Raw genomic sequence first — 72089 nt, forward strand, 5'->3', positions numbered from 1 at the left:
TTGTCTCTTTGCATCATTTGAGAACTAGGGCTACATGGTTAAGGCAGGAGTCAAATGAGTCTCCAAAGATGGAAAAGTCATCCATGGATACCTCAAGGAACTTCTCCATGATATCAGAGAAGATGGAGAGAATACATCTCTGAAAGGTGGCAGGTGCATTGCACAGGTCAAATGGCATCCGCCTATAAGCAAACACGTCATATGGACATGTGAATACTGTCTTTTCTTGATCTTATAGATCTACTGCAATTTGACTGTAATCGGAATAGCCATCCAGGAAATAATAAAAAGCGTGCCCTGCTAGTCTCTCTAGCATTTGATCTATGAAAGGCAAAAGAAAATGATCCTTTCTGGTGGAGTTATTAAGCCTTCTATAGTCAATGCACATACGCCATCCTGTAACTGTTCTTGTAGGAATCAGTTCATTCTTTTCATTATGAATCACTGTCATGCCTCCCTTCTTGGGAACAACTTGGACAGAGCTTACCCAGGGGCTGTCAGAGATGGGATAAATAATCCCAGCCTCCCATAATTTGGTGAATTCCTTCTGCACCACTTCCTTCATGGCTGGATTCAATCACCTTTGTGGTTGTACCGCTGGTTTGGCGTCATCCTCCAGCAGGATCTTGTGCATGCATCGGGTTGGGCTAATGCCCTTTAGGTCACATATTGTCTACCCAAGAGCTGTCTTGTGTGTCTTTAGCACTTGGATTAGTGCTTTTTCTTCCTGTGGTTCTAAGGTAGAGCTTATAATCACAGGACAAGTGTCCCAATCTCCTAGAAATACATATTTCAAAGAGGATGGTAATGGCCTAAGCTCGAGTTTAGGAGGTTTGTCCTCCTCCTTAGGAGTTTTCAGAAGTTCTTGTATTTCTTCTGCATCCTCTAATTCAAGCCGAGCATCATAAAACATGTCATTCAGCTCTTTTTCAAGCCCCTCAGCTATATTCACCTCTTCAACCAGGAAATCAATGATATCAATACTCATACACTCCTCTGGAGTGTCTGGATGCTGCATGGATTTGACTGCATTTAGTACGAATCCATCCTCATTGACTCTCAGGGTTACTTCCCCTTTCTGAATGTTAATAAGGGTCCGTCCTGTAGCTAGGAAGGGTCTCCCTAGGATGAGGGTTTCACTCTTGTGCTCATTTATTTCTAGAACCATAAAGTCTGTGGGGAAACAAAAGGTCCATCCCTAACAATCATGTCCTCAATCACTCCTGATGGAAGCTTCACAAAGCCATCAGCAAGTTGAAAACATATGCGGGTTGGTTTAACTTCATGAGTTAAACAAAGTTTCTTTATTTAGGATGTAGGTATTAGGTTAATAGTTGCTCCAAGATCATATAGGGCTGTCTTTGTGCAGGCATCCCCCATGGTGCAGGATATTATAAAGCTCCCAGAATTCCTGAGTTTCTCTGTTAAGCTCTTTTGAATTACTGCACTGTATTCTTTTGTGAGGAAGACTGTATCTTCCTCTCTCTAATCCTTCTTAGGACTTTAGATGTCTTTCATGAACTTAGCCTAAGAAGGTATCTGTTCAAGAGACTCTGCAAAAGGGATCTTGATCTCAAGTGTCTTGAGATAGTCCGCAAAGCGGGCAAATTATTTATCCTTTTTCGCTTGGCAGAGCTTCTGAGGATATGGCATCTTAGCTCTATACTCATCAACCTTGGCTGATGTAGGTTGGATGCCTACAAAATTGGGAGGGGGCTTAGTAGCTTGTTTAGGAAGGGCCTTATCAACACTTGCATGTGCCTGACCATTCCTAGTTGGGTGTTCAACACCCTTGCTGCCCTCTTCCTGGCGTTCAATGTCAGGAACACTGTTCTCTTGTGGGCGTTCAATGCCAAGGGTGGGTATCCCTTTTTGGCGTCAAATGCTAGGTGTATTGCCCCCCTTTGGGCATGCAACGCCAGGAGTGGGCACCCCTTCTTGGCGTTGAACGCTAATAACAGTCCCCTTTGGATGTGCAATATCCTCAAAGGTATTCTGGATAGTAGTCTGGTTGTCCTCTGTCAGCTTTTCTCCTTCTGGTTTTTTGTTGCTCTGAGATTGGGTGTTCAATATTTTTCCACTCCTCAGTTGGATAGCCTGGCATTCATCTTTTATCTGCTTAGATAATTGCTATCTTGTTTGACTCGATTGGGCTTCTACATTCCTGTTGGAAGCCTGTGTTTCTTACAAAGCCTCTTGCAAGTCCAGCAATTGCTGTGAGAGGGCATGTAGCTACTAAGTCAATGGGCCATCTTGTTTCGGAGGGTTAGATTCAGCAGATATTGCCTTAACCTCTCCTTTTATGGAAGTCTCATCACCCGAGTACAGATGCTTGTTCATAGCAACTGTCTCAATAAATTCATGAGCCTCTTCAATTGTCTTCCTCATATGTATAGAGCCACCAGCAGAGTGGTCTAAAGACATCCGGACCATGTCTGTAAGGCCATAATAGAAGATGTCTAATTGCACCTATTCTGAAAACATTTCAATGGGGCATTTTCAGAGCATTCTCCTATACCTCCCTGATAAGCGGATAATTTATACGCTTTTTGGCATTGTTTTTAGTATGTTTTTAGTAGGATCTAGTCACTTTTAGGGATGTTTTCATTAGTTTTTATGTTAAATTCACATTTCTGGACTTTACTATGAGTTTGTGTGTTTTTCTGTGATTTCAGGTATTTTCTGGTTGAAATTGAGGGACTTGAGCAGAAATCAGATTCAGAGGTTGAAAAAGGACTGCTGATGCTGTTGGATTCTGACCTCCCTGCACTCAAAGTGGATTTTCTGGAGCTACAGAACTCGAAATGGCGCGCTTCCAATGTAGATAGAGATACTTATGTAATTCATTGGTAGGAATTTCAGATAAGCGAATGTAGATGCTTTTCGTTCCTCTGAACCTCTGCTTTCCTGCTATCTTCATCCAATCAGTCTTACTCCTTTCCATGGCTGGCTTTATGTGATACATCACCACTGTCAATGGCTACTTTCGGTCATCTCTCGGGAAAATGATCCAATGCCCTGTCACGGCACGGCTAATCGTCTGGAGGCATCACCCTTGCCAATGGCTTCATCTTATCCTCTCAGTGAATAATATGCTCACGCACCCTGTCACGGCACGGCTATTCATCTGTCGGTTCTCGATCATGCCGGAATAGGATTTACTATCCTTTTGCGTCTGTCACTAACGCCCTGCAATCGCGAGTTAGGAGCTCGTCACAGTCATTCAATCATTGAATCCTACTCGGAATACCACAGACAAGGTTTAGACTTTCCGGATTCTCTTGAATGCTGCCATCATTCTAGCTTACGCCACGAAGATTCCTATTAAGAGATCTAAGAGATATTCATTCTAGCTTAATTCATGTAGAACAGAAGTGTTTGTCAGGCACGCGTTCAAAAGGGAGAAGGATGATGAGCGTCACACATAATCATCACCTTCATCACGTTCTTGGGTGCGAATGGATATCTTAGAAGCGAAATAAGAAGAATTGAATAGAAAACAGTAGTACTTTGCATTAATCTTTGAGGAACAGCAGAGCTCCACACCTTAATCTATGGAGTGTAGAAACTCTACCGTATGAAAATACATAAGTGAAGGTCCAGGCATGGCCGAGATGGCCAGCCCCCTAAAACGTGATCAATAGTCTCCTAAGATGAACAATGGAATAAAACTGAGACCAAAGATGGTCAAAAAGACTAGTAAAAGGTCCTATTTATAATAAACTAGTCACTAGGGTTTACATGAGTAAGTAATTGATGCATAAATCCACTTCCGGGGCCCACTTGGTGTGTGTTTGGGCTGAGCCTGAGTGTTCCACGTGCAGAGGCCATTTGTGGAGTTGAACACCAGTTTCTGTGCCAGTTTGGGCGTTCAACTCTGGTTTTGGATCCTTTTCTGGCGCTGGACGCCAGATTTGGGCAGAAGGCTGGCGTTGAACGCCAGTTTACGTCATCAATTCTTGGCCAAAGTATGGACTATTATATATTTCTGGAAAGCCCTGGATGTCTAATTTCCAACGCAATTGGAAACGCGCCATTTCGAGTTCTGTAGCTCCAGAAAATCCACTTTGAGTGCAGGGAGGTCAGAATCCAACAACATCAGCAGTCCTTTTTCAACCTCTGAATCTGATTTCTGCTCAAGTCCCTCAATTTCAACCAGAAAATACCTAAAATCACAGAAAAACACACAAACTCATAGTAAAGTCCAGAAATGTGAATTTAACATAAAAACTAATGAAAACATCCCTAAAAGTGACTAGATCCTACTAAAAACATACTAAAAACAATGCCAAAAAGCGTATAAATTATCCGCTCATCACAACACCAAACTTAAATTGTTGCTTGTCCCCAAGCAACTGAAAATCAAATAGGATAAAAAGAAGAGAATATACTATAAATTCCAAACTATCAATGAAACAGAGCTTCAATCATATGAGCGGGACTTATAGCTTTTTGCCTCTTGAATAGTTTTGGCATCTCACTTTATCCATTGAAGTTTAGAATGATTGGCATCTATAGGAACTTCAGATTTCGAATAGTGTTATTGACTCCCCTAGTTCAGTATGATGATTCTTGAACACAGCTTCTTTATGAGTCTTGGCCGTGGCCCTAAGCACTTTGTTTTCCAGTATTACCACCGGATACATAAATGCCACAAACACATAATTGGGTGAACCTTTTCAGATTGTGACTCAGCTTTGCTAAAGTCCCCAATTAGAGGTGTCCAGGGTTCTTAAGCACACTCTTTTTTTTTGCTTTGGACCTTGACTTTAACCGCTCAGTCTCAAGTTTTCACTTGACACCTACACGCCACAAGCACATGGTTAGGGACAGCTTGGTTTAGCCGCTTAGACCAGGATTTTATTCCTTTAGGCCCTCCTATCCACTGATGCTCAAAGCCTTGGGATCCTTTTTATTTGCCCTTGCCTTTTGGTTTTAAGGGTTATTGGCTTTTTCTGCTTGCTTTTTCTTTTTCTTTTTTTTTCTATATATTTTTTTTCGCCTACTTTTTTTTTTCTGCAAGCTTTGTTCTTTGCTGCTTTTTCTTGCTTCAAGAATCATTTTTATGATTTTTCAGATTATCAAATAACATGTCTCCTAGTCATCATTCTTTCAAGAGCCAACATATTTAACATTCTTAAACAACAACTTCAAAAGACATATGCACTGTTCAAGCATACATTCAGAAAACAAGAAGCATTGTCACCACATCAATATAATTAAACTAAGTTCAAGGATAAATTCGAAACTCATGTACTTCTTGTTCTTTTGAATTAAAACATTTTTCATTTAAGAGAGGTGATGGATTCATAGGACATTCATATCTTTAAGACAAAGTTACTAACTACTAATGATCATGTAATGAAGGCACAGACATAGATAAGCACATAACATAGAAAACGAAAAACAGAAGAAAGAAGAACAAGGAATGAATCCACCTTAGTGATGGTGGCGTTTCCTTCTTGAGGAACCAATGATGTCCTTGAGCTCTTCTATGTCTCTTCCTTGTCTTTGTTGCTCCTCCCTCATTGCTTTTTGATCTTCTCTTATTTCATGGAGCATGATGGAGTGCTCTTGATGTTCCACCCTTAGTTGTCCCATATTGGAACTCAATTCTCCTAGGGAGGTGTTGATTTGCTCCCAATAGTTATGTGGAGGAAAGTGCATTTGAGGCATCTCAGGGATCTCATGGAAATGAGCTTCTTGCACCTCTTGAGCTCCATGACTGGGCTCTCTTGCTTGCTCCATCTTTTTCTTAGTGATGGGCTTTTCCTCTTTAATGAGGATATCTCCCTCTATGTCAATCCCAGCTGAATTGCATAGGTGGCAAATGAGGTGAGGAAAGGCTAACCTTGCCATGGTGGAGGACTTGTCAGCCACCTTGTAGAGTTCTTGAGGTATAATCTCATGAACTTCCACCTCTTCTCCAATCATGATGCTGTGGATCATGATGGCTCGGTCTATAGTAACTTCAGACCGGTTGCTAGTGGGAATGATTGAGCATTGAATAAACTCCAACCATCCTCTAGCTATAGGCTTGAGGTCCAATCTTCTTAGTTGAACCGGCTTGCCTTTGGAGTTAATCTTCCATTGAGCTCCTTCTACACATATGTCCATAAGGACTTGGTCCAACCTTTGATCAAAGTTGATTCTCCTTGTGTAGGGGCGTGCGTTCTCTTCCATGTATGGCAAGTTGAACGCCAACCTCACATTTTCCGGACTAAAATCTAAGTATTTCCCCCGAACCATTGTAACATAGTTCTTTGGATCCGGGTTCTTACTTTGATCATGGTTCTTGGTGATCCATGCATTGGCATAGAACTCTTGAACCATTAGGATGCCGACTTGTTGGATGGGATTTGTTAGAACTTCCCAACCTCTTCTTTGAATTTCATGTCGGATCTCCGGATACTCATTTCTTTTGAGTTTAAAAGGGACCTCAGGGGTCACCTTCTTCTTGGCCACAACATCATAGAAGTGGTCTTGATGGGCTTTAGAGATGAATCTTTCCATCTCCCATGACTCGGATGTGGAAGCTTTTGTCTTCCCTTTCCCTCTTCTAGAGGATTCTCCGGTCTTAGGTGCCATCAATGGTAAAAAGCTTATGCTTTTACCACACCAAACTTAGAATATTGCTCGCCCTCGAGCAATAAACAAAAGAATAGAAGAAGAAGAAGAAGAAATATGGAGAGGGAGAGGGAGATGTGGTTTCGGCCAAGGAGAGTGTAGAGGGGTGTGTTGTGTGAATTTGATGAAGAATGGAGGTCTTTATATAGGGAAGGGAGGGGGGTTAAGGTTCGGCCATATGGGTGGGTTTGGGTGGGAAATTGGTTTTGAATTTTGAAGGTAGGTGGAGTTTATGAGGTAGGTTTATGGGGAAGAGGAGATGGATGTGAGTGGTGAAGGTTTAGTGGGAAAGAGAGATTGAGGTGATTGGTGAGGGGTTTTTGGGTAAGAGTGTTTATGGGGTTGTGTGAAAGAGAGTGGTGAGAAGAAGTGAGTGGAGGTAGGTGGGGATCCTGTGGGGTCCACAGATCCTGAGGTTTTCAAGGATTTACATCCCTGCACCCCTTAGGCATGTAAAAATGCCTTTGTACCCAACTCTGGGCGTTCAGCGCCAGGTTGGTGGCCATTTTGGGCGTTCAACGCCCATTTGTGTGCCATTTCTGGCGTTGAACGCCAGAACCATGCCTGTTCTGGCGTTCAGCGCCCAGAAGCTGCCCATTTTGGGCGTTCAGCACCAGAACCATGCTCTGTTTTGGCGCTGAACGCCAGACAGATGCTCCTCCAGGGTGTGATTTTTCTTCTGCTATTTTTGATTCCGTTTTCAATTTTTTTTATTTATTTTGTGACTCCACATGATCATGAACCTAAGAAAACATGAAAAACAATAAAAATAAGAATTAGATAAACATTGGGTTGCCTCCCAACAAGCGCTTCTTTAATGTCAATAGCTTGACAGTGGGTTCTCATGGAGCCTCACAGATGTGCAGAGCTTTGTTGAGACTCTCCAACACCAAACTTAGAGTTTGGATATGGGAGTTCAACACCAAACTTAGAGTTTGGTTGTGGCCTCCCAACACCAAACTTAGAGTTTGACTGTGGGGGCTCTGGTTGACTCTGCTTTGAGAGAAGCTTTTCAAGCTTCCTGTCCATGGTTGCAGAGGGAGATCCTTGAGTTTTGAATACAAAGGAGTTCTCATTCCATTGAAGGACTATTTCACCTCTGTCAACATCAATCACAGCTCTTGCTGTGGCCAGGAAAGGTCTTCCTAGGATGATGGATTCATCCTCTTCCTTTCCAGTATCTAGAACTATGAAATCAGCAGGGATGTAAAGGCCCTCAACCTTTACTAATACGTCCTCTACTTGTCCATAAGCCTGTTTTCTTGAACTGTCTGCCATCTCTAATGAGATTTTAGCAGCTTGCACCCCATAGATTCCCAGTTTCTCTATTACAGAGAGGGGCATGAGGTTTATTCCTGAACCAAGGTCACACAGAGCCTTAAAGATCATAGTGCCTATGGTACAGGGTATTATGAACTTTCCAGGATCCTGTCTCTTCTGAGGCAATGTCAGTTGATCCAGATCTCTTAGTTCATTGATGAACAAGGGAGGTTCAACTTCCCAAGTATCAATGCCAAATAATTTGGCATTCAGCTTCATGATTGCACCAAGAAACTTGGCAATTTGCTCTTTAGTAACATCCTCATTCTCTTCAGAAGAGGAATACTCATCAGAGCTCATGAAGGGCATAAGGAGGGTTAATGGAATCTCTATGGTCTCTAGATGAGTCTCAGATTCCTTTGGTTCCTCAGAGGGAATTTCCTTATTGATCACTGGACGTCCCAGGAGGTCTTCCTCTTTGGGATTCACGTCCTCTCCTCTCCTCACAGGTTCGGCCATGGCGCTTATGTCAATGGCCTTGCATTCTCCTTTTGGGTTCTCTTCTGTATTGCTTGGGAGAGTACTAGGAGGGATTTCAGTGATCCTTTTACTCAGCTGGCCCACTTGTGCTTCCAGATTTCTAATGGAAGACCTTGTTTCATTCATGAAACTTACAGTGGCCTTAGATAGATCAGAGACTAGATTTGCTAAATTAGAAGTATTTTGTTCAGAGTTCTCTGTCTGTTGCTGAGTTGATGATGGAAAAGGTTTGCTATTGCTAAACCTGTTTCTTCCACCATTATTAAAGCCTTGTTGGGGCTTTTGATCCTTCCATGAGAAATTTGGATGATTTCTCCATGTTGAGTTATAGGTGTTTCTATAAGGTTCACCTAAGTAGTTCACCTCTGCTATTGCAGGGTTCTCAGGATCATAGGCTTCTTCTTCAGAAGATGCCTCTTGAGTACTGTTGGATGCAGCTTGCATTCCATGCAGACTCTGAGAAATCATATTGACTTGCTAAGTCAATATTTTGTTCTGAGCCAATATGGCATTCAGAGTATCAACTTCAAGAACTCCCTTCTTCATAGGCGTCCCATTGCTTACAGGATTCCTTTCAGAAGTGTACATGAACTGGTTATTAGCAACCATGTCAATGAGTTCTTGAGCTTCTGCAGGCGTTTTCTTTAGGTGAATGGATCCACCTGCAGAGGTATCCAATGACATCTTAGATAACTCAGACAGACCATCATAGAATATATCCAGGATGGTCCATTCTGAGAGCATGTCAGAAGGACACTTTTTGGTCAACTGTTTGTATCTTTCCCAAGCTTCATAGAGGGATTCACCTTCTTTCTGTCTGAAGGTTTGAACATCAGCTCTAAGCTTGCTCAGCTTTTGAGGAGGAAAGTACTTGGCTAAGAAAGCCGTTACCAGCTTATCCCAAGAGTTCAGGCTGTCTTTAGGTTGAGAATCCAACCATAATCTAGCTCTGTCTCTTACAGCAAAAGGGAAAAGCATGAGCCTGTAGACTTCAGGATCTACTCCATTAGTCTTAACAGTATCACATATCTGCAAGAATTCAGTTAAGAACTGAAAAGGATCTTCAGATGGAAGTCCATGAAACTTGCAGTTCTGCTGCATCAGAGAAACTAATTGAGGTTTCAGCTCAAAGTTGTTTGCTCCAATGGCAGGAATGGAGATGCTTCTTCCATGTAAATTGGAATTAGGTGCAGTAAAGTCACCAAGCATTCTCCTTGCATTGTTGTTGGGTTCGGCTGCCATCTCCTTTACTTGTTCGAAATTTTCAATCAAGTTGTCTCTGGATTGTTGTAATTTAGCTTCTCTTAATTTTCTCTTCAGAGTCCTTTCAGGTTCTGGATCAGCTTCAACAAGAATGCCTTTTTCTCTGTCCCTGCTCGTAAGAAAGAGGAGAGAAAAAGAAAAGAAGAGGAATCCTCTATGTTACAGTAAAGAGGTTCCTTATTGTTAGTAGAAAAGGAGAAGAAGAAATTTGAACACAGATAGAGGAGGGGGTTCGAATTTGGTGATGATGTGAGGAAGAGATGTTAGTAGATGAATAAATAAATAAAATAAGATGAGAGAGAAGGAGGGAATTTTCGAAAATTAATTCTGAAAAGGAGTTAGTGATTTTTGAAAATAGTTTTTGAAAAATGTTAGTGATTTTCGAAAATTAAGATTTAAAAAAAAATAATTAATAAATTAAAAAGAAATTTTGAAAAAGGGGGAAGATATTTTCGAAAATGAGAGAGAGAGAGAGTTAGTTAGGTAGTTTTGAAAAAGTTAAGAAACAAACAAAAAGTTAGTTGGTTAGTTGAAACAAATTTTGAAAGGATAAGAAGTTAGGAAGTTAGAAAAGATATTTTGAAAAGATATTTTTGAAAAAGATAAGATAAGAAGATATTTTTGAAAAGATATGATTGAAATTAGTTTTGAAAAAGATTTGATTTTTAAAATCTCAATTAATGACTTGATTCATAAGAAATCACAAGATATGATTCTAGAACTTAAAGTTTGAATCTTTCTTAACAAGCAAGTAACAAACTTGAAATTTTGAATCAAAACATTAATTGTTTATGTTATTTTCGAAAATTTGATATAAAAATAAGAAAAAGATTTTTGAAAAATATTTTTGGAATTTTCGAAAATAATTAAGAATTTTGAAAAAGATTTGATTTTTGAAAAAGATTTTGAAAAAGATAAGATTTTCAAATTGAAAATTTGATTTGACTCATGAGAAACAATTTGATTTTTAAAATTTTTTGAAAAAGTCAACTCAATTTTCGAATTTGATGAGAGAAAAAGGGAAAGATATTTTTTTTGATTTTTTTGAATATTTATGAAAACGTGAAAATTATGCAATGCATGAAATTTTTAGATCAAAACAATGAATGCATGCAAGAATGCTATGAATGTCAAGATGAACACCAAGAACACTATGAAGATCATGATGAACATCAAGAACATATTTTTGAAAAATTTTTAATGCAAAGAAAACATGCAAGACACCAAACTTAGAATTCTTTAATGCTTACGCACTAAGAATTCAAGAATGCATATGAAAAACATGAAAAGACACAAAACAAAAAATCATCAAGATCAAACAAGAAGACTTACCAAGAACAACTTGAAGATCATGAAGAACACTATGAATGCATGATATTTTCGAAAAAATGCAAGATGCACATGCAATTGACACCAAACTTATGATATGACTCAAGACTCAAACAAGAAACAGAAAATATTTTTTGATTTTTATGATTTTCTAATTTTTTTGGATTTTTTCGAAAATTAATTGAAAAAGGAAAGAAAAAAGGATTCCAAAATTTTTAATATGAATTCCAGGAATCTTATGCTCTTTAGTTTGAAGCTTCAGTCCAGAAATTAGACATGGCTCACTAGCCAGCCAAGCTTTCGATGAAAGCTCCGGTCCAAAACACTAGACATGGCCAATGGCCAGCCAAGCTTCAGCAGGTGATCATGGATCAGCAGCAGGTGGATGAGCAACAACTAAGTTGCTCTTGATAACAAATTGCAAGCCTCAGTCCAAATGAATTTAGACATGGCTTTACAGCCAGCCAGGCTTCACATGCTTCATGAAACACTAGAATTCATTCTTAAAAATTTTGAATAAATTTTTGAAAACATTTTTATTTTTTTTGAAAACAGATGAGAAAATTTTAGAAATATTTTTGAAAAATTTTTGAAAATAAAATAAAAAGAAAATTACCTAATCTGAGCAACAAGATGAACCGTCAGTTGTCCAAACTCGAACAATCCCCGGCAACGGCGCCAAAAACTTGGTGCTGTTGCCGGATCAAAAGGGAATCTGGCACTGATGTTACCGGATCAAAAGCTTGCCGAAGACTCAAACAATCCCCGGCAACGGCGCCAAAAACTTGGTGGACGAAATTGTGAACCATTCTCTTTGTATTTGTGTGAAATTTAATAATTGGCTCTATTTGAATTCACAACTCCGTTCAACTAACCAGCAAGTGTACTGGGTCGTCCAAGTAATAAACCTTACGTGAGTAAGGGTCGAATCCACAGAGATTGTTGGTATGAAGCAAGCTATGGTCACCTTGTAAATCTCAGTCAGGCGGATTTAAACATGATACTTGATTAGATTAAAATAAACAATAAAAGGGATAGAGATACTTATGTAAATCATTGGTAACAATTTCAGATAAGCGAATGGAGATGCTTTTTGTTCCTCTGAACCTCTGCTTTCCTACTATCTTCATCCAATCAGTCTTACTCCTTTCCATGGCTGGCTTTATGTGATACATCACCACTGTCAATGGCTACTTTCGGTCATCTCTCGGGAAAATGATCCAATGCCCTGTCACGGCACGGCTAATCGTCTGGAGGCATCACCCTTGTCAATGGCTTCATCTTATCCTCTTAGTGAATAATATGCTCACGCACCCTGTCACGGCACGGCTATTCATCTGTCGGTTCTCGATCATGCTGGAATAGGATTTACTATCCTTTTGCGTCTGTCACTAACGCCCTGCAATCGCGAGTTAGGAGCTCGTCACAGTCATTCAATCATTGAATCCTACTCGGAATACCACAGACAAGGTTTAGACTTTCCGGATTCTCTTGAATGCCGCCATCATTCTAGCTTACGCCACGAAGATTCTGGTTAGGAGATCTAAGAGATACTCATTCTAGCTTAATTCATGTAGAACAGAAGTGTTTGTCAGGCACGCGTTCATAAGGGAGAAGGATGATGAGCGTCACACATAATCATCACCTTCATCACGTTCTTGGGTGCGAATGGATATCTTAGAAGCGAAATAAGAAGAATTGAATAGAAAACAATAGTACTTTGCATTAATCTTTGGTCTCAGTTTTAATCCATTGTTCATCTTAGGAGACTATTGATCACGTTTTAGGGGGCTGGCCATCTCGGCCATGCCTAGACCTTTCACTTATGTATTTTCAACGGTAGAGTTTCTACACTCCATAGATTAAGTTGTGGAGCTCTGTTGTTCCTCAAAGATTAATGCAAAGTACTACTGTTTTCTATTCAATTCTTCTTATTTCTCTTCTAAGATATCCATTCGCACCCAAGAACGTGATGAAGGTGATGATTATGTGTGATGCTCATCATCCTTCTCCCTTATGAACGCGTGCCTGACAAACACTTCTGTTCTACATGAATTAAGCTAGAATGAATATCTCTTAGATCTCTTAACCGGAATCTTCGTGGCGTAAGCTAGAATGATGGCAGCATTCAAGAGAATCCGGAAAGTCTAAACCTTGTCTGTGGTATTCCGAGTAGGATTCAATGATTGAATGACTGTGACGAGCTCCTAACTCGCGATTGCAAGGCGTTAGTGACAGACGCAAAAGGATAGTAAATCCTATTCCGGCATGATCGAGAACCGACAGATGAATAGCCGTGCCGTGACAGGGTGCATGAGCATATTATTCACTGAGAGGATAAGATGAAGCCATTGGCAAGGGTGATGCCTCCAGACGATTAGCCGTGCCGTGACAGGGCATTGGATCATTTTCCCGAGAGATGACCGAAAGTAGCCATTGACAGTGGTGATGTATCACATAAAGCCAGCCATGGAAAGGAGTAAGACTGATTGGATGAAGATAGCAGGAAAGCAGAGGTTCAGAGGAACGAAAAGCATCTACATTCGCTTATCTGAAATTCCTACCAATGAGTTACATAAGTATCTCTATCTCTACTTTTTATTAATTAATATTCGAAAACCACATAACTGTTTTATATCTGCCTGACTGAGATTTACAAGGTGACCATAGCTTGCTTCATACCAACAATCTCCGTGGGATTCGACCCTTACTCACGTAAGGTATTACTTGGACGACCCAGTGCACTTGCTGGTTAGTTGTATCGAAGTTGTGACAAATTATGAATATGTAATCACGATTACGCGTACCAAGTTGCTCACGTGCCAGGAATAGTTTGAGCCTGGACATCACAATTTCGTGCACCACTCCCCCAGGCATCATGAAGAGATTCACTGTCCTCTTGCTTGAAGCCTTGAATATCCAGTCTCAACTGGGTCAACTTCCTTAGGGGGGGAAGTATTGATTCAGAAACTTGTCTACTAGCTGCTTCTATGTTTTCAAGCTAGATTTGGGTTGGTTATCTAACCACCTCTTTGCTTGATCTCTTACAAAAAAGGGAAAAAGTAGCAGTCTGTAGACATCCTGATCTACTCCCTCAGTGTGTACTATGTCAGTAATTTGTAAAAAGTTTGGCAGAAACTCAGCAGGTTCTTCCTGTGGAAGTCCAGAGTACTGGCAGTTTTGCTGCACCAGAATAACGAGCTGAGGATTGAGCTCAAAGTTACTTGCTCCAATCAGAGGTATACTAATACTTCACCCATAGAAATTAGGACTGGGGGCCTTGTAGGACCCCAAAGTTCTTTTGAACAGTTCGTTCCCATTTGGGTTCATGGTGAAAGAAAGGTAGGAGAAAGAAGTAATGAGAAACTAGAATTAAATTATTTTTTATTTTATTTTTATTTATTAATTAAATTTGAAAATAAAAGCTTAATTAATTAAAAATATTTTGAAAATTGAATGATGAATTTTGAAAAAGAAGAGAGAGAAAGAAGTAAGAAATTTTCGAAAATAGAAGAGAGAGGAATTAGTTAAGAAGTTTTGAAAAAGAAGAAAGAGAAAACAAGTAACTAATTAAGAAATATTTGAAAATAAGATAAGATTTGAAAAATCTTTAAATTTGAAATTTGAATTTTGAATTTTAAATTTTGAATTTTAAAATTTGAATATTTGAAAATTGAAATTGAATTAAGATAAGATAAGATTTTTGAAAATTGAATTTTAAAATTTGAATTTAAAACAAGATAAGATAAAGATTTGAAAAAGATTTTATTTTTGAAAAGATTTGAAATTTAAAATTAAGATAAGATAAGATTTTGATTTTGAAATTAAAATTTGAAATTTTTGTTAGAGTTTTCGAAAATATTTTGAAACAAAGATAGAAAATATTTTTTTTATTTTTTGAATTAATCAAGAAAGAGAAAAACAACCAAAAGACACCAAACTTAAAATTTTTAGATCTAAGATACTAAATTTTTGAAAATTGAAAGGAAAAACACCAAAAGACACCAAACTTAAAACTTTTTAGATCCAAACAAGAAAAGAAACAGGAACAACTTGAATTCAAAGAAAGAACACAAAGAACAATTCGAAAATTTTGAAGAAACAAAGAACATACAAAGGACACCAAACATAAAGATTGACACAAGACTCAACAAAAGACACTATTTCTGAAAAATTTTTTTGAAAGAAAGTAATAAAATTCGAAACTTTTGTAAGAACAAGAATAAAAGACTCAAACAAAAAGATAAAGATAAAAAAGAAAAGCAAATATTTTTGAAAAATTTTTTATTTTTTCAAAAAAGAAAATAAAAGACTTAAACAAAATTAAAAAGTACCTAATCTAACCAACAAGATAATCCGTTAGTTTGTCAAATCTGAACAATCCCCGGCAACGGCACCAAAAACTTAGTGCACGGAAATTAACTCTGCACAACTGAACCAACAAGTGCACTGGGTCGTCCAAGTAATACCTGAGGTGAGTCAGGGTCGATCCCACGGAGATTGTTGTTTTGAATCAATCTATGGACACCTTGTAGATCTTAGTCAGGTGATTAGAAAAGATAGCTTGTTGAGATAAACGGATAAAACATGAATAGGGATGAAATTACTTAATTTGAGTGAAAACAGTGATAAGAGAACGGTTGAGGCTTCGAAGATGCTTCATTCTTCTGGATCAACCTTTCCTACTGTCTTTCTCCAACAGTGAGTAATTCCTTCCATGGCAGGCTGTAAGTGATCAATGTCGGTTTAATGGCCGCCAATCTTCTTCCCTCAGGCCGAACGCCATGTTTAGTGTGCCCCCAACTTGAATGAGGATGAAGCTCCTGCAGTTCATCCCCTTGATGATCTTACTCAAAATGCCACAGACAAGGTCGAATCTTCCGGATCAGAGAATGTTGCGCCTTTGGTTCTAGCCTCTACCATAAAGACCCTAATCTCCCCATACCTCGGCTAAACTGGTGTCTCAAGAAGTCCCCAACAAAGTCGTGGATTAGCCGTCTAAAAGATGTATAATTAAGCTGGTGGTTTAGTGATCTTCTGTTACAGACTAACACTGAACCCGTGTAGAATAAAGATGAGTATCACAGATCATCCCATTCATAAGGTTGAAGAACGAAGATACATCTTAGAATAGAGTCACACACAAATTGAATAGAATAGTAGTACTTTTATTAATCCATGGAAATCAGCAGAGCTCCTAACCTTAACCTAGGAGGTTTAGTGACTCATGCTGATAGAAAATTACAATGGTAAACATGAAAGTGGGCAAGAGTCCTTAACAAGGGTGAACTCTTGTCTATATATACTAATCTAATGACTAAGGATTACAGAAATAAGATAAACTAAGTTGACAGTGCAAAAATCTACTTCTAGGGTCCACTTGGTGAGTATTTGGGCTGAGGTTGAGAGTCTTCCACGTGCTAATATCCGTTAGGGGCATTGAACGCTGGCTAGGGACCCCCTTTTGGGCGTTGAACTCCAGTTGCTCCCTTGTGGGCGCTGGACACCAGGATTGGGGCTGGTGGCTGGCATTGAACACCAATTTTGGGCCTTTATTTCCGAAATAAAGTATAGACTATTATATATTTCTGGAAAACCCTAGATGTTAGCTTTTCATAACCTTTGAGAGAGCACCATTTGGACCTCTGTAGCTCCATAAAAGCTCCTTCGAGTGCACGAAGATCAGATCCTGACAGCATCTGTAGTCCTTTCTCTGCTTCTGAATCAGACTTCTGCTCAAGCTCCTCAATTTCAGCCAGAAAATACCTAAAATCACCATAAAACACACAAACTCAAAGTAAAATCCAAAAATATGAATTTTTCACTAAAACTTATGAAAATATAATAAAACTTAAATAAAACATAATAAAAACTATATGAAAACAATGCCAAAAAGCGTATAAAATATCCGCTCATCAAGCCTCCAAGTGGATTTTAGCACTTATTAGTTATCATATTTTATCTTTGTAATTTTTATATTTAAAAATAATATCTTTTAGGTTTAGAAATCTTCTTCCTTCTGCACTTTTCAGAACCCTGTTTTCTCTGTAAGTTATGAGCAACTAAATCTCTTGGTAAAGGTTAGGAGCTCTACTTATTTCTATGGATTAATATTATTACTTTTCTATTTTAACATATGTTTGATTCAATTCTACGGTGTGTTTTCATTCTTAATCTAATGAAATTGGGTGGACCGGAAGTATGATCTTTTTTCTACATGAGTTGTGGTGAGTCTCGGAAGGGATAGCTTGAACTATAGCTTGAGAACACACCTCCTAGATGGCTAATCCACAACCAGTTAGGGACATGGGAACATCTGTTCAGCTGGGATCTGGGGTGATTAGGACATTTGTGGTATAAACTAGTTTTCTGAACGTCACCCCTAATTCGAATTGAATGACTATAAAAGTGGCGTTTGATGAGGATCAGAGGAGATTAAATTGCTAAGGAATTAGGGTTTAATCACTTACAGTTTTCCATAGAATGAATCATTCATTATTAAAATAGTTAGTAAGAAGTTTTAATCCAAAAAGATAAACATCTCCAAGACCTTAAATGTTTTCTTATATTTATTTTATACCAACCTTTTTTTGCATTTCCTATTTACCTATCTTATGCATTTTCAACAACAACTCTCTTTACTGTTCACCTGACTAAGCCCAACAAGATAACTATTACTTGCTCAATCCAACAATACTTGTGGGATCGATCCTCACTCACCTGAGGTATTACTTGGATGACTCGGTGCACTTGGGGGTAAAGTTGTCCGAGTTCAAACTTCGCACACCACCAAGCCAGTAGCATAAATAAGAGGAAAGATATCTACAGACCGAGTGTTCGAGGTCAGAAAGTAAGTCAAGAGCCTACTTGAAGTGAGCTTCATCCGAGAACTCCCCGATACGACCTAGCTAGTCAACGTCGTTCTAGTAAAAAAAGCAAATGGCAAATTGCGAATGTGCGTCGATTACATGGACTTAAACAAAGCTTCTTCAAAAGACACCTTCCCTCTATGAAACATTGATGGACTAGTAGACGCTATCTCGGAACACCAGTGGATGTGTACTCTGGCTACAATCAGATACAAATAGAGCGAACAAACGAGGAGAAAACCGCATTCATAACCCCGGAAGGCACGTACTACTATACAGTCATGCCCTTCAGATTGAAAAACACTAGGGCCACCTACCAACAGCTCATCACAAAGATTTTTAAAGATCTCTCAGGGACCAAACTGGAGGTCTACATTAGACGACATATTAGCCAAAACTCAAACCAGAGAGGAACTCATTGATGACCTAGAGCTCATACTTGGTACATTAAGGAGGCACCAAATGCACCCAATCCAAAAAAGTGCGCCTTTGGGATTGAGGATGGGATGTTTTTGGGCTTCATGATTACACAACGAGAAGTAGAGGCAAACTCAGAAAAGTGTAAGGCTATCCTTGATATGAGCAGCCCCACAAATCTCAAGGACATCCAAAGACTAATAGAACGACTTGCAGAAAGTCATGTTTCCTTGGAGCCACTTTCTAAAAAGCCATCCCTTTCTTCAAACTCATGAAAAAAGTGATAAGCTTCAAATGCGAACCCAAATGCAAAGAGGCTTTCCATCACTTCAAAAGAATACTAGCAGAACCCCCCATACTCTCAAAACCAAGAACGGGGGAGACATTTTACCTCTTCCTATCCATAACAAAGGAAGCCCTAACAACAGCTCTCATCCGAGAAGAGAAACAAAGGACATAGAGCCCCGTGTACTTCATAAGTAAAGTCCTCAAAAATGCTGAGACATGATACTCCAGACTCGAGAAACTCATCTTTGCACTACTCATGGTGTCCCGACCCCTTTGGTAGTACTTCCGAGGCCACCCTATCACGGTCTGAACGGATCAGACGGTGAGGCAAGGGCTACAGAAACCGGACCTCGTAAGACAGATACTCGCATGATCAGTCGAGTTATCATAATACGAGATCAGGTTCGAGCCCTCCCAGGCTATGATGCAGATTTTACAACCACAAAATACCGGCAAGTGCACCGAGTCGTACCAAGGAATAAACTCACGGTGACTGAGTGTCGATCCCATGAGGATTAATGGATTAAGCAAGAAATAGTCAACTGATTATTCTAGAAAGCTGTAACATAAACAACAAAGTAAACAAAAGCAAACAGTGAGCATTAAAGGATAATATGATTAAAAGAGTTAAGGTTTTAGAGATGTTGAGACTTCCAGACCAATACTTTTCACCTTTCACCTTGATCGTGCAAAGATACATCCATGGCAAATCATTAGTAATTAAATCACAATCCCTTGTTAATTCAATTTCTCTTTAATCTAGTTAATCTCTAATTCCTTAGCCAATTACTTAAGAAAAGAGTTAAGCACGTTCACTGATTTATACGCCACACAATTCATAAGAATCTCCCATAGTTGATTCGATGTCACTTATCAAGTTTAGTTTTAAAACCTAAGAATTGCGAAAATAAGTTTTCAAGCTTAATTCAATTAATTAACTTTTCCAAGAAATTAAAAGAATTCAAGTCAGAGAAGAATTATTTCCCAACACATTCAAATTCTTTGGATGAAGAATGAAAACTTTTTCCTAAAAAGATATCAATGCATTCATCAAAAGTAGAAAAGCTAAAATATTAGTCCATAGGAATTAACAGAGCTCCTAATCTTAACCAAGGAGATTAGTTGCTCATGTCTTCAAAGAAAACCTAAAATTATGAAAAAAGTGACGAAGAGAAGAGGACGTGAGTGACTTCTCTCCTTAAATACTAATTGTAAACAAACTTCCTATTCAAACTAAAATAGAATCATAATTCAAATAAAATCAAATCTTCTTCATAACTATTTTCCTCTCAGCAAAGATCTCCATCTTTTCTTCTTGCAATCCTCAATTAATGCTTGTGATTAGTGGCCCTAAGTTGAGTCCTTAATCAACCACACAAGTGGGTACTTTGCGTATACATGTGGCAAAGAAACTGGAGGGTACCTAGAGTCTCATGTGGCACGTGGGTACTTTGCGTTGCACGTAGAGCTTGTTTTTAATCCAATTCACTCTGGCTGGCTCACGTTGCACGTAGAGTGTCTCACATGGTATGTGGTTTTGTTCTTCCTTCAATGTTGGCCTCTGTTTTCTCCATGGCATTGCACATAGAAAAACTCACGTCCCATACGAACCAGGTATTCTGCATATGCATGCCAGATGCGTATGCATGACACCTCAAAAACCTCTTGTTGTCTATACACATGCTACATCCGTACGTATGATGCTTCCTTTTTGCCCTGGTTATGCATGCACATGACAAGTCCACGTCCCACGTGAAGGCTTTCAGGTCCCACGTGAAGGCTTTCACGTCCCACGTTGCCTTTAGTATATCAATATTTTGCTCTCTGTTTGGTTCTGGCGTGCCATGGCTGTAATCCTACGTCCCACGGAAAGATGATATCATGCGTATACATGACAGATACGTATGCATGATAGGCAAATTATCCATGTTTTTGCGTATGCATGCTAGATGTGTACTCATGGATCTTTTTTTATCCCCCAACGTAGTACGCCTTGTCTTCTACGTTGCACGGTGATGAGTCCATATTTGATAATATATTTTGACTTAAATTGGATGGATTCTAGCACATAAACTCACACTTAAGCACCAAAATAGCATACTTTGGTGTTTGATTCCTAAATTGGACTTAAATGTGAAAACATGCATTTTTGTGCTTAAATCGAGTAATTTAATTCCACTTTTATACCATTCGATATGCCGTGATATGTTTTGTGAGTGATTTCAGGTCATTTTGGCAAGATTGGGTAACCAAAAGTGGAAGAAAGCATGTAGAAGGGAGAACACATGAAGAAAACAAGGAAAAGCACACACAGCAAGGTGTGCGTGCGCACAAGCCAGCGTGCGTACACACAAGTCCGCATCAGCCAAGCGTGCGTGCGCACAAGCCAACGTGCATACGCACAAGTGGAAATTTCTATGCGTGCATGCACACAAGTACCTGTGCGTATGCACAGGAGCCAAAATAGCCAAGTGTGCGGACGCACACACCTGTGCATCCGCACAGGTCCATACATGTGACTGCATTAATGAAACGCGTGCTGTGCATTTTCTGAGGGCTTTTGGCCCAAATTTTGAGTGCTATATAAGGGGGATTCAACACATATTAACACACAAACTTTCATTAGTACTTAGACACAATTTTCATAGTTTTAGGAGTAGGAGTAGGAGTAGAGTAGAAAATGCTCTCTTAGGATTTAATTTCCATTTCCATTGTAGCATTTTATATAAGTTTTGATCTTTGATTTTACTCATCTTTATTGTAAGTACTCTCAATTTGTTCTTTAATTATAGCACATTTACTTTCATTTGCCTTGGTTCAAGTTACTTGTATAATTGAAAATTTGAGTTTTTGAATTTTTGATTGATGAATTTAATATTTTATGCTTCCTTTATATTTGATTGCTCGTCTATATTTGGTTTTGTTGGTAGTTGGTTTTAGTTTGCTATTTTTCCTTGCAATTTTCCATGTTTTACTTTTATGCACACAAGGTGTTTGTGAAAATGCCAACTTTAAGTTTTGAGTAGATTTTCTCACCTTGGCTTGTGGTTTGAGTTCCTAGGATACTAGAGTCATAATGTCCGATATTTAGTGGTAATTCTTGGGTAGTTAGTTGACTATTGTTTCCATTGACGCTAGCTTTTTATCAACTAGTTTGGTAAGTTAGCTAGGACTTATGGATTAAGGTCAATTATGCTTGCTTGACTTACTCCTCAATGGTTGGGGTTGACTAGGCGAGATTGACTCAACATAATTACCATAGTCGTGGTTATGGTGATGATAGGATTCCTTGGATCCTCATTCCCAAGTCAAGGCTTTCATTGCATTTATAGCATTTTCACTAGTTTTGATCTTATTTTCACTTTGCTTGCATTAATTACAATTTTGAGCATCTCTTAGTTCTTTTATCGCTTAGTTCTTTTAATCTTTAGTTCTTTGGTTACAAACCCCTTTTGTCCCCCTAACAACCAAAAGAGTAACACTTCCAATTGCATCCTAGGAAGAATGACCCGAGGTTGAAAGACCCTCGGTTTAGATTAGAAATTGTAAACTTTGATCGAGCATTACTTGTTGGTTGAGAACTATACTTGCAACGAGGCTATTTCTCCTTTACCGAGAAGGAATTCTTAACCGACAAATTTGCTTGCATCAAGTTTTTGGCGCCGTTGCCAGGGATGCAAACGGTGTTATATCTTTTGGTTGTTGTAAATATGTTAATAATGTAAATAGCTCTTTTGGTTGTTTGGTTGCTTTTCCTAGTAGGATTTTGTTTATATTTTCTCTATGACTTTTTTCACACCATCACCACAATGCACCCCAATGGAACCCAAACACTTACCTTTATAATCACCAATCTTACACACCATCCCCTCACTACATACAAAACCAAAGCCCTTACCCTCATGAGTTTGATTGTCAACCTTCATCACCTCAATCTTCATCTTCATATATGGATCAAGCCACACAAAAAGTACTTTTCATGCTCATTCAAGAAAAATAAAAGTTCCGGAAGAAGCAAGAGCAAGTCATGTCTATCTTAGCAAAAGCTTTGGGTCATTTAGCTTCATTGCGTTCATGCCACAAGCAAGAAATTCTAGTGGATGAATGCGTGGGACCAAGTGAAAAGTGTGGAGTGAAAGAAGAAATGCAAAATCAAGGAGAAGACGTCAAGTCACAACATGAAGTGCAAAGGGAGATAAATGAAGAGTGGGTAGGAATTGATCAAGAGGATTCCATCATTCAAGATTTTTGTCCAACTTGGGTAATTTCTTCTATGACCTTCATGAACCTCCATTATTAGATTTGGAAGGAGATGTTGCTGTGGACTTCACACAATCTCCAATTGTTGACTTGAGTGAGGATGAAGAAGACTCAAAAGAGGTTGAGGGAGATTCTATTCGCCAAGAAGTGAAGATAGTTGTGCAAGAAAGAATTGAGCGGGTAAAGACTTCTCTAACAAGATTTCTAGGCCCATATCAATATGCCGTTTTGGAAACGGATGATCAATTCGAACCTTTCTTGGAGTAGTGGATGGTGAAGAGAAGAATGTTGATTGGCCAAGAAATGGAAAGTTCACCCAAGGAGTCAATCTAACAATTGGAGCTCAATTTTGGTGCAAGAGTCAAGATAGTGGATTTCGGAGAGTGCACAAGCATATTAATGGTGATAGAGGAACTCCAGAATGGGATCCAGGCATTAATTTCAAGAATCAATACTTAAGGATCCTAGTTGCTAGCTTGAAGTCTCTTAGGAGTTTGATGCAATTCATTTGGGACACTGGAGGTCGAATCAATATCAAACTTGGTTGGAGATTCAAGGAGGAGTGGAAGCATAAGCCACCCTAAGAAAGATCTCCTCACCAAGTCCAACTTAGGACTATAAACTAAAGTGCTAGGTGGGAGACACCCCACCATTGTAATATCCTTCTAACTTTCTCTCTTTTACCTGTTATTTCATGAATAAATTGGTTATTTTGCTTGGTTAGTTGGTTTTATTTTGATGTTTGTTAAGTAATTATAGTAGAATAATGTGTTTTTGGGAGTTTTTGTGCTGTTTTGGGACTTGAAAACCTGTTTTGGATGTCAAGATTGATGGCTTGGAGGCATAATTTTCATTACAGGAACAGAGACCTGTGCATCCGCACAGCCTTGTGCGTGCGCACAGCTCCCCTGTTTTCCTGTTCTTGTGTTTGCAGCATACGCACGGCTTGTGCGTGTGTACACCCCTCTTTTTTACCTTCTGTGCGACCGCACATCATGTGTGTGGCCGCACACACCAAAAAAGAAACCCGCTTGTGCGAGCGCATAGCTCTGTGCGCCCACACAGGCTGTGCATGTGAACCCAACCCCTTTCCTCCATCTGTGTGAACGCACACCTTCTTGTGCATCCTCACAGGCTGTGATTCACCTTCTGCTCGCAGCGTCCGCACGACCTTGTGCAAGCGCATACCCCTCTTCCTTCTCCTTGTGTGTGTCTGCACACGACCCTGTGCGTTCGTACAGGTCCCTTTTCGAACGTTAATTCGAAAAGGGGAGGGTCGCGTTTCACCTTCCAAACCTTTTCCTTCCCTGTTTTTCTTTTCTCTGAACCCCTCTCAACCTCCCAACCCCTCCTCTTCACACCATCACCTCCCTTCACCGCGACCAACCACCGCTGGCGGACCCCCGTGCCGCCGTGCCTCTCTCTCTCTTCCTTTTTCCTTCTCTCTCTTCCACATTCCCCCTTCTCTCTCTTCCCTGTCTCAGCCATCGCGCCCGCCAGAGCCCTAGGCCACGCCTCTCCAATCCAGTGACCAGCCATAAACGGCGGCGACCTTCTGTGCCGCTGCGACTGTGCCTCACCGCCCTCCACCCTCATTCCTCCCTTTCTCCCATTCCTCTCTTCTGCAATGAAGGTTCCACCTTCTTCTCTTTTATCTGCTCCTGTTCCATTTTTCTGTTGCTTTAATTCACTTGCTTCTCATTCTGTCTTTAATTTTGTTTTAGTCATTAGGTGGTTATAGGTTAGTTGATTTTTGTTTTAGTGGATTGAATGTAGATGTTGATACTGGCTAAGTATTTTGGGTTGTTTTCTGGACTAATTGATGCAATGTCTGAGCTATGAGTGCTGCTATATATGAACTGTGACTGCTATTCCACTGATGCACATGACCTGCTTGATAAGTTGCCTGAATAGGAATTTTTTATTCAACTTCTATGTCTGATCATCATAGCTTTTGATTTTCTTTCCATTCTGCATCGTCAGTTTCGAACTTGTTCCAATTTTCTGTTGAATGTGAATGCTGCCTGAGATGATTTGGTTAATGCACTCTGTGTTCATGCTGAAACATCAAACTGAACTTGACTTTACCTTTGTGATTATCTTGTTTGATGTCAATTTTTGCTGTGCATATCATCCTTCGATAATTAGCCAACTGTGCACTTCATTGCTGATTTTGTTCTTGAAACCAAATTGGATTGAAATTTATAACTTTCATCATTCTATTTGGTACTTTTAAGTGCATAGCATGCTGAATTACTGCATTATGTGCTGACTATCCATTGCTTTTTATGCCAACACTAAACTAAAATTAAACTTGAAATTTTGAAACCTGTTTGGTGACATTGGCAGCAGTACATATATTGCTCTCTATGTGAATTGATCAAATGCTTATTCATGTATCTTTAACCTTAATGACCATATACATAGCAACTTGTTTCCTTAATTTTTGAGCAATTCAATCTGTTTCTCAATCAGATATTGCTTTGGACAAGAAGCTATGTATATGTGATCATTTCTTATCTTCTAAATATGAATATGCGTATGCTTTCACTGTGACTCTGATTTTTGTCCTTTGTGACAATTTTTCCAAAATCTTTCAATCCTCAGGGCACAATTGCAATAATCAATTTCTTTCAATTCAATTCACTTACATAATGCACCTAAGACATATATACGCTTTCATTGTTTGTTCACCCATGCATATGAAACTTAGGTTGCTTGATTTTGGGGAAGCGCATTTTCTTTTGAGCATTCAACTGTTCTATACATGTTTTCCCCTGATTGAGTGTTTATTTATCTGACTAGCTCTTAATTGAATTGTTTAACTGTTTTCTTCTTCCTTCTGTGATTTTTCTCTGTTTTTTCTGAGTTGTTTTCTGTTTTTGTCTTTTTCAGAATGGCCCGCAAAGAAAAGGAGAAAGCCAATCCTTTGCCTCGTCCTCCTCCTGTGCCTCCAAGTAACCAACCAGACACATTCATAAATGCTGAAGCCCAAGAACAGTACAAGAAACTAGAAAAATGGGCCTTTCATTATGAGAAAAAGCTCAACCTGCCTGAGAAATATGCGGATCAGATCCTTAACAGACTAAATTTTTATCATTGGGAATTCGTAAAATTCGATCCGGTGGAGGTAAACGAACACCAGGTCAAGGAATTTTACACAAATTTCCTAAAGAGGAATGCCCAAACTATTTTTCTAAGAGGTGTCACCTTGGACACCTCTGATACTGCTTTAGAGGCCCTCTTGGATATTCCGCATATTCCTCCATCTCGAGACGCTTACACTGGAATAATGAAGGACGTGACAATAGGCAAGATTTCTTTGGATGTGGTCCTGGAAAAGATTGGCCAGCCTGAGGCTAGATGGGAATACAGCAAGGGAGAACAGGCAGTCCTGTTGAGTGTTACATGCACTGACCTCAATCCAGAGGCAAGGATCTGGCAGCAGATCATTGCCGACTACATTCTTCTGAGCACGCATGCCACGCATATCAGAATCCGTGTGGCAGTTTTGCTGTGGGCTATTCTGGAAGGGAAGAGGATCTCTGTTGTTCCCCTTATCAAAGAGTCGATGTGTAAGGTGAACCAACAGCAGAAATTCAACATTCCCTTTCCATCGTTGATCACCAGATTAGCAGCTCTATCTGGTGTAGAGAGACGCCCAACAGACCGAACGTTTGTCTACATGAGTAAGTAGCCATTTTTTGCCATACGGTGATTATGACGGGCCGCCTCAGAAGAAGAAGAAGACCACTAAGCCTCCATCAACAGCAGCAGAGCCTTCAGCACCTCCTACAGCACCCGCACCCACACCCCAACCCCAGACACCATATGAGCTGTGTCTGGAGATCCTTCAGGCCATCCACTGATCTGAACGCCGCAACACTCGCCGCTTCCAATGGATAGTGGCGAAGTTTGAGGGTAGAGACCCTGGGCCACCTCCTTCAAATACACCAGAGCTTGAGGCCGCAGAGCCTGCATCTGAGGAGCCAGCAGCTGAAGCTGGCCAGGCAGTCCAGACACCTGAGCAGAGACCGGCAGAGCCCAGAGCTAAGGAGCATAGAGCTGAAGAGCCTAGATTTGAGGAGCTGGCAATTGGAGCCGAGTTGACAGTTGAGATGGCAGTCGAGACAGCTGACCAGGCAGTTGAGCAGCCGGTAGCCGAGACCACCCCAGTGACATCCGGAGCCCTCATTGTTTATCAGCGTCATCATCACCCACCACCATCTGACAGTGGAGCTTCTCATGGTTGATTCTCCCCCAATTGATTATTTTGAGCACTGAAGACAGTGCATGATTTAAGTGTAGGGGAGGATCTACAATATTTTGGGTGTAAACATTCTCTCCTGAACACTCTTATTCAGTTATTTTCAGTTTTATTATGCTTTTACAGATATTGGCAGCACTTTACTTTTTGCTACTATTTAGTACTTTGATGTATATATATATTAGCTTGGCTTGCTTCTAGTTATTTTTGGTATTGCATTTTAATTATGAATATATATATATATATGTTTTGAGCTTGTTTGCTTGGTATATAGTACAGTTATAGATTGTGATTGGATGATGTGAATAGCTTATGCCTAGTTTATCTTGATCCTAATTGTTCATGTTACTTTTTGCTTGTTGAAAATTAAGGAAAAAACTAAGAAATTTTGAAAAATTTTGCATCTATCACATCATACATACATATAGGAAATAAATTTTGGTGAAAAACAACAAATTTCCCAAGAATTTTGTTTCAAGGGCATTCTATTGAATTGATTGAGAAAATTGTTTTCAAACTTGCTTGAATGATTTCTTTTTTAGAACATAGAAGAGTAAAGAAAAAATACCTTGTGAGTTGTTAAGCTTGAATGAGTGGTTACATCTTTTAACCACTAATTTTATTCATTATGTGATATATCTCTTCTATGATTGTAATCTTAGTTTTGCTTGATTCTTTATTTCCGATGTTTGATGTCTTGAATGCATTTAGCATGTTTGAGGCCATCTGTGCATAACTCACTCACCCATATAGACCTACCCATGCATTTACCTTTGTTAACCCCTTTGAGCCTTAATTGACCCCATTGTTCGTAATAGCACCACATTACAATCTTAAGCGAAAAACCATGAATTTACCTTGGATTGTATCCTTGATTAGCTTAGGTTGAGGTGTGTGTTTCATTCAAGTGTGGGAAAATCTTTGGAAGGAACTTTGGTAGAAAAGAAAAGAAAAAAAATAATATATTTTGGGTATGCATTGAAGGAAAAAAATTTTGAAAATGGGTGCACATTCATGTGTCAATTTACTTTAACCATATGTATTGGTCATAAGAAAAAAAAAGAAATAGAAAATAAAATAAAATGAAATGGAAAAAATAATAAGAGGGAACAAAGGTTGCTCCAAAAGAAAAGAAAAAAATGAATAAGGAATGCATATGTGTTTTGAATAGAAACTAAGGCATGAATGTGAGTGAAAAGAAGTAATGGGTGGTTAGAATGCATTTTTGTGATTTGGTTGACATAGGTTAAGTTGGATACTTAAACTAATCAAGGATTCAATCATTTTAGTCCACTTAACCATAACTATCCCACCTTTACCCTAACCCCATTACAACCATATGAAGTCCTCATGATAATTGCATTCATACATCACTTGTTGTTGATTGTTAGATGAAAAGCAATTCCTTGAAAGTATGATTAGAAGAGACTTGAGTGATTAAACCCCTAAACACTGAGTGACTAGAGTGTATACACACCTAGTGAGGGTTCAATTACTTAACTCTATGTTTCCATGCCTCATATCATGTATTCTTGCAAGTTGCTTCATTTTGATGTCTTGAATCAATTCTTTAGATTTTGGTTGTAATGCATTACCTCCTTACTTAGCCCTATTTGTCTACACTTGTTTGGGAATTCGATTATTTGTTTTCACCAATTTCATATAGATACTATAGATTGATACATAGATAGTATATACATACTTGCATGCATATAGATAGTTGCATTTAATAAGTTGAACCCCTCTTGATTGTTTTCCTTGTTGGTTTAGCATGAGGACATGCTTTTGTTTAAGTGTGGGAGAATTGATGAGTCCATATTTGATGATATATTTTGACTTAAATTGGATAGATTCTAGCACGTAAACTCACACCTAAGTACCAAAAGTGGACTTAAATGTGAAAACATGCATTTTTGTGCTTAAATCGAGTAATTTAATTCTACTTTTATGCCATTCGATATGCCGTGATATGTTTTGTGAGTGATTTCAGGTCATTTTAGTAAGATTGGGTAAGCAAAAGTGGAAGAAAGCATGTAGAAGGAAGAACACATGAAGAAAACAAGGAAAAGTGTAACAACCCTAGTTTTTGAAAATCAAATGATTAGTTATTTGTGATTTATTATATTTGTTGATAATTTTATTTTAAAAAAGTTATTTTACTAAAGGTAATTAAATGGAGTTTCATGATAATTGGAGTTTAAATTAATTAGAATTTTTATATAATCTTTATTAGATATTTGATATAATTGAAATTATAATTTTAGTAATTGAAAAATAAGAAATAATTGTATAATTTAATTTAAATAAATTCTATTTTGAATAAATTATGTTATTAATTTTAACTCTCAGAAATTATTTTATTAGAAATGATTAGATTGATATTTATAAATACTTTAAGTATAATTGAATTAATATTTATGTACAATTTCTATTATAATTAGTTATCTTATAAATTGAAATTAAAGTTTCGGAGATAGAAAAATAATGAAAAGTTATATCATTTAATTTGAATAATTAATATTGAGTTTAAATTATATTTTATAAAATGTGATTAATATGTTCATTTTATATTTTAAATTAGAAATAATTGATTGAAGTTAGCAATATGATGATAAATAATGTTCCTAAATATTTTTAATAGAGTATATTTGATTTTAAAATTACTCTATCCTTCAATTTTATCAAAATATCTATTCATACCTATCCTTATTCTTTTATAAAATCCTAATTTCTAACCCTAATTCCTAAAATTAACTCAGAACCCTAATTTTCCCAATTCCTAACCCTAACAGCCGCAGCCTCACCCTTCCTCAACGTAACAAACACACACACGCGCAGAGAGGAGATCGGAGGAAGAGATAGCGCCGGCGGAAGGGAAGAATAGCGTCGCTGGCCTGGTACTACCGGACTCGCCGCCCAGCCGCCGTCGCGTCGCTGCCTAACCACCATGGCGTTGCTACCCAGCTGCCGTCTAGCTTACTGCCTTGCTGCCATCGAAGCTCTGCCGCCACCGCTGCCGAGCCGCCATCGATAGAAGGAACCGCGCGCGAGAGAGGGAGGAGTCATCGAGGGAGAAGAGGTAGCGCAGAGGAGGGAAGTATTACTGCCTGCGCCGCCGCCTTGCCTCCATTGCCGCTGGAGCTTCATTGTCGCCGCCGTGGTTCTCGCGATGTGCAGGCTTTGTGAAGAGAGGGAGATGAATGCGAAAGACCAGGGTATGAACGAGGCCCTGTTCCGCACCGCCAAGCCTTCACGCCGTCAAACCACCCCCGCCACTGCTAGGTTTGACTCCGTCATTCCCTGTTGCCGCCGGAGTTAGCCGCTATTAGAGCTGTTGTTCTGCCATCGTCAAACTTGAAGGAGGATGTCATTGCTGTTGTTGCCGGTAGCATTATTACTGTTCTGGTTTTGGTCTATTCTTTTATTTAATTCTGTTCCATTTACACACTTCAATTTGTCACTGCCATGCTTGTGAACGATTTGATTTAGTATATTTCTTGTCCTAAATTTCCAGAGTTGTGTTTGCTCTTGATTTCTATTCAATTCGAATCTTTTGTCCTGGTGTAACCATCGTCACTGCCTTAGGAAATTGACACTGCTGCTGTTCTGGTTATGTTGGAATGCCACCGCTGCTACTGTGAAATTGGAGTACTGGGTGATGACAAGTCATCTTAGCCTAGTTTCACTAGCCTTTTTCTTTTGTTTTCAATTGATTTTATGCACTTTCTTAAGCCATAAGCAAGCCAATTGGGTAGATTTTCATGTTTCCTTTGATTCAATCAACCATGGATGAATTCATGCACTTTCATGAGATTTTATGCTATAATTGTCATATATTATGAAAGAAACACAATCTCATGATTTGGGGCATAGCTTTGATTGTTTTGATTGATTGATGATAGCTGAAAAGAGTTTTGAAGAAGGTTGAAGAAAGAAGGAATGGCTAGGAGTAAGAGAGAACAAAAAGCTTGAGCCAAAGTTTGCTTCAAACTTTAGCTCAAACTTTTGGAAGAATTGAAAATTCCCCAGAGGAAAAAAGTTTGAGCCAAAGTTTGCCTCAAACTTTAGCTCAAACTTTTGGGAAAAAAGCTTGAGCCAACGTTTGCCTCAAACTTTTTGGCAAACGTTGGCATCACAAAACCTACACCCTGGAGGAGAAAAGCTTGCGCCAACGTTTGCCTCAAACTTTTTGGCAAACGTTGGCGCCACACATATACACAACGGGACCAACGTTTGAGCAAAAGTTTGACCTCAAACTTTAGCCCAAACATTGGTAGCAGCAAGTGAAGCCATCTGGTATAAAAATTTTGAGTAAAAGTTTTCCTCAAACTTTCACTCAAACTTTTATGATTCTTGACCCGGTTCACAATGGGTTTCTCTCCAACTCCAAGAGCAATCAACAGAGACTCTTATCAACCCAATTCCATCAAGAGCAAAGGCCCAATTCAAGGCTTGAAGACCATTTGAAGAAAGTGTATAAATAGCTTAGGATTTAAGTTTTAAAGAGAGCTTTTCCGGAGAGAATTTTCAGAACACTTACAGTGGAGAGCACCTTGACATTTTTGGCATTGTTGTTTTTAGAATTCAAGAGAATTAGGGAGGAGAATTGATCTCTCTTCTTCCTTGTTCTTGTTTGAGCACTGTTTACTTTTCTTGTTTCGGATCTTGGGTGGAGAATTGAAGAACTTCTGTTTCAATCTCACCTTGAGATCTCGTTTAATTTTCTGCATAATTGAATTTCCATTTCTGTTAACTGCTTCGGCTTCTACTCTTCTGCAATTTACATTTCTTTATTTCCTTTGCAATTGTTCTTGCTGGATCTAGGAAGGCAGTGAGATCTAGACTTGGCTATCTAGTCTCTTGAGTCCTGAGATCTATAGCTTTCAATTTCAATTTCCTTGTTTCGTTGTCACACCAAGCTTATTCTCATTTTCATTTAAGATCCAGTTTAATTGAATCCATCTTTTACATTCTTGTTTGTTGAATTTTTCTTTTCCTTGTTTAATTTCTGCAAATCCAATTCCCAATTCCCTTTACAATTCAAGCCATTTACATTTCTTGCACTTTAAGATTCTGCAATTTACATTTCTTGCGTTCTAAGTTTCTGCCATTTAATTTCTTGTTCTTTAAGATTCAGCACTTTATTTTCTGTTCTCTTTAATTTCATGCAATTTACCCATTCCCTTTACTTTCCTTGCAATTTAAATTCTGTTAATCACAAATCACTCAACTAAATCTTGATTCGCTTGACTAAATCAACCACTAAACTAAAATTGCTCAATCCTTCAATCCCTGTGGGATCGACCTCACTCACGTGAGTTATTATTACTTGATACAACCTGGTGCACTTGCCGGTGAGTTTTGTGTGTTTGGAATTCGTTTTCCGAAAATACACATCAAGTTTTTGGCGCCGTTGCCAGGGATTAAAATAGATTGACAATGATTAAGTGAAGTGGAGATCTAGATCTAGCACTTTTTCTTTTCTGTTTCTCTAATTTTTTACTGACACACTAACTGTTTGAAATTTTGCTTAAACTAAACTTCATTCTAGCAATAGATTGAAGTGTTACTGGTGGTGTTTCTTTTGTTTTGTTTGTATGTCAGGTACAGGGAGATCCATTCCTGTTTTATCTGAAACTGACCAGAGAACTCTTAGAAGGTTAAGAAGAGCTGAAAGAGGGAAAAATATTGTTGGAGAGGAAGAATCTGAGGAAGAATATCACGAGATGGAAGGAGATCCATCTAATCCAGGAGGAGGGGTTAACACTAACCCACAACAGAGGAGAGTACTGGCCTCCTATACCTTTGCAAATGCTAGACATTGTGGAAGCAGCATTCTCACCCCTAATGTCCATGCAAATAACTTTGAACTGAAGCCACAACTCATCACATTGGTCCAAAACAACTGCTCGTTTGGGGGAGGACCATTGGAGGATCCAAATCAACATCTATCTACCTTCTTAAGGATTTGTGACACTATCAAATCCAATGACGTGAATCCTGAAACTTACAAGCTTCTGCTGTTCCCGTTCTCATTAAGGGACAAAGCCGCACAATGGCTTGAAACTTTTCTCCAAGGAAGTATCACTAGTTGGGATGACTTGGTGACTAAATTTCTAGCCAAATTCTATCCACCCCAAAGAGTCATCAGGCTGAAAACCGAGGTGCAGACATTCACACAATTAGATGCCGAATCCTTGTATGAAGCATGGGAGAGGTACAAAGCCTTAATCAGAAAGTGTCCTCCAGAGATGTTCAATGAATGGGACGTGCTGCAAAATTTCTATGAAGGCCTGACATTGAAATCTCAAGAGGCATTAGATCATTCTGCTGGAGGTTCACTACAACTGATGAAAACTGCTGAGGAAGCCCAGAATCTTGTGGACATGGTGGCCAACAATCAATATTTCTTTGCTCATCAAAGAAACCGCCAACCATCACAAAGGAGAGGAGTAATGGAGCTAGAAGGAGTAGATTCAATCTTAGCTCAAAACAAAATGATGCAGCAACAAATTCAACAACAGTTTGAACAAATGGCCAAAAGGATTGACAGCCTTCAAGTTGCAGCAGTTAACACAAGCCAACCATCATCCACATGGGTGCAGAATGAAGAAAGCCAAGAAGAGCAACAACAGGAACAAGTGCAGTACATGCATAACCAAAACTCTGGACAGAATGAAGTGTATGGTGACACATACAACCCATCTTGGAAGAACCACCCAAACCTCAGATGGGGAGACAATCACAACCAAAACCAACAACCATGGCAGAGGAACTCAAACCAAAACACTTCAAGGAACAACCAAAACCACAACCAGCAGCAAACCAATCAAAACCCTTACAAAAAACCTCAAAACAACTACCCCAACCCCAACCATTACCAATCCAATAACCAACCCACCAACCAAAATGCCCACCATCCACCATCCACATCTCACAACCCACCACAAACATCACCTGAATCTCAAAGACTCACTAACTTGGAAACTTTGATAGACAAAATGTGGAAACACCAGGAAATGACAACCAAAACCATGAAGCCTCCATGAAGAGCCTAGAGAGGCAGATTGGGCAAATCTCCAAGCAGATTTCTGTTGAGAGACCTTCAAGTTTGATGAGCGGATAATTTATATGCTTTTTGACATTGTTTTTAGTATGTTTTTAGTAGGATCTAGTTACTTTTAGGGATGTTTTCATTAGTTTTTATGTTAAATTCACATTTCTGGACTTTACTATGAGTTTGTGTGTTTTTCTGTGATTTCAGGTATTTTCTGGCTGAAATTGAGGGACTTGAGCAGAAATCAGATTCAGAGGTTGAAAAAAGGACTGCTGATGCTGTTGGATTCTGACCTCCCTGCACTCAAAGTGGATTTTCTGGAGCTACAGAATTCGAAATGGCGTATTTCCAATTGCGTTGGAAAGTGGACATCCAGGGCTTTCCAGCAATATATAATAGTCCATATTTTGGCCAAGAATAGACAATGTAAACTGGCGTTCAACGCTAGCTTTCTACCCAAATCTGGTGTCCAGCGCCAGAAAAGGAGCCAAAACCAGAGTTGATGAACGCCCAAACTGGCACAAAAGCTGGCGTTCAACTCCAAGAAGGACCTCTACACGTGCAACACTCAAGCTCAGCCCAAACACACACCAAGTGGGCCCAGGAAGTGGATTTATGCATCAATTACTTACTCATGTAAACCCTAGTAGCTAGTTTATTATAAATAGGACCCTTTACTATTGTATTAAACATCTGGGGATTACCTTATGATCCTTTGATCACGTTTTGGGGGCTGGCCATCTCGGCCATGCCTGGACCTTTCACTTATGTATTTTTAACGGTAGAGTTTCTACACTCCATAGATTAAGGTGTGGAGCTCTGCTGTTCCTCAAAGATTAATGCAAAGTACTACTGTTTTCTATTCATTTCATCTTATTTTGCTTCTAAGATATCCATTCGCACCCAAGAACGTGATGAAGGTGATGATTATGTGTGACGCTCATCACCATTCTCCCCTATGAACACGTGCCTGACAAACACCTCCGTTCTACATGAAATAAGCTAGAATGAATATCTCTTAGATCTCCTAACCGGAATCTTCGTGGCGTAAGCTAGAATGATGGCGGCATTCAAGAGAATCCGGAAGGTCTAAACCTTGTCTGTGGTATTCCGAGTAGGATTCAATGATTGAATGACTGTGACGAGCTCCTAACTCGCGATTGCAGGGCGTTAGTGACAGACGCAAAAGGATAGTAAATCCTATTCCAGCATGATCGAGAACCGACAGATGAATAGCCGTGCCGTGACAGGGTGCGTGAGCATATTATTCACTGAGAGGATAAGATGAAGCCATTGGCAAGGGTGATGCCTCCAGACGATTAGCCGTGCCGTGACAGGGCATTGGATCATTTTCCCGAGAGATGACCGAAAGTAGCCATTGACAGTGGTGATGTATCACATAAAGCCAGCCATGGAAAGGAGTAAGACTGATTGGATGAAGATAGCAGGAAAGCAGAGGTTCAGAGGAACGAAAAGCATCTCCATTCGCTTATCTAAAATTCCTACCAATGAATTACATAAGTACCTCTATCCCTATTCTATTATTTATTATTCGAAAACATCATTATCAATTTATATCTGCCTGACTGAGATTTGCAAGGTGACCATAGTTTGCTTCATACCAACAATCTCCGTGGGATTCGACCCTTACTCACGTAAGGTATTACTTGGACGACCCAGTGCACTTGCTGGTCAGTTGTATCGAAGTTGTGACAAATTATGAATGTGTAATCACGATTACGCGTACCAATTTGCTCACGTGCCAGGAATAGTTTGAGCCTGGACATCACAATTTCGTGCACCAAGTTTTTGGCGCTGTTGCCGGGGATTGTTCGAGTTTGGACAACTGACGGTTCATCCTGTTGCTCAGATTAGGTAATTTTCTTTTTGTTTTCTTTTCAAAAATTTTTCAAAAATCTTTCAAAAATTTTCTCCTGTGTTTTCAAAAAAAAAAATTTTAAAATAAAAATGTTTTCAAAAATTTTATTCAAAATTTTTAAGAATGAATTCTAGTGTTTCATGATGATTTGTTGAAGCCTGGCTGGCTGTAAGCCATGTCTAATTTTTGGACTGGGGTTTCAACTTACCATCATAAATGAAGAGATTCTCACACACTTAGTTGCTCTATACATGAAAAGTATCCATATCTGCTGAAGCTTGGCTGGCCATTGGCCATGTCTAGTGTTTTGGACTGAAGCTTTCATTAAAAGCTTGGCTGGCTAGTGAGCCATGTCTAATTCCTGGACTGAAGCTTTAGACTAACATGGCAAGATTCCTGGAATTCATGTTAAAAATTTTGGAATCCTTATTTTTTCTTTTTCAATTAATTTTCGAAAAAAAATACAAAAAAAAAATTTAGAAAATCATAAAAATCAAAAATATTTTTCTGTTTCTTGTTTGAGTCTTTAGTCATATCATAAGTTTGGTGTCAATTGCATATGCATCTTGCATTTTTCGAAAATATCATGCATTCATAGTGTTCTTCATGATCTTCAAGTTGTTCTTGGTAAGTCTTCTTGTTTGATCTTGATGTTTTCATGTTTTGTGTCTTTTCTTGTTTTACATGTGCATTTTTCGTTTCTTAGAGTCTAAACATGAAAGATTTCTAAGTTTGGTGTCTTACATGTTTTCTTTGCATCAGAAAATTTTTCAAAAATATGTTCTTGCATTCTTGCATTCTTGCATTCTTGCATAGCATTCTTGCATGCATTCATTGTTTTGATCTAAAAATTTCATGCATTGCATCTTTTTAGTATTTTTCTCTTGCATCATAAAAATTCAAAAATAAAAAAAATATCTTTCCCATTTTCTCTCATCAAATTCGAAAATTTGAATTGACTTTTTCAAAAATTTTTAAAATCAAATTGTTTCTCATGAGTCAAATCAAATTTTCAATTTGAAAATCTTATCTTTTTCAAAATCTTTTTCAAAAATCAAATCTTTTTCAAAATTCTTAGTTATTTTCGAAAATTCCAAAAATATTTTTAAAAAATATTTTTCTTATTTTTTATACCAAATTTTCGAAAATAACATAATCAATTAATGTTTTGATTCAAAAATTTGAAGTTTGTTACTTGCTTGTTAAGAAAGATTCAAACTTTAAATTCTAGAATCATATCTTGTGATTTCTTGTGAATCAAGTCATTAATTGAGATTTTAAAAATCAAATCTTTTTCAAAATTAGTTTCTAAAATATCTTCTTATCTTATCTTTTTCAAAAATATCTTTTCAAAATATCTTTTCTAACTTCCTAACTTCTTATCTTTTCAAAATTTGTTTCAACTAACTAACTAACTTTTTGTTTGTTTCTTATCTTTTTTAAAACCACCTAACTAACTCTCTCTCTAATTTTCGAAAATATCTTCCCCCCTTTTTTCAAAATTTCTTTTTAATTAATTAATTATTTTAATTTCTAATTTTAATTTTCGAAAACTACTAACCTTTTTCAAAAATTATTTTCAAAAATCACTAACCCTTTTTCAAAAATAATTTTTGAAAAATTCTCTCTCTCTCATCTTATTCTATTTATTTATTCATCTACTAACATCTCATCTCACATCTCTGCCATCCTCACAGTTGTGTTTCTTTCTTTACATCACACTCTTTCTCCCCCTCTTTTCTTCCACTCACAAAGGGATCCCTATACTGTGGTATAAAGGATTCATATTATTATTATTATTTTTTCTGTGCCCTCTTCTTTGTCATATGAGCAGGAGCAAGGATAAGAACATTCTTGTGGAAGCAGATCCAGAACCTGAAAGGACTCTAAAAAGGAAACTAAGAGAAGCTAAAATACAACAATCCAGAGATAACCTTTCAGAAATTTTCGAACAGGCAGAGGAGATGGCAGCCGAAAATAATAATAATGTAAGGAAGATGCTTGGTGACTTTACTGTACCTAATTCCAATTTACATGGAAGAAGCATCTCCATTCCTGCCATTGGAGTAAACAACTTTGAGCTGAAACCTCAATTAGTTTCTCTGATGCAGCAGAACTGCAAGTTTCATGGACTTCCATCTGAAGATCCTTTTCAGTTCTTAACTGAATTCTTGCAGATATGTGATACTGTTAAGACTAATGGAGTAGATCCTGAAGTCTACAGGCTCATGCTTTTCCCTTTTGCTGTAAGAGACAGAGCTAGATTGTGGTTGGATTCTCAACCCAAATACAGCCTGAACTCTTGGGATAAGCTGGTCACGGCTTTCTTAGCCAAGTACTTTCCTCCTCAAAAGCTGAGCAAGCTTAGAGCTGATGTTCAAACCTTCAGACAGAAAGAAGGTGAATCCTTCTATGAAGCTTGGGAAAGATACAAGCAGTTGACCAAAAAGTGTCCTTCTGACATGCTTTCAGAATGGACCATCCTGGATATATTCTATGATGGTTTATCTGAGCTATCAAAGATGTCACTGGACACTTCTGCAGGTGGATCCATTCACCTAAAGAAAATGCCTGCAGAAGCTCAAGAACTCATTTACATGGTTGCTAATAACCAGTTCATGTACACTTCTGAAAGGAATCCTGTGAGTAATGGGACGCCTATGAAGAAGGGAGTTCTTGAAGTTGATACTCTGAATGCCATATTGGCTCAGAATAAAATATTGACTCAGCAAGTCAATATGATCTCTCAGAGTCTGCATGGAATGCAAGCTGCATCCAACAGTACTCAAGAGGCTTCTTATGAAGAAGAAGCTTATGATCCTGAGAACCCTGCAATAGCAGAGGTGAATTACTTAGGTGAACCTTATGGAAACACCTATAACTCATCATGGAGAAATCATCCAAATTTCTCATGGAAGGATCAAAAGCCTCAACAAGGCTTTAATAATGGTGGAAGAAACAGGTTTAGCAATAGCAAGCCTTTTCCATCATCCACTCAGCAACAGACAGAGAACTCTGAACAAAATGCTTCTAATTTAGCAAATCTAGTCTCTGATCTATCTAAGGCCACTGTGAGTTTCATGAATGAAACCAGGTCTTCCATTAGAAATTTGGAAGCACAAGTGGGCCAGCTGAGTAAAAGGATCACTGAAATCCCTCCAAGTACTCTCCCAAGCAATACAGAAGAGAATCCAAAAGGAGAGTGCAAGGCCATTGACATAAGCACCATGGCCGAACCTGTGAGGAGAGGAGAGAACGTGAATCCCAAGGAGGAAGACCTCCTGGGACGTCCAGTGGTCAACAAGGAGCTTCCCTCTGAGGAACTAAAGGATTCTGAGGGTCATCTAGAGACCATAGAGATTCCATTGAACCTCCTTATACCCTTCATGAGCTCTGATGAGTATTCCTCTTCTGAAGAGAATGAGGATGTTACTGAAGAGCAAACTGCCAAGTTTCTTGGTGCAATCATGAAGCTGAATGCCAAATTATTTGGCATTGATACTTGGGAAGTTGAACCTCCCTTGTTTATCAATGAACTAAGTGATCTGGATCAACTGACATTGCCTCAGAAGAGACATGATCCTGGAAAGTTCATAATACCCTGTACCATAGGCACCATGATCTTTAAGGCTCTGTGTGACCTTGGTTCAGGAATAAACCTCATGCCCCTCTCTGTAATAGAGAAATTGGGAATCTATGGGGTGCAAGCTGCTAGAATCTCATTAGAGATGGTAGACAACTCAAGAAAACAGGCTTATGGACAAGTAGAGGATGTGCTAGTAAAGGTTGAGGGCCTTTACATCCCTACTGATTTCATAGTCCTGGATACTGGAAAGGAAGAGGATGAATCCATCATCCTAGGAAGACCTTTCCTGGCCACAGCAAGAGCTGTGATTGATGTTGACAGAGGTGAAATAGTCCTTCAATGGAATGAGGACTCCCTTGTGTTTAAAACTCAAGGATCTCCCTCTGAAACCATAGAGAGGAAGCAGAAAAAGCTTCTCTTAAAGCAGAGTCAACCAGAGCCCCCACAGTCAAACTCTAAGTTTGGTGTTGGGAGGCCACAACCAAACTTTAAGTTTGATGTCGGGAGGCCACAACCAAACTTTAAGTTTGGTGTTGAACTCCCATATCCAAACTCTAAGTTTGGTGTTGGAGAGTCTCAACAAAGCTCTGCACATCTGTGAGGCTCCATGAGAGCCCACTGTCAAGCTATTAACATTAAAGAAGCGCTTGTTGGGAGGCAACCCAATTTCTATTTATCTAACTATATTTTTCTTAATTATATGTCTTTATAGGTTCATGATCATGTGGAGTCACAAAATAAATAAAAAAATTAAAAACGGAATCAAAAACAGCAGAAGAAAAATCACACCCTGGAGGAGCATCTGCCTGGCGTTCAAACGCCAGAACCGAGCATGGTTCTGGCGCTGAACGCCCAGAATGGGCAGCATCCTGGCGCTGAACGCCCAGAACAAGCATGGTTCTGGCGTTCAACGCCAGAAATGGCAGCAAATGGGCGTTGAACGCCCAAAATGGGCACTAACCTGGCGCTGAACGCCCAAAGTTGTGTGCAAAGGCATTTTACATGCCTAATTTGGTGCAGAGATGTAAATGCCTTGACACCTTAGGATCTGTGGACCCCACAGGATCCCCACCTACCTCATCATCTCTCTTTCCATTCATGATCATCCCTTCTGTTTTCCATTTACCACTCACATCCATACACCCACTACCTTCAAAATACAACATCTCTCTCCCACCCAATCCCACCCATATGGCCGAATACACACATCCATCCATCTCCTCCATATCTTCTTCTTCTTCTTCTATTCTTTCTTCTTTTGCTCGAGGGTGAGCAACATTCTAAGTTTGGTGTGGTAAAAAGCATAGCTTTTTTGTTTTTTTTCCATAACCATTGATGGCACCTAAGGCCAGAGAAACCTCTAGAAAGAGGAAAGGGAAGACAAAAGCTTCCATCAAGGGTCTATAGCTCAGTGGTAGAACATTTGACTGCAAATCAAGAGATCCCTGAGATACCTCAGGGGAGACATTTTCTTCCACACAATTATTGGAAGCAACTAAGGGTGGAACATCAAGAGCACTCTGTCATCCTTCATGAAATTAAAGAAGATCAAAAAGCAATGAGGGAGGAGCAACAAAGACAAGGAAGAGACATAGAAGAGCTCAAGGACATCATTGGTTCCTCTAGAAGGAAACGCCACCATCACTAAGGTGGATTCATTCCTTGTTCTTATTTCTTCTATTTTTCGTTTTCTATGTTATGTGCTTATCTGTGTTTGTGTCTTCATTACATGATCATTAGTAGTTAGTAACTATGTCTTAAAGTTATGAATGTCCTATGAATCCATCACCTCTCTTAAATGAAAAATGTTTTAATTCAAAAGAACAAGAAGTACATGAGTTTCGAATTTATCCTTGAACTTAGCTTAATTATATTGATGTGGTGACAATGCTTCTTGTTTTCTGAATGAATGCTTGAACAGTGCATATGTCTTTTGAAGTTGTTGTTTAAGAATGTTAAATATGTTGGCTCTTGAAAGAATGATGACTAGGAGACATGTTATTTGATAATCTGAAAAATCATAAAAATAATTCTTGAAGCAAGAAAAAGCAGCAAAGAACAAAGCTTGCAGAAAAAAAAATGAAGAAAAAAATAGGCGAAAAAAAATAGAAAGAAAAAGAAAAAGCAAGTAGAAAAAGCCAATAACCCTTAAAACCAAAAGGCAAGGGTGAATAAAAAGGATCCCAAGGCTTTGAGCATCAGTGGATAGGAGGGCCTAAAGGAATAAAATCCTGGTCTAAGCGGCTAAACCAAGCTGTCCCTAACCATGTGCTTGTGGCGTGTAGGTGTCAAGTGAAAACTTGAGACTGAGCGGTTAAAGTCAAGGTCCAAAGCAAAAAAAGAGTGTGCTTAAGAACCCTGGACACCTCTAATTAGGGACTTTAGCAAAGCTGAGTCACAATCTGAAAAGGTTCACCCAATTATGTGTCTGTGGCATTTATGTATCCGGTGGTAATACTAGAAAACAAAGTGCTTAGGGCCACGGCCAAGACTCATAAAGAAGATGTGTTCAAGAATCATCATACTGAACTAGGAGAATCAATAACACTATCTGAACTCTGAGTTCCTATAGATGCCAATCATTCTGAACCTCAATGGATAGAGTGAGATGCCAAAACTATTCAAGAGGCAAAAAAAGCTATAAGTCCCGCTCATTTGATTGAAGCTATGTTTCATTGATAGTTTGGAATTTATAGTATATTCTCTTCTTTTTATCCTATTTGATTTTCAGTTGCTTGGGGACAAGCAACAATTTAAGTTTGCTGTTGTGATGAGCGGATAATTTATACGCTTTTTGACATTGTTTTTAGTATGTTTTTAGTAGGATCTAGTTACTTTTAGGGATGTTTTCATTAGTTTTTATGTTAAATTCACATTTCTGGACTTTACTATGAGTTTGTGTGTTTTTCTGTGATTTCAGGTATTTTCTGGCTGAAATTGAGGAACTTGAGCAGAAATCAGATTCAGAGGTTGAAAAAAGGACTGCTGATGCTGTTGGATTCTGACCTCCCTGCACTCAAAGTGGATTTTCTGGAGCTACAGAATTCTAAATGGCGCGCTTCCAATTGCGTTGGAAAGTAGACATCCAGGGCTTTCCAGCAATATATAATAGTCCATATTTTGGCCAAGAATAGACAACGTACACTGGCGTTCAACGCCAGCTTTCTACCTAAATCTGGCGTCCAGCGCCAGAAAAGGAGCCAAAACCCGAGTTGAACGCCCAAACTGGCACAAAAGCTAGCGTTCAACTCCAAGAAGGACCTCTACACGTGCAACACTCAAGCTCAGCCCAAACACACACCAAGTGGGCCCAGGAAGTGGATTTATGCATCAATTACTTACTCATGTAAACCCTAGTAGCTAGTTTATTATAAATAGGACCCTTTACTATTGTATTAGACATCTGGGGATTACCTTATGATCATTTGATCACGTTTTGGGGGCTGGCCATCTCGGCCATGCCTGGACCTTTCACTTATGTATTTTTAACGGTAGAGTTTCTACACTCCATAGATTAAGGTGTGGAGCTCTGCTGTTCCTCAAAGATTAATGCAAAGTACTACTGTTTTCTATTCAATTCATCTTATTTTGCTTCTAAGATATCCATTCGCACCCAAGAACGTGATGAAGGTGATGATTATGTGTGACGCTCATCACCATTCTCCCCTATGAACACGTGCCTGACAAACACCTCCGTTCTACATGAAATAAGCTAGAATGAATATCTCTTAGATCTCCTAACCAGAATCTTCGTGGCGTAAGCTAGAATGATGGCGGCATTCAAGAGAATCCGGAAGGTCTAAACCTTGTCTGTGGTATTCCGAGTAGGATTCAATGATTGAATGACTGTGACGAGCTCCTAACTCGCGATTGCAGGGCGTTAGTGACAGACGCAAAAGGATAGTAAATCCTATTCCAGCATGATCGAGAACCGACAGATGAATAGCCGTGCCGTGACAGGGTGCGTGAGCATATTATTCACTGAGAGGATAAGATGAAGCCATTGGCAAGGGTGATGCCTCCAGACGATTAGCCGTGCCGTGACAGGGCATTGGATCATTTTCCCGAGAGATGACCGAAAGTAGCCATTGACAGTGGTGATGTCTCACATAAAGCCAGCCATGGAAAGGAGTAAGACTGATTGGATAAAGATAGCAGGAAAGCAGAGGTTCAGAGGAACGAAAAGCATCTCCATTCGCTTATCTGAAATTCCTACCAATGAATTACATAAGTACCTCTATCCCTATTCTATTATTTATTATTAGAAAACATCATTATCAATTTATATCTGCCTGACTGAGATTTGCAAGGTGACCATAGTTTGCTTCATACCAACAATCTCCGTGGGATTCGACCCTTACTCACGTAAGGTATTACTTGGACGACCCAGTGCACTTGCTGGTCAGTTGTATCGAAGTTGTGACAAATTATGAATGTGTAATCACGATTACGCGTACCAAGTTGCTCACGTGCCAGGAATAGTTTGAGCCTGGACATCACAATTTCGTGCACCAAAGTTCACTGCCGAGTGACACAATCCCAAATCCTAAGGAAGAATGCAAGGTGATACAATTAAGGAGTGGGAGAACATTGATGAGCAACAATGACACTACAAAGAAGCAAGCAGAGAGCAGCAAAAGACCAATAGAAGATGAAGAACAAACAAAGGCAGATGAAGCCAAGGATCAAGTTGTGATGCCAAACAAGAGCACTGAGAAACTCAAAGAGAAGAACAACCAACCACACAGTTCAAAAGAAGTGATTCAGGGACAGCAGCAAGTAGGAAAGAGCATCACACCTCCACTGCCATATCCCCAGAGATTCAGCAAAGAGACTAAGGACCAACATTTTCATAAGTTCCTTGAGACTTTCAAAAAGCTGGAGATCAATATTCCCTTGGCTGAAGCACTTGAGCAAATGCTTCTGTATGCCATGTTTTTGAAGGAGCTTATTAACAAGAAAAGAAGTTGGGATGAGAAAGAGACCATACTGCTTACTGAGGAATGCAGGGCTTTGATTCAAAAAGGGCTTCCTCCTAAGCTTGAAGACCCTGGGAGCTTTTTGCTGCCTTGCACCGTTGAGGAATTAACCATCACTAAGGCAATGTGCGATCTAGGAGCAAGTATTAACTTAATTCCCTCCTCTTTGGTGAAAAAGCTGCGTATAGAGGAAGTTAAACCGGTACAGATGTCTCTAGAGCTGGTAGATAAGTCAATGGTATACCCAAGGGGTGTGATTGAAAACCTTCTAGTCAAGGTGGACAAATTCATATACCCTGCAGATTTTGTAGTTCTAGATTCAGATGAGGATGAAAGTGACTCCATCATACTTGGGAGACCGTTCTTGGCCACTGCTAGGGCTATCATAGACGTAGAGCAAGGAGAATTAACTCTCAGAATGCATGATAAGAGTGTCACTCTGAAAGCATTGCCAGAAGCGCAGTTCAGTGATGAGAAGAAAGACTATATGCAACTCGACAAGGAAGAATCACAGTTAAAGGAAGAAAGCAACAAGGCGATTCACAGCAACATCCCAAGGCAAAAGATTGTGCAGAAGGATGAAGAAGTTCAAGAGGATATTGGAATATTAGCCACTAAGAAGAGAGATCTCCAAAGCAAGCCTACGGCCAGAGAAGAAAGATCAACAAAAGAAAGGAAGAAACACAGAAACAAAACAAAAAGAGGTTGGAAGAACAGAAAGATTCCAACAGAAGGGCTTTCCAAGGGTGATAAAGTGCAATTGATCTATCAACAACTGGGAGCAAGCCAACAGATGGATGACTATTACACTGTCAGCAATATACTCTCATTAGAGCATGCTGAAATTGAACACCAAGGAACAAAGAGGAGGATCACAGTCAGGGGAGACAAGTTGAGGAACTACAATCATCAACCACCATAAAAGAAAGCCCCAGTGTCAAGCTAGTGACAATAAAAGAGCGCTCCATGGGAGGCAACCCATGATTTAAGATTTATGTCATTTTAAATTCAATAAGCTATGATCACCTGAGCATGATTTTTTTTATCTTCATGAACGTACTTAATGAATGCATGCACTGTTTTGAAACATATGCTAAGACTTCTAAAGTTTGGTGTACCTTCAAGCACAAAAAACCAGTGTTACAAACATTTTCATACTATATGCTTAGTTATCCTGATGAAGCATATGACCAAACACTAAGTTTGGTGTTTTTCTTTTCATGAAAATTAAAAATTATGCACCAATGATCATATGTTGTCACTTTCTGAGACTTTACAATTGAAAAGAAATCATATTCTGTGATGAAGGCATCAATTGTGATTAAATGCTGGCATCTCACATTTACCCCTTAACAAGAGACAAGTTTGGTGTTCATCAAACCTTGATGCACTGATTAAGGGACACAATTGATCCTTCATGAAAAAAAAAAAAAGAGAAAGAGCATGCATCTTATCTATTTAAAATAGTCTTTGCATTATGTTTGTTTCCCTTAAAATAAGTAAGCTAGTCTAAGTGTGTGCTTGTGTGTTTACTTTCACTTAACAAAAAGCATGCTTTGTCCCCTGCATCTTTAATTCAATAAAAGAAATGTTTGAATGTGAAGTGAGATAGTTCTCTGTTAGATAGAAGTACAATAAAAGTAAGTGGTGGTATGTATGTGTGATTGTATGATAGCTCACTTTTAGTGAATAAGAGAACTAGGTTGTCTCCTTCTAAGTAGAAAGTGGCCTACTGTCTATGAATCTCAATCAAATAAAAGTCCTTGGTTAAAAAGAAAAATAAACAGAGAAAAGAAAAGGCCAAAAATTGGCAATAGAATAAAAGAAAAAAAGAAGTAAAGCTAGACACCAATAGCTTGAACCTTAGAATATATGCCTGTGGTGTCTTTGTACTAGGATCTGCTTGGATTATTAAGTTCTTTGGAGTGCATCAACACTCGGTGACTTGGGTTAACTAACCCGGGATCATCAGCTGAAAGTCCACTATCAAGAGCAACCTAACTACAAGGCATTTAGTAACCCAAAGAGGTGCTGGGCATCAATGTTTTAAGAAGGAACGTGAGCCAAGTGTCTATAGTGAATAATGTGCCAATTATAAAGAAAGAAAAGAACTTGTTACACATGACACTGAACTAAAGCTTATAGAGAAAAACAATAGTCAAGGACAAAGGAATAATGAGAGGTCATAGCAGTGTGTTGCTTGATGCTTGAAGGAGACTTTCTAGGCCTAAAAGTCAATAAGAAGTGAGTGTTTACTTATCCACATAAAACCCCATAAACTACCAATAATACTCTGCTAGCATGAACATCCTCTTCCATTTCATTCTTTCTTCTCAATAATTCTTTTCTTGCTTGGGGACAAGCAAGCTTTAAATTTGGTGTTGTGATGACAAGTCATCTTAGCCTAGTTTCACTAGCCTTTTTCTTTTGTTTTCAATTGATTTTATGCACTTTCTTAAGCCATAAGCAAGCCAATTGGGTAGATTTCCATGTTTTCTTTGATTCAATCAACCATGGATGAATTCATGCACTTTCATGAGATTTTATGCTATAATTGTCATATATTATGAAAGAAACACAATCTCATGATTTGGGGCATAGCTTTAATTGTTTTGATTGATTGATGATAGGTGAAAAGAGTTTTGAAGAAGGTTGAAGAAAGAAGGAATGGCTAGGAGCAAGAGAGAACAAAAAGCTTGAGCCAAAGTTTGCCTCAAACTTTAGCTCAAACTTTTGGGAAAAAAGCTTGAGCCAACGTTTGCCTCAAACTTTTTGGCAAACGTTGGCATCACAAAACCTACACCCTGGAGGAGAAAAGCTTGCGCCAACGTTTGCCTCAAACTTTTTGGCAAACGTTGGCGCCACACATATACACAACGGGACCAACGTTTGAGCAAAAGTTTGACCTCAAACTTTAGCCCAAACATTGTTAGCAGCAAGTGAAGCCATCTGGTATAAAAATTTTGAGTAAAAGTTTTCCTCAAACTTTCACTCAAACTTTTATGATTCTTGACCCGGTTCACAATGGGTTTCTCTCCAACTCCAAGAGCAATCAACAGAGACTCTTATCAACCCAATTCCATCAAGAGCAAAGGCCCAATTCAAGGCTTGAAGACCATTTGAAGAAAGTGTATAAATAGCTTAGGATTTAAGTTTTAAAGAGAGCTTTTCCGGAGAGAATTTTCAGAACACTTACAGTGGAGAGCACCTTGACATTTTTGGCATTGTTGTTTTTAGAATTCAAGAGAATTAGGGAGGAGAATTGATCTCTCTTCTTCCTTGTTCTTGTTTGAGCACTGTTTACTTTTCTTGTTTCGGATCTTGGGTGGAGAATTGAAGAACTTCTGTTTCAATCTCACCTTGAGATCTCGTTTAATTTTCTGCATAATTGAATTTCCATTTCTGTTAACTGCTTCGGCTTCTACTCTTCTGCAATTTACATTTCTTTATTTCCTTTGCAATTGTTCTTGCTAGATCTAGGAAGGCAGTGAGATCTAGACTTGGCTATCTAGTCTCTTGAGTCCTGAGATCTATAGCTTTCAATTTCAATTTCCTTGTTTCGTTGTCACACCAAGCTTATTCTCATTTTCATTTAAGATCCGGTTTAATTGAATCCATCTTTTACATTCTTGTTTGTTGAATTTTTCTTTTCCTTCTTTAATTTCTGCAAATCCAATTCCCAATTCCCTTTACAATTCAAGCCATTTACATTTCTTGCACTTTAAGATTCTGCAATTTACATTTCTTGCGTTCTAAGTTTCTGCCATTTAATTTCTTGTTCTTTAAGATTCAGCACTTTATTTTCTGTTCTCTTTAATTTCATGCAATTTACCCATTCCCTTTACTTTCCATGCAATTTAAATTCTGTTAATCACAAATCACTCAACTAAATCTTGATTCGCTTGACTAAATCAACCACTAAACTGAAATTGCTCAATCCTTCAATCCCTGTGAGATCGACCTCACTCACGTGAGTTATTATTACTTGATACGACCCGGTGCACTTGCCGGTGAGTTTTGTGTGTTTGGAATTCGTTTTCCGAAAATACACATCACTGGGTGTGTCGCGTTTAAATTCTGCAAATTTCGACACTCTGAGGTAGGGGATTTATTTTTAAAATCAAACATTTTTAATTTAGAATGCCTACAAGGTTAATTGGATAATTGCAAATAGTTAACAGTGGTTAAGAATTGATTAATTGATATGAATTGCTTGACATGTGTTTGAGAATAGTTAGCTATTGTGATTATTGTGAATTATGAATTAGAATTGGATGCGATTGTGATGACTCTAAATTATAAGTGAAATTAGATGCGGTTGTGAATTGTATTTTGAATTACTGATTTTTGTGATAAGTTGGCTGAGATTCTGATCTTGAATGAATTATTTTGAATAGTTTGATATTGAATTGGAATTTTAATATATTGGAATGGCTGTGAAATGGACTTGTGACGGGTTGGAATTAGTTGAATTGGGGCTGTGAATGATGATCTATTTAAGGTTACTTATTAAACTAAAAAGTGTTAAGCTAATTATTGAAAATTTGACGTTTTTATAATTAATGAATGTAGTTTAGATGATGGCTGTGATTTTGACTGGTTTTGTTGCTGTGAGTGATTGATTAATTGATAAGATTAATTCTGGTTGAGTTGTGGCTGTATTCTAATTATTGAGAATAAATGCTTGTTGTTGTTTTTAGTTATCTGATGTAACGGAATGGCTATGATATTGAATACGACTGATTGTAATTGGCTTTGATGGTTGTTAAAGTGGATTCATAATTAAGTTTGAGAACTGTTAAAAGATTGAAGTTTGATTACCAAATCATTCTCTTTAAATCTGACTTTTAAAACAAAATAGTAAGTTTGCTACAGAGTAAATAACATTAAAATAATTAGAATTATGAAAGGCTGATTTTTGGGATTACTAGTTGATGGAGTTTAATTTTGAAAGGATCCTATGATATGTGAAAAGTAAATATGAATCGATGAGATTGGAGTTGGATTGATGGATTAGTGGGGATTGTGGAGTATGATTGATTTGTTAATTATTATGAATTGTGAATGTCTGATTGATTGAGAATTGTCTGTTTGACAATTGTTGAGAAAAGGATTGATGAATTATTGAGAAAGAGGGAACCCGTAAGGGTGGCTAAATCCGAGTTTTAGAGGAGATGCTGTCGAAATTTTATAAAATCTGAGGTTTTGTCTGAGATGTTATTTTAAAAGAGTTGGATTTGGAAAATTATATTATTTGGTTTTGATTTACTAAGAAAAGAAATGAATTATGTTTTTTTTAGTTTTATTCATTAAGAAAAAAATATTATGTTTAAGCTGGGTTTATTATGAAAAGGATTTCGTTTTGAGTTGATTTATTAAGAATAGAAAGAAATATTTTTTGAGTTTGATTTGATATGAAAAGAGTTATGTTTTAGGTTTAAAATCAAGGATTATCCTTTTAGAAGTTTGGTGAAATAATAATATTTGAATTTGAATAGTAAGAGAGATGATTTTTGAATCTTTGTGAAGTTAGTAAACTTGAGAAAGAGTTTTATTTGATTATTTCTAAAGAGAGATTATGTTTTGAAAAGTGTTTAATGAATTTAAAATAAATGATTTTTCTTGAGTCTTTCGATAGAGAACTAAACTGAAAAATAGTTTTAAAATTGGTTTGACTCAAGATTGCCAAAGTAGAGATTATGAACTGAAATGAGGATTAAGACTTTCATGAACAAATGCTTGAGAAAGTTAAAAACGGTTTAAGAAGATGTGTTAAGGATTCAAAGGGAAAGAGAGAATGAAGATTGATTTGTTGATTGTTGAGATGGAGAAAGGATAATGAAAAATGATAAAAGGCGGGAATACCCCACGAACTGTTAGTTGTTTAACTATGGGGGAAACCCACGAATTGATAATTGGTCAAATTCGGGAAGTACCCACGAACTGAATGATCATTGATCTCGGGGAAACCTATAAATTGTTATTTGTTTTATATGCGGGAAAAACCCACGAACTGATAATCATTTATTACGGGAATAACCCATGAATCGTTGTATGTTGATCTCGGGTATAACCCACGAACTGAAGATCGTTGTTTGCTGTGTATTGATCTCAGGTATAACCCACGAACTGAGGATCACTATGTTATTGTGTATTGATCTCGGGGAAACCCACGAACTGAAGATCGTGTTTGTTGTTGTATGTTGATCTCGGGGAAACCCACGAACTAAGGATCATTGTTTTGTTTGTGTGTTGATCTCGGGGACGCCCACGAACTGAGGATCACTGTTTTCCCTTGTGCGTATATTATGGGGTCGAGCTTTGCGCCGACTGCCGGTAGTCACGAAGGAGTGGTATTCTTACCACCGACACATATGCACTAAGGACACAAGGGAAGCCATATTTGGGACTCGTTCCTAGGTAATGTCAGGCTACAGGGTATAAACCGACACGTGAGCTCATGGCCTGCTTAGGACAGACATGCATCATATTGCTTGTGCATTTGCATTTGGTTGTGTTTGCTTGTATTGCTTCTCTGTGGTTGTGTTGTTTGTCTTGTTGTGACTTGCTGGTATGTTAAACTGAATCTCTTGTTTGTACTATTAGTTTGTGAATGTATTAAATTGATTAAGAATTGACGTTTTGATTGAGAATTAATTATGTGGCTGAGAGATGGTTAATGTGACCAGTTTTATATTTAGAATTTGTTTTGAGTTTAGAGATTTTGAAAGAGGTAATTAATTAGCTAAAGTAAAACCAAGAGTATTTTCAAAAAGGTTTGATAAAAATATGGTTTCCTTGAGTAAGTTAATTATTTGCATGTTAATCATTACTTTTACGACATTCCCATTCCCTACTGAGAACGTGTAGTTTGTTCTCACCCCAAAATCTTCCATCCTTTTAGTGACATAGGTTCGAAAACACAGTTTGAAGCTGTGGGCGATTATAGAATTTATTTACGAGTTAAGTGTATGAGTTAATTTGCTTTCATAGAGTTCTCTCGCCCTTATTGCTTAAGGTTTTTATTTTATACAGAGGGATAGGATTTGTATCTGAGTTTTATTTGAAATCTTTTGTATGACAGATATTATTATTAATGATTATGTGATTATTATTACTTTGAAATGTTTGATATATGATTTTGATAATCAAAAACAAAATTTTTCTAGAATTTTCCATAAGATAGAAGCACGATATCGAACTAAAGGCTCAATAGTAAATAGTTGATAAAAGAAATAGGTTAGTAACACCTTACTTTTGGTACGATCATGACGTATTGAATGTTGGGTCGTTACAAAATGGTATCAGAGTAGTTCGTTCCTGTTAGAGCCTTGGGAATGGACTGACTATGCTTCATTGCACACTTTGAGTGTCTGTCATGCTTAGTGACTTATTCTGATAACAAGAGTTTGTGTTTTATTTGCATGACTGTCTGATGATTAACGCTGTTAGTTTACCATTGCATTCCTCATGGTATTAGGTCTGGCCAACTTAATACTAATGATTTATGTACATGGCAACACTAACAGGTTATCATAGACGAAATAGAAGTAATAGGTAATGCGATTCACGGGGTTTAGGAGCATTAGAGTTTATAAAGTTAGCTTCGATTCGACGTATAATCTTTATTCGTGCTACGCAAACTCGTGCTATCACTATCTTCATTATTTTCGTTCGAATTCTCTGGTTTGAATTTCTTCCTTAGAATGTGATTTGATTGTTTCCCAACCATACTTTGTCATTCTTGTATACCTTTGCTTGCCTATGAATCTGATTTCTTATGTAACTCTTTGAATTTTCATCCTTGGCAATGCCTATGTTTCTGTCCATATATTCTGCTTTCTTTGATTTCAGTTTGAACTTATTTTATTCTAGCAATTTTTGAGGGGGAAAATTTTTCTAAGGTGGGTAGAATGTAACAACCCTAGTTTTTGAAAATCAAATGATTAGTTATTTGTGATTTATTATATTTGTTGATAATTTTATTTTAAGAAAATTATTTTACTAAAGGTAATTAAATGGAGTTTCATGATAATTGGAGTTTAAATTAATTAGAATTTTTATATAATCTTTATTAGATATTTGATATAATTGAAATTATAATTTTAGTAATTGAAAAATAAGAAAGAATTGTATAATTTAATTTAAATAAATTCTATTTTGAATGAATTATGTTATTAATTTGAATTATCAGAAATTATTTTGTTAGAAATGATTAGATTGATATTTATAAATACTTTAAGTATAAGTCAATTAATATTTATGTACAATTTCTATTATAATTAGTTATCTTATAAATTGAAATTAAAGTTTCGGAGATAGAAAAATAATGAAAAGTTATATCATTCAATTTGAATAATTAATATTGAGTTTAAATTATATTTTATAAAATGTGATTAATATGTTCATTTTATATTTTAAATTAGAAATAATTGATTGAACTTAGCAATATGATGATAAATAATGTTCCTAAATATTTTTAATAGAGTATATTTGATTTTAAAATTACTCTACCCTTCAATTTTATCAAAATATCTATTCATACCTATCCTGCATGTGACTGCATTAATGAAACACATGCTGTGCGTTTTCTGAGGGCTTTTAGCCCAAATTTTGGAGGCTTGAGGCTGAATTTGGAGTGCTATATAAGGGGGATTCAACACATATTAACACACAAGCTTTCATTAGGACTTAGACACAATTTTCATAATTTTAGGAGTAGGAGTAGGAGTAGAATAGAAAATTTTCTCTTAGGGTTTAATTTCCATTTCCATTGTAGCATTTTATAGAAGCTTTGATCTTTGATTTTGCTCATCTTTATTGTAAGTACTCTCAATTTCCTCTTTAATTATAGCACATTTACTTTCATTTGCCTTGGTTCAAGTTACTTGTTTATAATTGCAATTTTGAGTTCTTGAAGTTTTGATTGATGAATTTAATGTTCATGCTTCCTGTATATTTGATTGCTCGTCTATATTTGGTTTTGTTGATAGTTGGTTTTAGTTTGCTATTTTTCCTTGCAATTTTCCATGTTTTACTTTTATGCATACAAGGTGTTTGTGAAAATGCCAACTTTAAGTTTTGAGTAGATTTTCTCACCTTGGCTTGTGGTTTGAGTTCCTAGGATACTAGAGTCATAATGTCCGACATTTAGTGGTAATTCTTGGGTAGTTAGTTGACTCTTGTTTCCATTTACGCTAGCTTTTTATCAACTAGTTTGGTAAGTTAGCTAGGACTTATGGATTAAGGTCAATTATGCTTACTTGACTTACTCCTCGATGGTTGGGGTTGACTAGGCGAGATTGACTCATCATAATTACCATAGTCGTGGTTATGGCAATGATAGGATTCCTTGGATCCTCATTTCCAAGTTAAGGCTTTCATTGCATTTGTAGCATTTTCACTAGTTTTGATATTGTTTTCCCTTTGCTTGCATTAATTACAATTTTGAGCATCTCTTAGTTCTTTTATCGCTTAGTTCTTTTAATCTTTAGTTCTTTGATTACAAACCCCTTTTGTCCCCCTAAAAACCGAAAGAGCAACACTTCCAATTGCATCCTAGGGAGAACGTCCCGAGGTTGAAAGACTCTCGGTTTAGATTAGAAATTGTAAACTTTGATCGAGCATTACTTGTTGGTTGAGAACTATACTTGCAACGAGGCTATTTCTCCTTTACCGAGAAGGAATTCTTAACCGACGAATTTGCTCGCATCACACGGCTCTGTGGGTTATTTCAGTGAGATTTTTGCTTAGTCCAGAGAGCTTACTGCCTAGTCTAGAGAACTTCCTGCTTGATGATTCCTATCCTCTTTTCTTCTCTATTTTTTGCTATTTTCCTTACATATTTTTTTGTAATCAATGAATTCATCTAACTCAAAGTAATGTTCATTTTAACCATGAAATGATTACCTATTCAACAAGAACTCTAAGTTAATCAAATAAAATCATGAAGAAAAAATACTAAAGATACGGATGCATCAGTCTATGATAAACTTCATAGCCAAAATGACCCCAAAGAGCGAATCCACATAAGTATGGAAGCTCCACGTCGACGGGACGTCAAACACCAACTCGGGGGGAGCAGGATTAATACTGGAAAACGAGAACGGGATCACTATCGAACAATCCATTCAATATGAGTTCCCGCTCCATCAACCAGGATGAATACGAAGCCTTCATAGCCAAACTGGCGCTGGCCAAGAAAGTCGGCGCAAAAACACTAGAAGTCTGCAGCGACTCCTAGGTGGTCTGTAACACCCTACAACACAAAGATTTATGCTTAAGTCATAAATCAGAGGTGGTGAGGTATTACGACCTCTAAAAATAAAATATGTACTTAGGTATATAAGAAAAGAAGTTTTAACTAGGAGTCTTAAAGAAAAGGTTAAACAAGAAACCAAATAACAGAAAATTGCATCACACTCCTTTGATAAACGTAGAAGGATAAATTAGATCAAACGGAAAGCCGATATATATAAAAAAATAGAGTTCCAAAGATACAAATATCAAGCTCCAGATTCAACCTGTGAAGCAAAGGCCGCCCAGAATATATATATACATATATACAACCTAACAGAGTATCCTAAAAATACAAAATATAACACCTGTTTCTCTAAGTCATCCTCTAGAAGGGACATAACACAATATATATAGGGCAGAGAATACATATACATAAACAGAATACAAAACATCGAGTCCCAAAATAGTTCTTCACTTCCAAAGAGTCTCTAGAATGCTCAATGAGGTGCCTCTCGTCCTGCATATAAAAAACAACAGAATTTTGTATGGAATGAGAACTGGAGGTTCTCAGCATGGTAAAGGTGCCCACATAGATAATATATAAGGCCCCAGAAAAGCCAAAGACATTCCTAGAACTCTGACCACTCAAATAAAAAACTTAAGGTTGACACTAAACTAGAAATTTCGGTAATCTATCTAAGGGATTATAATTCTAATCTAGCTATTCACTTTCCATCTCCTTTAAACCTCCTAACTACCATATATAGAACAATCCTCATCACACATCTACCACATGAGGGGTCTCTCAGATACAACATATAAAAATCATGCAAGAAAAATAGAGATATTAAATACAGGTACATCAAGTAAAATAAGTAGCAGATAAGCATGATTAAGCATTTAGGCAAACCAAAACAAGTGCACACTCAAGCAAAACATACAATATGATACATGCCTGTCCTATGGATGGTGAGTCTCATCTGTCGGTTATATAGCCAAACCTGACATGTCCGGTAGCGAACACTGGACAGGAACACCACAACATGGAGCAAGTGGGACCAAACCGCAATCCTTGCATCTTACCCACATCACTCGGAGCAAGGGGGACAACCTCAACCTTCGCCTACCCAGGCAGTGTTAAAATTCTTAACCCGGAGCAAGTGTGACTAAAATCAACCCTTGCCTCTTACCCAGAGTCTCAAACCTTTACCCGGAGCAAGAGGACAACGCCACTGTATCTTACACGGTGTCTCAAACCTTTATACAGAGCAAATGGACAATACTACTGTATCTTATCCGGTGGTGTATCTCAATTAGATTTATTTTCATTTTCAAATCCATTCTCAATATTATTCTAATTCATTCACAAATCACAATTAAAATCAATCCTCATCATCACCATCAATCATATCTCCTTCTGCATTTTCAACACTTGATTAATTAAACTTTTCTCTTCACAAACCTCCTTAAATATCAAACTAACTTCCTCACTAGGTTCACTCTCTTTTCAAATTCTAAAAACTAGTTATCGAACCTTAAACAGGACTTACAAGGGTTTGAAAAGCTAGAGGAATGCTTAAAAACTCAAAAATATAACTTTGGCAAAATAGGGGATTCTCTTGTACACATATATGTGCCCGCGTACGCGTGATGTTAAATTTGACAATCCCGCATGCGCATGACCATGTCCGTGTACGCAAGATGTTTGGGTAGAGCCCAATGCCCGTGATGCATGGAATGTTTCACGTAGGCATGCCTTAGAATTTTTTCAGAAAAGTTGTTAAGTTGCAGAAATTAGTTTTTTACATCAAACTTCCAACGCACATAACTTTTTCATTAAAAATCATTTTTATCCCCTTTTTTGAACTTTATAAACTTCACGGACGCAATTTTAATTCAAAATAAGCTTCACAAGATTTGGGGGGCCAGAAGTCAAGTTATGGCCCACCAAATTCGGTCAAAAATCTGTTTTTACCAAAAGTTACAAATCTTCTAGTTTTCCAATATTCTCAATTTAAAACCAATCAAACCATACCCCGTCAATACCAAAAATATTTCTCTACATTATTAAGCACTCCTCAATCACTTTCCAATCATCCAACACCTAAAGCATTCAATTTATTCAACACTTTCCACTCCAAAATCTACAATTCAAAATCAAACAACACCTCTTATCAATCATCACTAAAGATCAACAATTACCATCATTCTATAACTTAATATCAAAGCTCCATCATACCAACTCATTTCACACTCAATCAATATACAATTTTAATTTACAACAATAATCCACAATGATGAGTGGAATTTTTGTCGGTATAGAGTTTCTCAATGAATTCTCGTTACAAGTATAGTTCTAAACCAACAAATAATCCTCTCATGCAAAAATTTGTTTGTCATAAGTATAAACCCCAATAAAAATATAAACTGAAGTATTTAAACCTTAGGTCGTCTCTCAAAGGAATTGCAGGGAAGTGTTCTTGTTATTGGTTATAGGTTGTATATCTTTGGGGATTTTGGATAAGAGACTAATAAACCCCATTTTTAGGGTTTATCATGCATAGAATCTAAGGGTTTTATCAATGATCTTCCACACTTATTCATATAAAACTGCATGATTTTGTGTCACTTTCCCATTTTACCTCATAGATGAAAATATGCTTCTTTTGCATCAAAAATTGATATATTGTAACCCTCCTCTATTACCATTAGATGCCTTGATCCATTTGTTAAGTGATTTCAGAAGTTACAGGGAAAAAATGGCCAAGAGGAATGGAGGAAGCATGCATGAATGGAAGGAGCGTGAAACAAATCAAAGAATTGAAGTTTGGCCATGCGCGCGTACGCGCACCGTGCACGTACGCGTGGATGCGTTCATCCAGAGCCAGCGTAGTGGAGCCGAGAGAGGAGCCGGCGCGCTTATATGGCTGAGCCATATCCCTTATGACGCTCGCGCGCAACATACGCCTGCGCGCAGATCGTAAAAGAGCCCAAGGGCGCGTACACATGCAGTGCGCGTACACGCCAATATGCGCACATGATTTTTTTTAATGGAACACGTGCCCAGCGATTTCAGGAGGTTCCCAAGCCCTGTTTTAGAGCAGAATTTGGAGGGAAAAACTTAAGAAGACCAAGGATTAGGAGTACTAGGACAATTAGTCATAATTCTAGATATTTTTAGAAAGTTAGTTACATTTTGTTTTTAGAGAGAGAAACTCCAACTTCTCTCTAGGTTTTCATCCTCCATTGCAAGTTTCCTTTGAATTCTTGGTGAGATCTATTGCTAATTGACTTTTTGTTTTGCTACAAGTGTAGATCTACTCTTCTTATACTCTTAATTGATGTTCTTTTGATTCAATTTCTTAGATCTAGATTTGGTTCATTTTGTTACTTTGAATTTGGATTAATGAATTGAAGTTTCATTCAATTGTTTGATTGTTGATGATTGTTTGGATTAGATAGCTTTAATTCAATTCTCTTCTCTCAATTGCATCATGTTTACTATAATTGCCTACCAATTGTTTGTGATAATGACAACCTTAGCTATGGAGTAGATTTCTTTCACTTGGCTTAGGGGTTGAGTTATTGAAGACACTTGAATAGTGGATATTAATTGTAGATTATGAATTGAGAATTGCTAATTGGCTTGGAGTGCACTAAAGCTAGACTTCTCTAGGGTGAGACTAGGACTTGTGACTCAAGTTAGTTACTCTCACTTGACTTTCCTCCATTGTTAGAAGGTTCACTAAGTGAAGAAATAATCAACTCTTATCATAATTAAAGGAAACTATAATGATGGAACTTCCAATGCTCACCCTTGGCCAAGGCCTTTATTTCAATTAATTGTTGATTGCCTTGCTAGTTTGAACTCTTGCACCAACTCTCAAAACCATACAAGATTTCCTAATCAATGATGCACATTCTAAAGCAATTACTAGGGAGAACAACCCGGGATCAATACTCTCGGTCATAGATTTTAGAATTGTTGGATGCGGTATTCGTATGTTGGTTAGACTATACTCACGATCGGATTTATCACTAGTTTTTAATCGGCATAAGAATATTTACGTTCATCAAAATGGCGCTGTTGCCGGGGACTTGTTTATGTGTTCCATTCTATTGATTAGTGTGAATATGTTGATATGTGAATACTTGCATTTCTCTCTTAATTGATTGTTTGCTTGTTTGATTGTTAGTTAGGATTAGTCTTTGTTTATATGCCGATTGATGTCATGAGTTTCTTATCTCCTTCATTGTATGACGCGTTCACTACCAAATCCGAGCTTAGCACCCTTTGATTCAGAAATTGAAAGAACCTTGCTTCATATTAGGCAAGTTCGGAGGCGGTTAGTCTTTGAGAAAGGTGAAAAGGTCCCTACCAATTCACCAACCATATCATCGTCATCCAACGAAGGCACCAATTACTCTTCCGTTGATACTACTAACAGTTTTTCTTTTGATCTAGGTTTTGACAACATGGCCGCCCCAAGTAGAGTTACTCACAAGGAAGCGGGTGCACCGGATTTTGTTCTCCAACCTCTACATGTGCTTCATCCCAACTTGAATGCAAACTTTGAACTCAAGACCGCTCTCATCAATCTCTTACCAAAATTCCATGGACTTCCCGCACAAGATCCAATTAGACACCTCAAGGACTTTCATGGTGTATGCTCGACCACTAGGCGGGAAGGATCCGATGAAGTGGCTATATGGTTGTTTGCCTTTCCCTTCTCTCTTAAAGGAAGAGCCAAGGAGTGGTTCTATACCTTGCCTAGTGATGTTGTGTTCGATTGGGATTTACTTAGGAGAGAATTCCTTGATAAGTTCATGCCCGTGGAAATGACGGACAAGCTAAGGAATGAGATCTAATGTATTGTACAAGGCGAAATGGAAACTTTGTATGAATATTGGGAACGATTTCGCAAACTTCTTGATTCATGTCCCAACCATATGATTGACACTCAAGTCTTGCTTAGCTATGTGTGCCAAGGCATGAGGGAGCAAGATAAGAATTTATTGGATCCTTCAAGCAACGATTCTTTGTCAAAGTATCAGACGGCGGAGGAGGCATGGCAACTCATTACCGACTTGGCCGAGTCTACTAAACATGCTAGACGAAGAGTCAACCATCCAAGGGCCGTAAATGAAGTTTCTTCTAGTGGCGAGACCGCTACCCTTACCAAGACTTTGTGTGAAATGACAAGCCTTCTAAAGCAACTCCAAGTGAACCAACAACCACCTCCATCTCAACAACAACCTCCTCCTCAAAATCAACAATGTCAACAATTGGTCCCCCAAAGAGTGTGTGGCATTTGCTCATGCTACTCCCACTACACAGACGAATGTCCAAGTCTCTAAGAAGATAACACTCTAGCGGCTACTCACAACTTTTATGATCGCCCCTACTATGAACGTTCCAATCAAGGATACCATAACCAAGGGAGTAACTATAACCAAGGGAGTAACAACTCCAATCAAGGATGGAGGGATAGCTCCAACCAAAGTTGGCGATCAACAAGGAGGAAGGGACAACGGAGGCAATCAAAGATGGAACAACAACATTTCACAAAACCGCTATTCACAAAACCCTCCGAACCAACAACCAAGTCAAGGAAGGAACTATCAAACCTACATACCACCTCATAGACAACCATTTCCACCTAATCAACCCCAAGCACCACAAATCACCTACCCTTCCACATCTCCAAATCAAGATGACACACTCTGATCCATACTCCAAGGACAAAAGGAACTCCAAAACACACTTCTACTCTCCAAGCTCTCATTGCTCTTATGGAGCCACCTTCTATTCCCACTCCTCAAGCCTCAATCTCTAGTGTCATACCCTCTCAACCTTTGCCCAACCCCAAGGGTGGCATCAATGCCGTAACCTTGAGGTCCAAAACGCAATTGAAGGAAAGAGATTCAACGGCACCTAATCCGATGGAAGTTGCTCAAGAAGAAATTGAAGAGGAGGAGGAGTCACATGTAATAGTTGAAGATGAAGAACCACAACCAAGGAGTGAAGTCCCTAGAAAGGAGCAAATTTTAGAGGACGTGGTTCAACCAATTCCATTTCCTACATTGGCAAGAAAGGCTAAGAAGCGTGTGGAACTTGACCCAACAATGGTAAAGATGTTCAAAAAAGTGGAGGTAACTATCCCCCTCTTTGATGCTATACACCAAGTGCCTAAATATGCAAAATTTCTTAAGGATTTGTGTATGAATAAAGGTAAAATTCATGAGTTGGAAACCATTCCATTGGGTAGTTCCATTTCATCTTTGATGGGATCCATTCCGAAAAAGTGTGTTGATCCGGGTCCTTGCTTAGTTTCTTGTGTCATTGATGGAGTCCAATTCATTGATTGTATGTGCGACCTTGGTGCATGCATGAGTATTATGCCTCTTTCCATTTATCATTTATTGAAGCTCCCACTGTTGAAGCAGTCGGCGGCTAGGTTTGTCTTGGCGGACAAGAGCATAATAACCGTGTCGGGTATTGCGGAAGATGTGTTGGTCGACATAAAGGGTTTGATATTCCCAATTGATTTCCATATCATTGATATGCCACCAAGCGAATCCGAGAGGGCGTCATCCATCCTACATGGGAGGCCATTTTTGAGGACCTCTAAATTCAAGTTGGATGTCCATTCGGGAACCTACTCATTCGAAATAGATGGGAGAGTTGTAAGTTTTAGCCTAGAAGAGGCAATGAGACACCCACCGGAGAACCATTCCATCTTCCGGTGTGATATAATTGACAACATTGTGGCGGAAGTGCATTGTGCAAAGCTAGAAGAGAAACATATGATTGAAGTAAGTCGTGACAATCCAAGTGAAGAAGTTCAAGTGACAAGCCAAGAGCAAAAGCTAGAATTGAAGCCATTACCACCCCACTTAAAGTATTCATACCTTGATGAAGCCCACAAGTTTCCGGTGATTATAGCAAGGGAACTCAATCCTCAACAAGAAGAGAAGTTGCTACGCGTTTTGAGGAGGAACAAAAGGGCAATAGGGTGGAGTTTGGCAGATCTAGTGGGGATAAGTCCCCAAGTGTGCGAGCATCGTATCTTTTTGGAAGAGGAAGCTAGACCCGTGAGACAACCTCAAAGGCGATTAAATCCTACCATTATGGAGGTTGTCAAGAAAAAGGTAACAAAGTTACTTGAGACGGACATCATCTACCCTATTTTGGATAGTGAATGGGTAAGTCCCATTCAAGTTGTACCTAAGAAGTCCGGGGTAACCACAATTAAGAATGAAAACGGGGAGCTCATAGCAACACGAGTGCAAAACTCTTGACTAGTATGCATAGACAACCGAAGGTTGAATGCGGCCACTAGAAAAGATCACTTTCCACTTTCATTTATCGATCAAATGCTCGATCGATTATCCGGTAAGTCTCATTATTGCTTCCTAGATGGCTATTCAGGATACTTCCAAATACACATTGCTCTAGAGGACCAAGAAAAAACAACATTTACTTGCCCTTTTGGAACTTATGCCTACAAGCGTATGCCATTCGGCTTATGCAATGTACCGGCAACTTTCCAAAGGTGCATGATGAGCATCTTTGCGGATTTTCTAGAGCAATGCATGGAGGTATTCATGGATGACTTCACGGTATATGGTGATTCTTTTGATCATTGCTTGGATAGTCTTGAAAAAGTTTTGGAAAGATGTACTAAAACTAACCTTGTCTTAAATTTTGAGAAATGTCATTTCATGGTCAAACAAGGCATTGTTTAAGGACATATTGTTTCAAAAGATGGTATCTCCGTAGATCCAACTAAAATTAATGTTATATCTAGTTTGCCTTACCCCTCTTCTGGGAGGGAGGTCCGCTCTTTTCTTGGACATGCAGAATTTTATTGGAGATTCATCAAGGATTTTAGCAAAGTAGCATTGCCTCTCTCAAGGTTGCTACAAAAGGATATTGAGTTTGATTTAAGCAAGGAATGCATGGAGGCTTTCGACAAGCTCAAGGTAGCATTGACCCAAGCTCCCATTGTACGAGGGCCAGATTGGAATCGGCCATTTGAAATAATGTGTGATGCTTCAAATTTTGCCGTGGGAGCCGCATTAGCACAACGCGAGGGTAAGAATCCATATGTCATAGCCTATGCATCAAAAATACTAGATGGAGCCCAATCAAACTACACTACTACCGAAAAAGAACTTTTGGCCATTGTTTTTGCCTTGGACAAGTTCCGAGCATATCTTCTCGGTTCAAAGGTGGTAGTGTATTCAGATCATGTGGCATTAAAGTATTTGTTGGCTAAGAAGGAATCCAAACCAAGATTGATTAGATGGGTTTTATTGTTGCAAGAGTTTGACTTGGAAATCAAGGATAGGAGTGGTACGCAAAACCTAGTGGTGGACCACCTAAGTCGCCTTGAACACACAAAAGGCGATACTACTCCTATCAATGATTCTTTTCCCTTTGAGGGCTTGCATGCAATCTCGGAAACCATTCATTGGTATGCATCCATCGCCAATTACTTAGTATCTCTCTCCTTCCCTCCTAATCTCTCCAAACACCAAAGGGATAAGCTAAAAAGTGAATCCAAATACTATGTGTGGGATGACCCATACCTTTGGAGATGTGGGGCGGATCAAGTAATTCGGAGGTGCATTCAACAAACCGAATTCCACTCAATCTTAGAAGCTTGCCACTCCTCCGAAGGAGGAGGCCATTTTGGACCTCAAAGAACGGCACGAAAAATCCTAGATTGTGGTTTTTGGTGGCCAACCCTCTTCAAAGACTCTTCTCATTTTTGTAAATCTTGTTCTCAATGCATTAGATTTGGTAATATCTCTAAGAAGGATGAAATTCCCCAATGAACCATGCTATTTTGTGAGATTTTTGATGTGTGGGGAATTGACTTCATGGGGCCATTCCCAAATTCTAATGGTTTCCTCTACATTTTACTCGCCGTTGATTATGTGTCCAAATGGGTGGAAGCGGTACCCACCCGGATGGATGATGCTAACGTAGTCCTTTCTTTTGTGAGAAATAATATCATTTGTAGATTTGGGTCGCCACGAGCAATCGTGAGTGACCAAGGTTCACACTTTTGCAACAAAAGAATGGAAGGACTCATGAAGAAGTATAGCATCGTGCATAAAGTAGCCACGGCCTACCACCCACAAACAAACGGCCAAGCCGAAGTTTCCAAGCGGGAGATTGAACGCATCTTGGAAAGGATTGTGAAGCCCAATAGGAAAGATTGGAGTACCAAGCTCACCGATGCATTATGGGCCTACCGAACGGCATACAAAACGCCAATTGGCATGAGTCCCTTTCAGTTGGTGTATGGCAAAGCTTGCCATTTGCCGGTAGAAATAGAGCACAAGGCGTATTGGGCCATCAAAGACTGTAATCCAAGTTTGGGGGGAGCCGGAATTGAGAGGAAGCTACAATTAGCGGAGTTGGAATGTTTGAGGTTTGAAGCTTATGAGAACTCTAGACTTTACAAGGAAAAAATGAAAGCCATCCATGATAGGAACATAAGAGGTAAAGAATTCAAGGCCGGTGATCTTGTCCTTGTTTACAATTCTAGATTGAGATTGTTGCCCGGTAAACTAAGGTCAAAATAGGAAGGCCCATATCAAGTAGTGAAAGCGGAACCCTATGGGTTTACCATTTGTGCCATCCCTCAAGGTCGGATATCTTCAAGGCCAATAGGCACCATCTCAAGTTGTATCATGGTGAACAAATGAAGAGCAACAAAGAGATTGAGGTATTCCTTTTGGAAGATGCACCTCTTGGCAAAGAGCAATGAACAAGTGAAAGTCCAACTTAAGGACATTAAACAAAAGTGCTAGGTGGGAGACACCCCACCATAGTGAGATCTATCTTTTCTTCCCTTTGTGTATAGTTTTTGAATTCTCCATTGTTTTGTAATTGCTTAGCTACACTTTTGCTTGATTAGAATTGCTTGTGACTACCTTGGATGACTTGTTCATAAAGACTTGCATTGATTTTTCCATGAATGACTCGATTGTGTGGTAGATGCACACTTCTCTTTAGATTATGCATTGATTTTAGGTGTTTTTGACTTCTTTGGCTTGTTTGGCCAATGAATAACATGATAATTAGGCTTTCTTTTCTACTCATTCAAAAAAAAGGGGGGGGGGGGAGACACGCGTCCGCGCACTGTGCGCGTTCGCGCCCCTTGGCTTTCGCAACTCCTGAACCACTTACCAGAGAGTTGTGCAACTTCTGAGCCAGTATTGAGCCCTGGGCATAACCCACATCACGCGTGCGTGCACGAGCCGCGTATGCGTCCATGGTAATTCGCGCAAAGGCGCGCGTTTGCGCGCTAGCCGCGTGCGCGTCCCCACTGCTTTTTGTGATCTAGGAGCCATCAGCCAGAGAGTTATGCCCTAGTTGGGCCAATTCCATGCTACTGGCCCAACTGAATTCACGTGTAGGCGCACCTAGCGCGCACGCGTACCTCGACTATATTGCCTAGCGGCGCGTCAGTGCACCGTGCGCATCCGCGTCACTCAACAAAACTTTACGTTCAGGCACTCTTTCCCGAGAGTTGGGCCAGAGTTGTGCCCAGCTTGTGCTGAGGGCACAACACATATGCATGCGCATGTGCACCTGGCGCTCGCGTGCACACTCATATTTTGCTACTTCACGCACACGCGCACTGTGCGCGTCCGCGTCATTACTGCTTTTACCCATGTGCGCGCACGCGTCGGTTTCGCGAACCAATTGAATGAGAGTGTGCCTTTCTCCCTCCATTTTCTTTTCTTCTTTTTACCATCACCCCTCTTCTTCACCTCTACCCTCCTCCACCATCGCTACCTCTTTTTCTCCGCCACCTCCGGCGGCAACCACCCCCTCCGGCGGCCCATACCTCTTTTCCTTCTCCTCTCCTTCACTAACCCTTCTCTCACCTCCATACCCTATCTCCTTCTTCCCCCTTTAAGGTACCCCCCTTTCTAAATCTTTATTTTTAGTCCCCCTTTCTTTTTTTTTCCATCCCCTCAAGTACATGTTCTTATTTTTTTTAGTAGTTGCATTCATATCCTCTTTGTTTGTTGCATTTTCTTTCCTTATTTTCTTTCATTTTCTCATGGGTGTTCTAAGTAGAGCTTACTCTTGCATTGATGGGTTTGTTTGATTTACTTGCTTTCTTTTGTATTTAGTGGTGTGATATGAGGATTGATGATGCTTTATGGGGTGCTACATTGTCACTCTTCTCTAAGTTCTTGTCATAAAGGGATGCACACCAAGTGTTTGATGAAAGACCCATATGACTTCTTGAAATTACTTTGACTAAAGTGTTCTCTATTTTGGCGTTCCTTCTCATTCCCTTGTTTGTGCATATATGCATTGAGCTTACTACATTTCTTGTTTCATTTCTACATGCTTATCCCTTATTCTCCACTTCTTGTTGTTGATGTTAAGAGTGTGTGCCTCTCATGCTTCTTGTTTGCATGCCTATACCACTCATGCATCACATGCTAGTGACTAGCTATGATCTTCATTTTTGCCTTAGTTACATGTTGCAGCTGTCATGTCTCTAAGCCATTTAATCTCTATGCTTTATCACTTGCATGATTATTCCTTTTTGGCACCTCTTTAAGCTTAATTTCACCACATTGCCTTCTTTTCTAGGATGGTGCTCAAAAGAGACAATAGAAAGGCGCCCAAGAAGGCACCATTACGGTCTACTAGCAAAGTACACCAGGGCCCGCAAGCTAAGGCCCTCCTGACCAAGATTAGGAGCGTTGCTAACATTGATGTTTTGGAAAAAGGCAATCCGGTGAGGGATCCGAACAAGTTCCCCAACCGCTATTGTGAACTTGCCTATCCCTTGATCAAGCCGAGGAACTATCATGCGGAGCCCCTTCTAGCCCTTCCGACTCATGTCATACCGCTCATTTTGCCCCGCATCAAACGCCGGCAATGGGAATTCCTATTGTGGAAGCCACGGGAGGCGAACTTGTCATGGGTGGTTGAATTTTATACCAACTACCACTCTTCTTCCCTTACATCGGTATTGGTACACCGAAGGCAAGTTCCCGTCACGGAGGAGGCCATTCAAAATGTGCTTAAGACCGGACCGTTAGCGGATGGGGTTGATGCCTATCAGGAGATTTTGTCGGCCCGGTGCGAATATGTGTTTGATTGGGATGCTATCCTTAAGGTCATTGCCACACCCGAATCATTCTGGATTCAAGGAAGGATGAGGCCCCGGCCTAAGGGCATTGACGCACGTTTTCTCACCAGAGAGGCTCAAGCATGGGCCCAAATTCTAGCCCACTATGTGCTCCCAAGCACCCATGGCTCATCTATCACTGCCGAGTTGACCTTGTTGGTTTGGTGTGTCCTCACAGAAAGGCCGGTGCATATCCCCCGTCTCATCCGCCAATCTATGGGCCGTATTCACACTAAGGGGAATCTACCTTTTCTCACTCTAGTGACTGACTTAGTCGCCACAGCCGGTGTTCCCCGAGAGACCAAGGATAGAAGGGCCATGACCCTGATGGATGTGGATGTTGTCCCAAACGGGAGGTACCTTTACCCTCCGGTGGACACCGAAGAGCCACACTTATCCATCCCCATGAGCATCCCCTCTACCTCATCCACACCACCAAAGTCATCCATGCGACGCATAGAGGAACTCCACAAGAAGCTTGACCGTTATTAGCGGCGTAACCAACGCCGATACAATTTTGTCAAGAAGCTTCTAAGTTGCTTAGCACCACCTATGGAAGAACCGGAAATTTCCGATAATGAAGAAAGCGATAATGATAAAGAAGTGGATGGACACTCGGAAGCCGATCAACCACTCCGTCTCACTCAAGGCACGGAGGACCGTGCCAACTTCTAAGTGTGGGGAGGTTGGTCGACCGACCGGTCTCCGTAGGTAACACCCAAATAAATTCTTTAAACCTCTTTTCTTAACTAGAGTAGATTGCATACTAGGTCTTTCATTCTTGGAATCTTTTGCATATTAGTATCTCTTAATAAATCCACTTGGTTAGAGCAATGACTTTTATTCTAGAAGACTAGAATTTTATGGCAAACCTACCAATTTTGAAATTTGAAAATCTTTTGATGCTTAACTTGTTTGAAGAATGTATTTTGGAACATGGGATTTGAGCCAAGACCACAAGCAAGTGAGTTTTGAGCCTAATTGTGTGGTTACATCTTATAACCACTTTTTTACCTTCTTGTGCGCAATTGTTCTCTTCCTATGATTGTGATCTTTGATTTGTTTAATTCTATATGTCCATTATTCTTTGTATTCATGCATGTATATGATTGAGGCCATCATTTCATTAGCTCACTTACCCAAATAGCCTTACCTTTTATATCCCATTGTTAGCTACTTTGAGCCTATGATTAACCCACTTGTTCTTAATTTAGCACATTACAAGCCTTAAAGCGAAAAACAATAAATGTCCTTATTTGGATCTTTGATTAGCTTAGGCTAGTGAGTGCAAGTATCATTCAAGTGTGGAAAACTTGGGACATTGGGGGAATAAAAGGGTAATTTCGTATTTGTTGTAAATATTGAAAATTGGGTACATGCTCATGTATTGATTAAATGTAAAACTTTGTGCATTGAGGTTTTGTTACATATATTGCAAAGAAAAAAAAATGAGAAAAAGAAAAGAAAAAGAAAAAAAAATATATATAATAATAGTATGAAAAAGAAAAGAAAAAAAATATATAAAAAAAAGAAAGAAAAGAAAAAGAAAAAAATAAAAAGGGGACAAAATACCCCAAAGTAAAGTCAATAAGAATCAATGCACGAGTATTGTGAAATGAAAAGAAAATGCATGAGTATGTGAAAGAGTGAAAGAAGGGTAGTTAGGTTAGCTGTAAAATTGTATAAGATGTCATAGGTTAGGTGAGAAGTTTAAGCTCATCAAAGATTCAAATCTCAAGCTCACTTGACCAAATATGCATCCCTACCTTGACCCTAGCCCCATTATAACCTAAAGAAAAGACCCCATGATACTTGTATGCATACATGGAATATATGTTAATTGTTAGAAGGAAAAACAAATTTTGGAAAAGCATAAAGTAGGGGAGGATTGAGTGATCAACCCTATACACCGAGCGAATAGAGTGCAAACACTTCCCATGAGGGGTTTGAAGCTCAATTCCTTGTTTCCGGCTCTCGTGAGCGTTCTTCATACAAGTTATGCATATTTCACTTGGATGACTAGAATTGGTAGAGTTCATACATTGCCACCGTTTTGCTCTAAGTGCACATACATATGCGTCTTCTAGAAAGATTGAATTACTCTTGGCCAAGTAGATAGTAGCATGCATCTTAGTTGCATTCACGTAGATAGATCGCGTCACATGAGTCCTACACCCTTGTAGTCCTTTGATCTTTTGCTCTTCTATAGCATGAGGACATGCTATACTCTAAGTGTGGGGAGGTTGATAAACCCTGTTTTTAGGGTTTATCATGCATAGAATCTAAGGGTTTTATCAATGATCTTCCACACTTATTCATATAAAACTGCATGATTTTGTGTCTCTTTCCCATTTTACCTCATAGATGAAAATATGCTTCTTTTGCATCAAAAATTGATATATTGTAACCCTCCTCTATTACCATTAGATGCCTTGATCTGTTTGTTAAGTGATTTCAGAAGTTACAGGGCAAAAATGGCCAAGAGGAATGGAGGAAGCATGCATGAATGGAAGGAGAATGAAACAAATCAAAGAATTGAAGTTTGGCCATGCGCGCGCACGCGCACCGTGCACGTACGCGTGGATGCGTTCATCCAGAGCCAGCGTAGTGGAGTCGAGAGAGGAGCCGGCGCGCTTATATGGCTGGGCCATATCCCTTATGACACTCGCGCGCACCGTACGCCTGCGCGCAGATCGTAAAAGAGCTCAAGGGCGCGTACGCGTGCAGTGCGCGTACGCGCCGATATGTGCACATGATTTTTTTTAATGGAACACGTGCCCAACGATTTCAGGGGGTTCCCAAGCCCTGTTTTGGAGCAGAATTTGGAGGGAAAAGCTTAAGAAGACCAAGGATTAGGAGTGCTAGGACAATTAGTCATAATTCTAGATATTTTTAGGAAGTTAGTTACATTTTGTTTTTAGAGAGAGAAACTCCAACTTCTCTCTAGGTTTTCATCCTCCATTGCAAGTTTCCTTTGAATTCTTGGTGAGATCTATTGCTAATTGACTTTTTGTTTTGCTACAAGTGTAGATCTACTCTTCTTCAACTCTTAATTGATGTTCTTTTGATTCAATTTCTTAGATCTAGATTTAGTTCATTTTGTTACTTTGAATTTGGATTAATGAATTGAAGTTTCATTCAATTGTTTGATTGTTGATGATTATTTAGATTAGATAGCTTTAATTCAATTCTCTTCTCTCAATTGCATCATGTTTACTATAATTGCCTACCAATTGTTTGTGATAATGACAACCTTAGCTATCGAGTAGATTTCTCTCACTTGGCTTAGGGGTTGAGTTATTGGAGACACTTGAATAGTGGATATCAATTGTAGATTATGAATTGAGAATTGCTAATTAGCTTGGAGTGCACTAAAGCTAGACTTCTCTAGGGTGAGACTAGGACTTGCGACTCAAGTTAGTTACTCTCACTTGACTTTCCTCCATTGTTAGGAGGTTAACTAAGTGAAGCACTAATCAACTCTTATCATAATTAAAGGAAACTATAATGATGAAACTTCCAATACTCACCCTTGGCCAAGGCCTTTATTTCAATTAATTGTTGATTGCCTTGGTAGTTTAAACTCTTGCACCAACTCTCAAAACCATACAAGATTTCCTAATCAATGATGCACATTCTAAAGCAATTCCTAGGGAGAATGACCTGGGATCAATACTCTCGGTCATAGATTTTAGAATTGTTTGATGTGGTATTCGTATGTTGGTTAGACTATACTCACGATCGGATTTATTAGTAGTTTCTAATTGGCATAAGAATATTTACGTTCATCAGAGACATGAAAGATAAATTGCAAGAAAGTAAAGGAACTCAAATGATAAAAAGGTCTTGGCAAGGGTTGATGGTTAAGGATCTTTATCCTTGTTACTAACCATAACATGATAATTGTAAGGATTAATCTCATTAAGTCATCCTCTAACAAGTGAAGGAAAGTCAAATGAGCTACACCAATCATAATCCATAACTCCTAGCCACTCACTAATTAACTTAGTGGAAGCTAGTGTCAATGGACACCAATTATCAAGACTTGGATATTAGTAACTCAGTTTCACCTAAATTACCATCCCAAGCCAAGAACACAAAAATCTACTCTAACATCCTTCTAAGTATTTTGTCAAACACTTGAAAGGCATAAAAGGGAAGCAAAATAAGATTGCAAGGAATTTAAATCTATAACTACAAATTGCGAGGGAATTAATAACAATAAAGCAAATCAACAATAAAAGAAATCAAACATAAATTGCATTAAAGAAAAATAGAAGAAACAAGAGTGCATCAATAACAAAGTAAACAATTACAAGGATTAAAATGCTAAACTAAGAAAGTAAAGGTAGAGGAATAAGAAATTGGAAAGGAAAAGTAAATCAAAGCAAGAACTAAACCTAGATCTAAGAAATCCTAATCTATATCTAACCTAATTCTAGAGAGAAGACAGAGCTTCTCTCTCTAGAAACTAACTAAATCATGATGTAAACTCAATTATGTCTCCCCCCCTCTTGACTCCTCTTGAATTCTGCATGTAATAGGCTTAGAAAATGAGTTGGATTTGGGCCTGGGAAGCTCAGAAATCGCCCCCAGCATTTTCACTTTAATGAGGCCACGTGCGAGCATCGATGCGTACGCGTAGGTCACGCGTACACGTCGCTTTGCTTTTTGCTATCCACGCGTACGCGTCATGTCACGCGTACGCGTCGCCATGCGACTTCATATTCCACGCGTGCGCGTCGATGAATATTCTCCCAATCCTTGATTTTCCATGAGTTCTCCACCTTGCATGCTTTTCTCTTCACTCCTTTGATCCATTCCTAGCCTTTTCAACCTGAATTTACTAACAAACACATCAAGGCATCTAGTGGAATCAAAGGTGAATTAAAATTAACCAACTTAGGGCCTAAAAAGCATGTTTTCACTCTTAAGCACAAATTAGGAGAAAATCATGAAACCATGCCATTTCATTGAATAAGTGTAAGAAAAGGTGATAAAATCCCTTCAATTCTGCATAAAATGCACCACAAAATAGTAGTGCATCACT

General features: G+C 38.7%; 2 non-coding genes across 2 annotated transcripts; one reads left to right on the forward strand and one right to left on the reverse strand.

Moving 5' to 3' along the window:
* The first annotated feature begins 9169 nt into the window (after positions 1 to 9169).
* On the forward strand, positions 9170 to 9273 carry LOC148565418 (small nucleolar RNA R71). Its single transcript, XR_015884562.1, has one exon. It is a non-coding gene; the product is annotated as a small nucleolar RNA R71 (small nucleolar RNA).
* A 29143-nt stretch (positions 9274 to 38416) lies between these two features.
* LOC148565419 (small nucleolar RNA R71) lies at positions 38417 to 38524 on the reverse strand. Its single transcript, XR_015885458.1, has one exon. It is a non-coding gene; the product is annotated as a small nucleolar RNA R71 (small nucleolar RNA).
* Positions 38525 to 72089: the final 33565 nt, after the last annotated feature.

Source organism: Arachis ipaensis, chromosome B5 (assembly GCF_059453495.1).
Source record: "Arachis ipaensis isolate K30076 ecotype BB chromosome B5, ASM5945349v1, whole genome shotgun sequence".
Taxonomy (NCBI): Eukaryota; Viridiplantae; Streptophyta; class Magnoliopsida; order Fabales; family Fabaceae; genus Arachis; species Arachis ipaensis.